Genomic DNA, 71466 nt, shown 5'->3' with positions numbered 1-71466 from the left:
TCTGTTTAAAATAAAAAGAGATATCCTGTTAAATTTTTACTGGAGGTAAGCCAGACCCTCTCCTCTCCAAAATTACTATTTGTATAATTCAAGCTTAGTCGTATCTTGTAGATGATTTTCTTGGAACCCTACAGCAAACTTAATTAGGTGGGGTAATGTCATCTAAAGAAAGTGATTAATCTGTGTATCCAAACCTACTTCAAATTTTCAACAAAAAAAAATCCCATCATTTTTCCCTAAAATCCCCCACAAAGTTTTAAGATGATATTGAGAGATGTAAAGAAGATTTTGAAGAAGCTTTCAAAGTGAAGATCAAGACTTGCAAAGTTCGATAGATTCAATGAACAACATTCAATGGAACAAAGATTCAAGGAATAAAGTTTGTTTGTTGGCAAGAAAAGATTGTGCTTCTTTTGCATTTTAGATGAATCAAAATTAGCGTACATTATTGAACATAAAGGTATGGATTATTTATGATTCAAGAGTGATTAATTTTCAAAATTTGATCCTTGATGTTTCTATGATAGAATTATAGAGCAATTAAATGATTAAGAATGCATTACCAAATTAATTCTTTAACAAAGCGAACATTTAAGCAATGAATTGATGAAATGAACATGATTCTGTTAGGATTAGTGCCCTTAAATCCTATTGTATGATGCTATGTATGATATTATGTATGACATTATGTATGACTTAATATTGTGATTGATAAAGTTATTTTATTATTATCTAAAATAATGGTAACATGAATATGGGACATTATTATATAGTCCATGAGGTGCATTGTATGTGATTTATGTGAAAAGTCACAGAAGATGTAAATCACAAGTTCTTTGTAAACTTAGAATTAATAGTTCGTAGTCGGTGATGAAATTGGGCATTTCATCTGCGAAGACTATAACGTGTCAACTAAGATGATTTGTCTTGATCATGGAAGTGGAGACTTCTAGTTGATATGTTGATATGTTTTAAGGGTTAAAATATATTGAACAGGACCGCTGTGAGATTTATTATTTTCCTAACGACTGTCAAATAAATAATAAAACTCACGACTTCTATTTGCATGAACTTTTAATCCTGAGAGAATAATGGACCTGATCATGAAGTGTAGGTTGCTTTGATATATCAGGAGTGAGATCTGAAGTGACGATCAAAACCTCAGTATGTTGGGCAGCCACATTTAGTGTTGATGGAACATATATTCTCAAGATGGAATTCATAGTCTCTTGATGGAGATATAAAATATTCCCTTGAGATAAGTTTAATGGTTCAGTTATTCAGAGAGTTAGGCCTAACCACTTTAGTAAGAAATTACTAAAGTATATATTTATGAAATTGGATTTCATAAATATATAATGAATAACTTTAAAAGATTAAACCAGGTACTCAAGGATAAGATGTAGTAATTTACAAAGTGGCAGTCTACATTTATGACTTTGTGTTACTATGAATATTTTATGAAGGGGTTACGTGTATAATAAAGTCTTGAGATATAATTTATTAATAAGACCTAGAATGCAATTATATTTATATAGTGGTATTAAATATAATTAATAATAACTTTGGACTTGTCAAGAGTTGACGGAAAAGCCCAAGGCCCATTGGAGCTAGTGTCTTATTGGTCCCTTTTGGTCCCACTCCAAGCCACACACTAAAGCCCAATTGGAAAGGCCCAATAGGCCAGCCCAAATTAGATAATTAGTTAGTTATAAAGGGAGAAACATACAGAATTTTTTTTTTTAAGAGATTAGGAAAGAAAAAGAAACGGTGTGTGAGAGAGTGTGAGACACACTTTCATTCTCCCTTTGAAAAACTGATTGAGAGACCACACATCTTGGGCGTAAAGTGGAATTGGAGTGAAGATTAAAAGTGTTCCCAAGTGCTTCTAATCTTTGTTTTGAATTTCTTTACACCAAGGTACGCTATCTTGTTCTTAAATTCTAAAATTTACATTGTGCACGTTATCAATCATGAATGAAATAGATCCTAGTTCGTTGCTTCCGCTGTGGGTTTTGTATGAGATACAAAACCATAATTTTTCCTTCAGATTCTTGGCCCATAATTGATTTGTTTTTTTTTTTTGTACAAAGTATAAATTTTACTCTAGACTAATTTAAATGTATATGTGTAAAAAGTCCTCTCTTGGAGACTTGAACCCTGGCCCTTGCCTCCCACACCTCATAATCACTTATACTTGTAGAGTGACCATCGTATTAAGAGTGTGCAGTGGTCATAATTAATTTGTGGATGTTAGGTTTTCGTTAAGAAAATTATATTCATTGGATTTTTTTTTGAACAGTTCATTGGAATTTTTTTTTGATGAACAGTTCATTGGAATTTTTTTATGCTAGCAAGACGATGACATGAAATGGATTGTATGCTTGTTTGATAATAACATACAAAGACAAAGTTATGTTCATTTGAATAATTGATGACACATTCATTTATATAATATTCCTAACATAAATTTTTTGATCATTTCCATTCAACTCCCAATAAAGATTAGTTTATTTCCATCTTTTAATTAAGAAAAAAATAACTACTTTCTATTTCAAGAGAAATACTTTCGAGAGAGGTACAATTAAATTTTTTTTTTTTTATGAGCAGAAAATTTTATTAAAGAAGAAGACAGAACTACAACACCCTACTAGACTCTTCCAAAATAACAGAAGAGAAACAGTCTGGGCTAAAACTACAACCAAAAGAGCCAAAAAATTTACAAGATAAACACCATTTAGCTAAGGAGTGTCCTGCTTGATAACACAACCTAGGGACCCAAGAAACAGAAATATTATCAGAGAGAGATAAAAGGGATCTCAAATCAACACATAGAGACTTGATTCTCCAAGGATGAGGCACTGCCAAATTCGAAAGAAGTTGGACAACAACTTGAGAATCAGACTACACAAGGACAAATTCGCCCCATAGAAGGGGCAAAGGAAATCGCCCATCTGATTGCTTTTACTTCAGCTTGGAGAGGGAGGGTAGTGTTCACTTTCATGGAGCCAGCAAATACCAACTCCCCTCTCAAATCTCTCACAACGGCAGCGATGGCAGAGAAGCGAGGACCCACTACTGCATCAACATTTATTTTTATGTCAAGCCTTGAGGGAGGAACTCAAACCTGAGGAGGGGCAGAAACCAGATGCCTTAAGGTGGAAGCTCTTGAATTTTTATGCTCAGCAAAGAGGCTGGAAATCTTGGAAGCTACTCCATCAAAATTAAGCGCAATGTTTTCAAAGACGGATCGATTTCTCTGCTTCCAAATAACATCACAAAGGATGACACCAAACAACAAAAATTCTTCTTTTTGACTAGGATTCAGATTGTCCACAAAAGGAGGGGATATGAGGAAACAAACAAACTTCGATGGGGACCCAAACTTATAGGCTTTCATTCTCAACCCCCACTTACTTTGAAACCAAATAGCTTTAGCAATAGTACAAACAGTAAAGAGATGAAGGGTTGACTCATCTGTCGAATTGCACAAAGGACAACATCTATCTATATTTCCATTAAATTTACTGATTACCTCTTTGGAAGGTAGCACGTTGGCAGCAATTCTCCATAAATGCATCTTATGGCATTCATGCAACTTGGTTTTCCATATTTGACCCCTAATAGCATCAATGTTCGAGGGGGAAGTGGTTGCCCTGCACAGCCAATAAGCAGACTTGGCTAAAAAAGATCCCGAGTTCGTTACAGTCCAAGACCAACTATCCTTAGTTTGGTAAATAGGGATGGGGATCTTCAGAATTAGATCAACCACTAGCTCTTCGAAGAAATAGTTCAGTTTGGGAATATCCCATCTACTCCGATCTGAGGATAGGAGCTATGACACTACCAAGGCCAGGTCTGGATTAGCATCAACCTTAGGGGAAGGGATAAAGCCTGGGAGATCGGGGATCCAAGGATCAGACCATATTCAAATAGAGTCCCCATTGCCAAGTAGAATGCAGGCAGCCTTAGAGAAGAGGTGCTTAGTGCCCAACAAGCTTTTCCAAAATGCGGAAGCATGGCCAGAATAGGAGTGAGTCAGCCAGCTATTCCGGATCTTGTATTTCGCCCTCAACACATTAACACAGAGACAATCTTTTCCTATTAAAATCCGCCAGCCAAGTTTGGAAAGGAGAGCTTGGTTGAAGTCCCAGAGATTCCTGAAACCTAAGCCTCCCTCCTTTTGGGGTGTAGATGCTCAATTTTTAGAAGCCCAGCAGGAGGAGGAAGCCCAACAACGTGGGTAGAAGAAAGTGGGATGGAAGCACCATTAAGCTCAAGTGGCAGGGATAATGGATCACGGGTCCATAAAGCAAATAAATGGACCCTGAAAAAGTAGATGGGCCTAAGAAGGTCCGGAAAGAAAGAAATAGCAAACTCATGGGCAGTATGAATGTAGAAAAGTGAGAATGGGTCACAGCTGCCACAGCAGGCCCAAAACAATGTAAGTAAAGAGAGTAAGGGGCAATGGAGAATCCATAAGCCCCAAGGATGAAGTATAAAGTACTTGGGCCACGGAAGCCCAAGGAGTCTATCGGGCCATCAGAGAAGGAATGAACAGTAAGCCCGAAGACGTCCAGCAGCCCTGGGTCAAGCAAACTTCGCAGCAAGCATAACATAATGATGTGACATGAAACAAATAACAAGGCTGAGAATAAAGTACAGAAAAGCTCACAATTGGGTAAGGCCCAACTCCTAAGGAAGCAAGCCATAAATGAGAAGTTAGGGAAAGCAGCCCACGCCATAAGAAGTCAAGGACGAACGGTAGAATGGGCAGACGGACCTTCAGACCGCGGCAAACACATAAGCAGCGGGCAGATTTTGGACGAGCATGGAAGTAAGGCACGCGCAAGGCCCAGACACCACCAACCTATACCCAGCCTAATACAAGAAGTGATGGGTTATGGGTCAGAGGTAAGAGGGCATGGTCTGGCGGTGGGGAGGGGGAAAACCTATTTTCGTGTTTCCTGCTCAGGCTCTTTTGGAGACAGTGTCCTGCTGGGATGACATACCACCCAAAAGAAGTAAAGCTGTGTTAGAACCACTAGGTGCATACCATGAGGGACGGAGAGGAAGAGAGTATTTACACCATGGCAGGAAAAAAAATGTCACGGCAAGCAAATAAACAAAATAGTTTTCTTTGTCTAGTGAGGTGGAGTGGTGCGACCTGCACAGGTGAGTGGCGCTGGTTGGGCGACTGAACAATCAGTAATGGTCAACAAGGACACTCACACCAAACAAAAACGATTAAGGGTTAAAATGGTAAAAGCCAGCCACGACTGACATTATATAAGGAGCCCTTGTTGTGCACGACGGGGGCCAAAACGACCTCTGGGGAAAGAATCACCATAACTAAGAGAAAACATCGAAAGATAAAGGAATGAAAGAAAGAATTAGAGAGAGTAGAAAGAAATGATAAAACGGAGAGAACAGAGTGACAGGCATGCGCCAAATAGGTTGATCCCCTTCTCCTTCTCCGACCCATGTTCTCTGATCACGGCAAAGGACCTCTCTAAGTACAAGTCATTCAGGCCCGCCCCTTCAAAGCCGTTAATTTCTCCCTCAGAGAGATTAGTCGCATTGAAAAGATGGTTCCCCTTCCTTGACTTAAACCCAGCAACGTAACTTGATATGACAGACTGACATTTTTCTTTTAATAAGTTTATTGCTATTCATTCGATACTTGTCCTCTGTTGCTTTTCCATAAAACGAGTATTCATTATAAAAGGCAAGGCCATTACTTGCCTTTTGTCTGAATAGTGAAAGAATTTATATTATTGTTTTTATTATATCTGCCTGTCGTAACTATTATAACAGCTCTGTCTGCCATGGGCAAGTGATAAACAATCTTGGCAAGCGAGGGCATCATTTGCGCACAAGCCGGACCAAGGAGGGTTGCTATTGGACCGGTCCCAACTCCCTAATCCAGAAAACTTTGGGGTCAAGTACAGCAGGAGGCGGCCCAACCCAACATTTGTGGAAAAAAGCCCCCACATGGACCAACAAAGAGATGACCAAGACATTGGCGTCCAGTAAGAACCCAACTTAGATTTAGGATTCCACAAAAACTACGAATTGAAGCATTAAGTTGATCACAAAGACCTTTAGGGATTTGGATGGCCGACATAGCGTAAACTGGAATGGCTTAGGCCATCGATTTGATAAGAGTTGCTCTACCGGGCTAAGTCAAATTTTTGCTTTTCCATCCACTAAGTTTGCTATCCAACATTTCTTTAATGTATCTAAAATCTTGATTCCTGCTTCTAGAGAGAAAAAGAAGAACACCAAGGTAGGTGGTGTTATGTGACAGAATATTAAGGCCCCAACTACATCTCACTTGATTAATAAATTGAGGGCTCCTTTGTGCTTCGTTATAAACGGTCAAATATGAAATAAAGTTATTCTGTAAAGGAAGAACGGAATATAAGCATATTAATCAACTCATCATTTTTCATCATCACCACCATCACTACCATCACATTCCTATCAAAAAAAGAAAGTACTACCATCACACACACACACACACACTGTCCAAAATCCAAAATCCAAACCAACTAAACCATACTCCCATTACCGCCACATCCACCACCACCACCACCACCACAATCACAAAAATGTAACAAAACTTCCAAAACCAAAAACCAAAAATCCACAGCCCAAAATGGATTTATCCAGATGGACTTCGTCATCTTCATCTTCATCTTCTTACTCCTCCTCTTCCTCCGCCTTCATTCCGCCGCACCGCACTCAACTCCACCCCCGTATGCACCTCTTCTCCCAACCGCCAAACCCTAGCAAACAACAGCAGCAGCACTCTTTCCACTCCAAATGCCTCCTCCTCCTCGCCTCTCTCTTCACCGTACCTTTCCTCTTCCACCTCCTCTCCACCGCCCACAAGATCCACTCCTCCACCAAGTTCACCGACCCCAAGTCCTCCCCTCTCTTCGGCGTCGTCATCAACGCCGGCTCCGCCGGATCCCGCGTCCGCGTCTTCGAGCTCCTCGGCGACGCCGAGGCCAGGATTCCCCTCATGGACGGCTCCGGCTCCAGCTCCATGAAGGTCCGACCCGGTCTCGCTCTTGACCCGGACTCGATCGCGCACTTGATCGCCTTCGCGAAGCGCCGGGTCCCCAAAAAGGAGCGGAGGAACACTAAAATTCAGTTGATGGTCGGTGCGCATTTGAACAATTTGGGTCCGGAGAGTAGGGACAAGGTTCTCGAGTCGTGTAGAAAGCTTTTGAGATCGTCTGGGTTTCTGTTCAAGGATCAATGGGCGCGTGTAATTCCAGGTAATAACAAGTTTACTTCTTGACTGTATTGTTTCGCTTCGAAACCGAATTTGATTTTGTTATCATCATCATCATCATCATCATATTTGACCTTCAAATTTCGTGCTTAACCGTACTCTTCAACACTATTGTTCTCAAATGTACTGCCTTTTTGCTTTAATGTAAGACTTACAATTTGATGCATTGTTAATCACAAAAAGGCTATTCATACATTTATTTACTATGTTGTTTAAGTCAAATGCAATGTCCGTGCAGTAAAATTTGTAGTACCTTCAGCCATTTCTTTGGATAAAACTTAAGTACAATTCCTTAGGTATAGTAAGTTTGGGTAAATAAAGCACAAATAGTGTTGCCTTGCTTTAATTTCTTCATCTTCAACTTATCAAAAAGTATGCATGTATGATATTCATTCTGTCAATAAGCTCTAAGCTAAAATGGCACCTATCCTCCATCTTCCACTTGTAAGAGTAAGATGGAGGATGAGGTTGTGCGTTCAAGAATTTGCTAAATGCATGCATCACTTTATTGGGGTTGAATAGTTTTTTTTTTATAAGTAGGATTCAATAATTAAATTGCTTAGAATTAATGTAAATTCATCAACTACTTGTCATCATTCACTTTCTACAGCATCCTAACTTTTGATGACCAGCAGCTTGTCCAAGCAGTCACCTTTATTCATTATGATTGCAGCTGTTTTCCTCATGACAAATGAGAGTTAAAATTTAAAAGATTTGGGAATTGGTTGGAAAAGTAACACCTCACCACTTGCTGGAAAATTGAAGAAAAATCTATGAAATATAAAATAACTACTAGCATCATTCTATTAGTTTCCTATAAATCAATCCTAGTGAAAAAAAAAGCATTACAACATCACATTAGTGTTTTAAGGAGACTCAAAACCAGCTGTCAAAATTTCGATTAATCATGAATCATAATAAAAGTCTCAATACGAAGCTTATATAAATGTCTAAGAAAAACCTGACCACTTAATCTTGACCATTGAAATAAACTAATCTGAACCACACGTTGTTATAGAATAAAAAACAAGTAAAAGACCTAATGCCCCTACTTATTTCATCCCCGAATTATCAAAATACTAAATTTCAGCACTATGTAAACATTGTAACTGTTAGTATTATGGTTAAGTGATTAAATTCACTATTTCCTAATAGCTTAAGCTTTTGGGTTAATTGGTAATTTAACATGGTATCAGAGCAGAAGATCCTGAGTTCGATCCTTGGTATACTCTACTTCTCATTTAAAATGTTAAATTCCCACTTGTTGGGCCTCCACTTATAAAGGGAAAGTTTAGGCCTACGAGTGAGTGGGAGTGTTAGACTCATATTTAAGTGATTAAATTCACTATTTCCTAATAGCTTAAGCTTTTGGGACAATTGGTAATTTAATAGTAACTACAGTGTCATGATCAGTAAATCCAGCACTCATCTTTAATTTTACTCCAGTTAGCATATCTAACATATCCTCAAGTTGTGGAATAGGGAACCAGTATGTGGTAGTGATTTTGTTGATTGCTCGACACTTCTACTTTTTAAGCACATTCTCCATCTGCCATCTTTCTTTGGAGTTAACAAAGCAAGGACTGCAAAAGGGCTAAGGCTCTCTCAAATGAACCCTTTTCTTAATTACTCTTCTGCCGGCCTTCTAAGTTCTACATATCTATTGGGATTCATGCAATAAGCTGGTAAATAAGATAGAGAAGACCCTGGAACCAGATCTATGGCATGCTGCACATTCTGGTAAAGGTGGCAATTCATCAGAATCAGGTTATAAAAAAGTTGACAGTAACTCCTGAACTTCCTTTGGCACTTCTTCTGTCACTGTTCCAGATCTAATTGTGTTCAATTCTAGCCTCATCAATACGCAAGCAACCTTTTTTTCCCTTGCTGTCAGCTTCAAATTTCTTCTTAGTAAGAAAGTGAAGGGCCTTTTTTGGTTCAGCTTTTGTTAGGCTTCCATTCTCCCTTTTCTTATTTTCTTCAACACTCATTGGCCTCAAACAATTCTCCAGAGTGGGAGTTGGCCATCTGAAATTTGAAGAGGTTTAATGGTCATTACTTCATTGACTTTCCAATATACCCTTGCCCTTTATTTTTTTTTTCAGCTTTAAATTCTTGAAAGTTTATAAGGGCACAAAAAAAAATATTTTTTTCTTTGAGAGAGAAAGTATTAAATAGTTTTCCCTTAAAATGTTAGATTTTCTAAACTGGACAAACAAAATTGTTTGGAGGTGGTTTCAGGCAAAAGAGTTGGTATGCAGGTAATGTATTTATCATAAATATCTCCATTTTGTATAAACATGACACATGCACAGTAGAATCTCGTAGCTTAGTAATTAATATATTAACAAACTATCTTGTTTACTAAATTTATTAGCTTTGTTTCAATATCTTTGTTTTTTCCAGATTTATTAGTTAATTTAATAATACTTTGTCTGTTATGCTAGGTTGAAAGGTCATTGCTTATTGTTCTTGTTTTTTTAGGAATTCACCTAGCACCCTTATTGTAAATGACACTTGAAATGATCATGAAACAGGTGAAGATGAAGGTTTTTATGCTTGGGTTGCTGCAAACTATGCTCTTGGAGCTTTGGGAAGTAAACCACAGGAAACCACTGGGATAGTTGAATTTGGTGGGGCTTCTTTGCAGGTTATTATCATTCACCAAGTGTCTTTTGACCACAATTTTAATGCTTTGAATATATAAATTGTATGCCTTCTTGTATGGCTGTACATGTGGGACTCTTCTTCTTATTGACAAGTACAACTCATTTGTTGGACTCCTATTCACAGGTTTCTTGAAATGTGTCTGACATCTGTAGTTTTGCTTTATTGTTGGGAGTTCATTTCTCGTGTTCTTTTTTTTTGATAAGCAATAAAAATACATTATTAAAAGAAGAAAAGTGTCACTGGAGTATATAGGAAGTATACATCAGGGACAAAGTACAAATCAAGAGCATAAAGTACAAAAGTCCAAACACCCATGAACAGAAAATAAATCATGAGCTGAAGTGAAAGAATGACATCCTAACACTGCAACCCAATCCAGAAGAGTCTTGAAGAAGAAAAGTTTGAAACCTGAAACTGTTTTCTCCAAGTCCTCAAAATGCTGGTTCATTTCTCATGTTCATGAACCTGCATCCTTTTATTTATTTATTTATTTTGTTGGGGGGAGGGGGTATAATACAAAGCAGAAGCAGTTTCTACTCTTAATACAGGAATTATTCATCAAACCTTTTTTCTTTTTTTATTTATTTTATAAGTAAATTATCTATCAAACCTTGGAAACAATTACATTAAAAAGCTTACAAAACGTATACATTCAAACCGTAATTTTTTTTTTATATAACTAAATGATTTTATTAAAAAAAAATACCACATGAACAATAGAACACACAAGATAGCCTGAAAAGAAATCAATTCAATGAAATCTGTTATTATACCCCTGTCACTGTGACCTAGGACAGTTTGATTATATAAAATACTAACTTTTGCTTATCAGAAAAAAGACCTAGGACAGTTTGACTATTCACTGAGTAATTTTAAAAGAAAAAGTCTTCAAATGCATTTTCAAAACTTCCACATCTTCAAAAGTACAATAATTCAACTCCATCCGCAAAATCCACATCAGACACAATGGAACTAAAATCCACACAGCGGAAGAACATTGATCGAGCCAATTTCACCAACCAGCCAGTAGATCAAATCACTCTATGCAGCATCACCCAATGAACTCTAAAAAGACCAAAAACATAACTCCACAATGCATAAGCTAAAGCATAACGAAGTAACAAATAATCCACCAACTCCCCATAAATTAGTGATGTAAGAACAATTGATTGATGTTACTCTCCTGTTTATGAATCTGTTTGAGGTTCTTCTTATTTATGAAATAGTTTCTGAAAGCAAGAGATTAGTAGGGTAGAAGTGATTTTATGTTTACTCCCTCTCCTTCTTTATTTATTTTCTCCATTCTTATCCTCTACCTAATGTAACATGTATATTTCATTCCCAGGAAAACTTAAGTTTCTGCATGTTTAACTTCAACTGTTCGTAGAGATCTCCTATCATTTATTGACTTAAGAGGTTGTTTTTTATGTTGCATTGAAACATGTTTAAGGGGAAGTGGTTGCAAGATGTGATGTTTGGTATCATTTTATCTCCAAATGTATGGGTATTAAGATGAAAGGGTGACTATTTATATTGACTGGTAAACAATGAGGTCTGTAGCATGATTATTAATGGTTAGTTAATCTGCAAAATCCCTTATCATTGCTTTTCTCAGCAAAGCTCATGGAATATTGACAACCAGCAATCATGCTTGTCACCTATCAACAGCATTCAGGAATAAAGCATGTTATCTGTTTATACATTCTGATTACTTTTAAAAAAATCAAAATGATTGAATCTAGATTGCTAAATTGGTATATAGTTCTTATTAAAGATAGTAAAATTATTGAATAGGACTGGAAAGTGTGGTGCAAGTGATTCTAGATTCTTAAACATATAATTCCATTTTTGGGATATTAATTTCTGTCTAAATCCTGTTATAAAGTTTTTTAATATATTCAAAATAGACCTCTAGGGACCATAGATGACATTATATATATATATATATATATATAATTTTGTTTTATTAATTGGTGTTTTTTTAAGCTATTTATTTATTTATGATTTCTGTTGGGCTGCTTTACATGTCAATGGATAATTTTATTATTTTGAGAGATGCTGAATTGAAGTTGGAACCATCCTATTGCAGGTTACATTTGCTACAAAACAAACAGAACAGCTGCAATCTTCAAGAATTGTCAAATTGTCTGGAGTTATTTATTATCTATATACTCAGAGCTTTCCAAAATTCGGTCAGGTGTTTCCTGTGTAATTACCTTTGTAAATGAAAATACTAGACTTTAACCTGTTCCTCTGTTCAGTATATGTTTTTTTTCCTTATATATATATATATACTATTAATAAGAGGATTCCATGTTTGGGTTTCATCATTTTGTTTGCTAAAATTTCCTCACAAAAGTTCTTAAACTCTCTAAAATACTCATATCTTTTAGTTAGATAATTTTAAATTTAAAAAAACAAATCTGGTTAAAAAGAGTAATTTACTATTTTTTAAAATTTTCCTAAGTTAGGCTTTCAAAATTTTATCAACTCTCATGTAGAGAATAATCCTAAAAATTAGGACACTATCTCTATCACACTTTTAAACATTATTTCACTAAACCCAAAATAAAAAATAATTTTTAAAAAAGCTTCATCGCACACGCAAAGCACGTGTGATGAGGCTAGTATATGTGTGTGTGTGTGTGTGATCCATTGGATGCCCATTGGATTCTACGAACTATATGGAGGGAGGTAGCCCTCACCCTTATGTTAAATTCTTAACCCTTTTTTTTTTTTTTGCCTTTTGGGTTTTGGCATGCCTGATGTGGATTTTCTTTGCTATTGGGAAAGGCTGTATGTGTAAAGGATGAATGCATTTGCTCCACAGCCATGCAAACAACCTCATATTTCTGTTTTTGTGTCTTTACTGAGTATGTAGGTGGCGGTGCCTGCTTGGGGAAGGGGGGGGGTGTGCGGGGCTTTGTGCTTGGTGGTTGTGGGATATGGCTTCCCTTTAATGAAAGGGAGATGGAGTTGATTGTGAAATAGTGAGAGAGATGGGCCCATGTACTTGAGAGGGAGGGAGAGAAATTATGATAAAGACAGAGCCGTGCAAAACTCAGTTAGGATGCTAGTTCATCTTTATCTATTCAACTATTTGTGATCTGTTAATTAGTGAAATTGATTATGAAATATATGTTAATAAATAAAATCTGGTTTGAATAGTTTAGAGCAATTAAAATGTAGGACATATTAAGCAGTTAAAAAAAAACTTGAAAACATATGTACACACACACACACATATATATGTATATGTATTTATGGTTTTATGTGTTATGTTGGTTTTTTAATGTGTTGGAAGCCCTGCACTCAACACTCGTAGTTGATCCGTTCGTTGGTTAGGATTTTTGCATTTAATGAGTATCAGCTCCCAATTTCTTTGCAAAGCCACTTAATTGTTTCAACATTGACTGGATTTGGATTTAGTGTAGCATTTGCTTCCTTTCAATTGTGTGCTTCAGCGCAATGTTTTCTGGTGGTGTAGAGTGACAGCAAGTGTTGGTAGGAAATAGCAGTTTGGTGCTAATGATAGCAACTATGGCATTGTGGTGAGGCTGTTGAGTAGGTATATTTGATGTTGACATGAAAGCTTGGATGATGTTTGTGAAGTACTGTCCTTTGATCTCGCATTAAGTTGTAATTTGCTTTTCAAGACAGTGGAAATACATCTGCAATGCTATTGAGATAATACCTGAAATTATTGATTTTTTTTTAAGGTTACCATCATACTTTTTTAATACTTTTATAGAGGGTGAGTAGTATCATTTATTTATGAGAGAAACTTGAAGCTGTATGATAACATTTTAATAATGTATACAATGAGTTACTATTAACAATTGAACTAATGACAGAATCTTTTGCACCACTGCTGCTACATAATTTTTTGCAGTGAGCTCTGTGTTATTTGTTTATTTCTCATTTTTTTAGACATATATGGTGGAAGGTCCCTGTACAAACAACTCTGACAGTTCTTTCTTGTATAGGATGCAGCCTGGGAATCACTGCACGAGGCTCACAATTCAAGAGAATTGGTATCTTGTGAGTTAGACTTTCCTTTTCTAGTACTGTGGGATGAAACTTTCTTTGAATACTCGAGTCCATATATGACTGATACCTGTGCTGTTGCAAAACTTTCAATTGCTTGGAGAATATTTAGTCTTGAAGCTTTCTTCCTCCATCTCTTTAGTTTTTATATCTTAATTGTTTTTGTGACATCATATGAAGAATTTTGCTACATATGATTTTCAAAGACATATGCTTAGTGTAAAATCTTACCTGGCATGTCTTGTAAGCTCAATGTATTACATTACATGTAAGAGACAAAATTTGATGTCATGCACAATGTTCTATCTCAGAATTCAATAAGGTAATTGAACTATTGCTAATTGGAAAGTCTATATAATTGGTAATGCAGTGTCAAGTTCTACTGATGGCATCATTGGTAACCCTTGCATTCCCAGAGGATATAATCCGCCACTGAATGCTAGTTATGCTAAGATTCTGACATCTCATCCAGCTGGAAACTTTTCTGCATGCAGAAATGAAGCATTGGCATTGTTAAAGAGAAAAAAAGGTATAAAATTCTTCTGTTCCTTCAGTATGATGAGTATGGACTTCTTCATTATAATATGATTTTCTGCTGATTGTAAACTTATACCTTCTTTTGACCTGAAGTTTCATTGAATACTTGAACAGAAATTGACCTCTATTTTTTAATTTCCAGTAAATGTGTATTGCATTTGCATTTTAATTCCATGTATTAAACGTGTGCATAAGCCGTAAAGGGCGTGCCACCCTAGTACACCAGAGGTATACATTATAAACAAAAATTTCCAAACATCTAAGGCTTAGTGATTTAAATAAAATCCAACATAGGAGAAAAAGAAAAGAAAATTGTTGCAGCTATGCATTTGTGTAATGGTGTAAGAAACAAGAGCTGGATGTCTTCAGTTGCAATTTCTCATTCATGAAAATATATGGGAATTTCGTTTGCTCCAAAAACACCACATACGAGCCAATGGCACAGCATTCCAGATCATGGCATTCTTATGTTTCAGCAACCAACCTTTCCCAAAAACCAATGAATCTGCCCATGAGCCTCTTGGCTCAGTAGACACCTCCCATTCGCCCGTGGGGGAAATCCAGGTTCGAACCATGGACTCCCTATGGGGATGTCCCAAATTACCAATAGAAAAAGGCCAGAAGATATACCATAAGATAAGGTAACGCAACCCTTCCAACAACCCAAAAAATCTAAAATAATATAAGGCATAACCCACATTACACCAAAAGGAGAGAAAACAAACGACCAAATATCGCTTGCTATTGAGCAGTGGAGTAAGTCGTTCACAGTCTCACCACAATTTGAATCAACCATCTAATTCAATGAGTGACTGTCAACAACTGAATTATTATGAGGTAAAATCCTCCATAGTCTGCCATTAAAAGGGATGGGAGCATAAGAAGCAGTTGGTGCTGTTGATGGATGGTGTAGATCCTTTATTGGAATATGCTTTTTCTACTGGATTAATGACTGTAGAATTTGCTTATTTATTTCTCTCTTTGGATGATGTGATATACAAGTTTTTTTTTTTTTTTTTTGCAATAGGGTGCATGTTTGTTAAAACGTCTTTGGCATAAATGAGTTATGATAGATTGATGATAGACCAAAATCAGGATGATACTTATGAGAGATGGCAGTGATGGGAGTGGGGTGGTTTTTGCTGTGGTTGCAGGGTTTTTTTTTTGGGTTTAAGAAACAATTTGTTTTATGATTTTAGAATTATTAAAAAAAACCAACTTAGGTCATTTTGGGAGGGGGTTTACGGCAGCCGTTCAAGGGCAATGGACAGAAGGGCCACATTGAAAACAAAACTTTAAGGGAAAAAATGACAATTGACTCAAACTTAAAAGAAAGAACCAAAATGACAATGAGCTCTAGCTTAATTGACACCTTCTCTCATTATAAGTTCTAGGAGAAGGATGAGGTTATGGGTTCTAGACTCATTAGATGCGTGTGTAACTTTCCAAATAAAAATGCCAAATGAACTTTACCTTGAACTTATGGAACTTGATAATGCCTCCTAGTAAAGGATTTTAAACTAATCATTAGTCATCTGGTAATGGAGTTGAAATCATTTTTTTGGGCTAGGGGTCACAGATTTTGAAAACGTTGCATTTTTAAAAATGTACACTCCTTATTGCAGCAGCGATGCGGGCCTTTTTAGGATTCTTGAGAGTTGTACATGGCATGTAATTAATTAAAGCCCTAATTGAGATCCATGCCATCAAATTACATCAATTTCATGAATGATGGTTATTGATTGGCCTTAATTGTTAGAATTGAAAACTTTTAGTAAGTTGATTTCTGTTAAATTACTGATTGTTCCAAAAACTTAAGCTATTAGGAAATGATGAATTTAATCACTTAATCATAATTTTAACACTCTTCCTTACGTGTGGGCCTAAAATTTCCTTTGATAAGTGGGGGCCCAATGTGTGGGATTTTTAACATTTTAAATGGGAAGTAGAGTAAACATAAGGATCGAACTCAGGAGCTCCTGTTCTGATACTATGTTAAATTACCGATTGTCTCAAAAGCTTAAACTATTGGGATATAGTGAAGTTAACCATTTAATCACATAATTCTAACACTTTCCCTCACATTCAGGCTCAAACTTTAATAGGTGAAGCCTAACACGTGGGATTTTAAATGGTAGGTAGAGTAGAGAATAACGGGATCAAACTTAGGACCCCCCACTCTGATACCATATTAAATTGTCAATTCTCCCAAAAGCTTAAATTATTAGGAAATGGTGAATTTAATTACTCAACCATAATTTTAGCAATTTTTTATAAGTCTAGGGAGCAAAGAGAAACTACGTGAACTACCGATTAAGAAATTCAATTTATATCTATGTTTTATCAACCATTTAGAAGTTCAAATCTGAAAGCCAAATTATGGCATCTATAACTAGCTTATCTTGTTCCAACCATGTGTGATCTATACCTCTTAAAGTTTTAGTGTACCTCATCTCTTCTCTTGTTACTGTTTTTATTTTCTTTTGTAAACTCATTAGATTTTAAGATTTCACAATACTTGGGAAAACGGTATTTGTTGACAATTCTTCATTTCTGTGCAGATAAATGCTTGCATCTGCCTTGCAAAATTGTTTCATCCCTCTTTCCTGAGTCACTAGGCAAGCCAATTTCTTCGGAAAATATTTTATTTACTTCTGAGGTTTGTAAACTAATGACACATAAGTTAATATTTTAAAACAATTTGGTTTATAGTAGTTCATGCTCTACGGATTTAAATTAGTGAGGTGAAAAATGTATTAGGCGCATTACAGATGGCACAATTATAGATGTTGGGCAGATCCAGAATGAAGCAGAATAGAAATTTGACATGAATGGCTGAGGTAGGATATTTTGTTTCAGCATTAAAAATAAGGACTTCAAGCCTGGCTTAGGGAAGAAGGCTTGGGTGTTATAGTTATAGAGAAAAGAACAGTTTGATATTGTATTTAGGGGCTGTAATACTGTTATAAGACTCAGATGCATGCACTTGCACTTGCACTTGCACTTTATGAGGTGCTGTATATACATAACTGATCTCACCTAGGATCGCAAATCCCAAGTTGGTCCATGAGGAGCAGATCTAATTATAAGTGCTACCAGATCTCATACATTGGAGCCCATGGCTTGAAACCATTAGTATGGAAATTTTTCTTTTCCAAGCAGAATCCCCTACCATATGAAAGAGTGAAAAAGTGCATTTGCTGTTGTGGAATAATAAGCCTTCATCATTTTTTTTTAAAATTAATAAAATGTTATTGAGAAAGAGGGGATACATTATGAACACAGGATACGATTCCTAATCTCTCTCTCTCTCTCTCTCTCTCTCTCTCTCTATATATATATATATATTTATACACACACATATACAGTCCTATTCTTTAGTATAGCTTTTTCATCAAGTGGTCACTCCATGACTCAAATATGTGCACTTGTGCTTAATTAGGCATGCCACACACACAAGTTTAGTTTTTTAGGCACCTAGATGCCAATCCATGTGAGGCATCTGGACATTAAGCAATGTGCTATAACTCAGCCTAGATGGGAATAAACCAATTTCCAAATATTGAGAATAAATATATTGGAGGCAAGCTTGCATATATCACTGATTTTCAAGTCCCAACAAGTGAACAATTTAAATACCATTTTGTATAACTGGAATCACTTTCAGGAAGTACCTGATATATCCAAATTAGACCTTTGGAGTTTTTTTTTTTTCAGTTGAATCAGCAGAATGAGATAACCCTCATCTCAGTTAAACCAACTGAATTTTCCATTGAGTGAACACTTTATCATCATCGAATCATATATACATACATTGTATCATGTTTCTCTTTGTTTCTAGTCACTAATCTAGTACTTAACTTCGCTGATTCTACCTTCTACAGTTTTTTGGGCTCGTTCCTAAGGCTTCTTTGTTGGTGTTGGAAGCAGCTGGTCAACATTACTGTGAAGATGACTGGAGTAAACTGAGAATCCAGCATCAAAACATTGATGATTTGGATTTGTCAAGATACTGTTTCTCTTCAGCATATATGATGGCACTTTTGCATGACAGTCTCGGAATCCCTATGAATGAAAAAAGGTTTGTTACTCTCATACTTTGGATTTTACTTAATGGGTTCATCCACTCTCTTCTAATTGACATTTTTTATAGGACTCTTCTACAATCTACATTACTTAGCAAAAAGAGTAAGAAGGCATGATAGGAATTCTCTTTTGTATGCAGACACATTGTTTTTCTTTTCTAGTTGTAATATTTTGTAATTCTAGGTTTCACGAAACAAAGTATCCATTTTGTATTGGGTACTATAACTTAAAAGCCTAATCCATGCGATCATCCATCTGTCTAAATTCAAAGCAATGTGCAAGTGTCCAAACTTTTGTTGCCTAGATATCAGACTGCTAGGATCGTATCAAATAGTTCAACGTTTCTTTTAAGTGGAAAAAAGTATATGTCCACACACGTTGCAAATGTCTTTTTAATCTTAGTGGGACAGGGACAATGATCTGGGTGACTCGGCAACAGAATTGTGGTATAAGGATGAGCTTTAGGTAGTAGAGCCGTTGTGCTGTGTTGTAGGGAAGGCAAGGACCCTCTGTCTAGGGAGCCTCTGGCTATTTCAAACCCTTTGGAGGAAAAGGCAAGCTCAGTGGGGGAGGAAGTTGCAGTGATACACACACACACACATCAGATTGGGTAACAAGGAAACTCAAAAAGGATTTTAAAAACTTTTGGGCACTTCCTATGCTGGCTTTGAAGTGGAGGTTGCAGGCTTTCTCAAGGCTATTGAAGGGTAGCAAGGAGTTGAAAATTTTGTTTAGTACAATTAATTATGAGTCTAGTTTAGCTAAGTAAAAAAGTGTTAGCAGGGAAAGGGCCTTGATCTTGCATTAATGAATCTTTAGATCACTTCTTGGAAGAGGGTTGAATGCAAGGGACAAAAGGCTCTTGATTAGGAGCCTAATCAAGACTTGTAAGGCTGACATTATTTGTTTCTAGGAAACAAAGTTGGAATTAATAACAAGTGGGGTGGTTAGGAGTTTGTGTCGCTTCCATCATGTTGATTGGATTTACTTAGGTTCCGTTGGTGCCTTAGGGGGTATTCTACCTATGTGGGATAGAAGAGTAGTGGAGGAAGCGATGGGGCAGTTCTCTGTCTCATGTAAATTCAAAAAATGTGGTAGACCATTTTGAATGGGCATTAACTAGGGAGTTTCTTAGATGGTGAGTGAAATTTATCGTGGGAGGAGTTGTCTGAGCTACTCAGGTGGTGGAATACATCATGGTGTGTGGGAGGAGAGTTCAATGTGGTTTGCTTTCCAACAGAGCGACTAGGAGCTGAAAAGTTCACTCATGCAATGCATGAGTTTTCCTATTTTCATTTCAGCACATGGTTTGGTGGATTTACCATTGGAAGGGGGTTATATTACATGGTTCAATATTCGTGGAATGTCTATAGATCCAGAATTGACAGTTTTCTTTTTTCAACAAATTGGGAGGATCACTTCCCAAATATTTTCTCAAAGAAGGTTGCGTAGCTTTCAGACCACTTCCTGTTTCTCTTTGGTTGTGGAAACTTCTAGAGGGGCAGAAGATGATTCAGATCCGAGAATGTGTGGTTAAGAGCCGAGGATATATGGAGAAGGTGAGGACTTGGTGGGAGTCATACTAGTATCAAGAGTCCCCAAGCTACAGATTGGCAAATAAACTTGTAGTACTGAAAATGGATCTGAAGAAATGTAATGAAGAAGATTTTAGGAATGTGGAGGGTAAGAAGAATAAATTGTGGGGTGACATCAATGAGCTAGGCACCCTAGGAAACAGTCAACAACTAATAGCTAAAGAAAACGAATTAGAGAAGGATTAGATCCGAGTAGAACTCAAAAACACCACTCTATTGGAGGAGATAAGTTGCAGACAAAAGTCAAGAGTTCTATAGTTAAGGGAGGGGGATGGAAACATGAAATTTTTTTCATTGAGTAGCCAACTCACACAGAAGGAATAGCTCCATTACCAATGTTGGTAGATGGGAAATTGAATTCAGATTTGGCATTCATAATTGTATTACACAGTTCTACAAGTGCTTCTGTACCAAGGGTGGCTTTCGAAGACCCTTGTTGGATGGAATGGAGTTTTCAAGAATATCAAAGGAGAATGCAGAGTGGTTGGATAAACCTTTTAAAGAAGAAGTTTTGGGGGTGATAAAAAGTTTCAATGGCAATAAGGCACCATAACTAAATGATTTTGCTATGGCTTTCTTTCAGACATGCTGGAGTATACTGAAAACTGATGTAATGGTAGTGTTCCAGAATTTCCCTGTGCAAGGTGAGTTTGAGAAGAGCCTAAATGCAATCTTCATTGCTGTTATTCCCAAAAAATAGATGTTGTGGATGTGGACTTTTGGCCCATCAACTTAGTGGGCAGGTCTACAAAACTATTACTATAGTCTTGGCTGATAGACTGAGGATGGTGCTACATGAAATAATCTCCAGTCTCAAAATGCTTTTGTGAAGGTAAGACAGATCTTAGACTCTGTTTTTATTGCTAATGAGTGTTTGGACAGCAGATTGAAGTTGGATGACTTTTATGGAACTAAATTACCCTAATACAGTGCGAGGGAGTGGGGCTGAAGTTAGATGATACTATCGTACTTTGATTTCTTCTAGTGCCGTGTCTTTTTATTGGAAAAGTATCTAAAGGAGATCAAAGGTACCACTAAGAAGTGCTTTCTTTCGTGGATTGTTACTTTGGCGAAAATTCTTACTAGATAATTTTCTAAAGAGATATTACTGTGTTAGATTGGTGTTATACGTGTAAATGCAGTGAAGAGATTGTGGATTATTTACTTCTTTCTTTTCCTATAGCTACAGAGTCGTGGATTATGGTGTTTGGTTTGCAGTTCAGTGGGTTATGCCTCATAGTGTTATGGATATGCTAACTTTCTGTCAGGGTCAGTTTGGTTGTCATTGGAATATAGAAATTTGGAAAGCCATCCCTTATTGCTTGATGTGGTGCTTTAGCGAGAATGGAATGCTAGAAGTTTTGATGGCTGTGAACTAACTATTCTTGATCTTAAGCTCTTATTCTTCAAATCTTTGTTTGGTTGGATGATAGCATTGGGCTCATTTTCCTTTACTTCACTTTTAGATGTGATTGATTTTGTACTTTGAGAGCTTGACTTTGTTGTACCCATGGGGTATTCCTTGTGTACTTGGGCTCTCTTTTTTATCAACAAATTTTTGTTATATATCCACAAATAAAAATTATAAAAAAAAAGAAAGAAAGAAAAGAAGCTACTGATTATGTTTAGTGACATCCCATTTTCTGCAAAATCTTTTGGAGGTTTAAGACAGATTCATAATGAAAGGAAAGCCGACTTCTTGGTTTGCTAACCTAAAACCTTCCTTGAATACGGTATAGATGTGTTCTGATGCTATAAATGTAGTTGCAGCTTCTAGTTGAAGCCTAATGTCATGATAATATTTCTGATTTATTCACCAGTTTTTGCAATATTGGATTTTGGTGCCCATGAAAGCATGTCTTGCATGTTGAGAAGCTGAGATGTTAATCTCTGTATAACCTTAAAATTTATAAATCAAATCCTACTTTCAGAGGTTTAAGCTATACCACAATGACAGTTTGAAAGTATTCACATGGTGACATTTATAGATAGTAAACTTGTTTGAATTTTTATTATATTTTAAATATTCTGTTAGAAAACCAAATTATGTGAAATTGAGGTAATAATATTATTTGTAGGGTTGGGTTTGCAAATCACACTGGAAGCATTCCTCTTGACTGGACATTTGGAGCTTTCATTGTCGAAACAATGTTGGAGCCCCTTGAGTTGGAACCTGATTTGGGGCAGATTGTTGGAAATGAGTCAGTTACTTACTTTTTGTTGTTTGCATTTCTTTTAACAGCTGTACTTGCTATGTTCTTTGTATTGCAATGGCAGAAACCTCAATTAAAGACTATCTATGATCTAGAGAAGGGGCGCTATATTGTCACTCGTGTCCCTAGATAATTATTTCCCATTCTTCCCCCAGCCATTTACTTTTCTCTTCTCATTTGAATAGAACCTGTAAATTCAGCTATGTATTCAAGATCAAACAATTCTTTAGAAAATATATGAGAGCTCTGTAGCACAATGAGCTTTATTGCTTGAAACCACAGCTACCACCCTGTCCAAAATATACAATGATAATAAACAGCAAAGGACTCCCACTGATCTTGTAGGGTTCTGTTCTTTGATTCTTCCCTGCTGACTAAAATATAATCGCAGCAAAGTTCGGAAAATGTTTCTTAATTTCTGCAATGGACTTCTGGGGAACTTTTTTATTTCTTTTGAAAGTAAAGGATATCTGGGAACTTCCCATTTATATCTTGCTTGATAGAATTTGCAGAAAATTGCTTGTGCATACCTGATGTTGATGCTGAGATTCTAAATTGCAGTATGTGAAACGATTGCCTCTGTTTTATTTGTCTTCCTTAAATAGGGCTTGATTTCTTTGAAAAGGAGAGGATAGATAGGAACAGAGAGAGAGAGTGATGTGGGGAAGGCTGGGTTTTTTGGACAATGCAACAATTATTGATTGATGGAATAGGTTGTTGATGGAGTAGAAATATGAGATTTCAAATAATACATCAAATGTCGAATGGAAAAGGACTCATTCTTCCCAATGTTGGTTGGTTCTTCAGGAGTTTAACCAATGAAAAATCTTTGTATTGCACCTACTCATCTAGAGGTTCACATGGCCCACCTGTGACATGCAAAGTTCATGCATGTTACTTTTTCATAGATTGCTGGAGAATTGTTAGAACGTACCTTTTACCGTCCAAATCACAAAACCCAAGATTATCCCACGAAAGTTCATGGGTTTGAATCCTGAATCAAAGTTTGTAGGGACAAAAATTTTTTTTTCCGGTCTTTTGTGAAGATGTGAATTGAACTCACATGGTGTTTTAGTGGAGAAGAAGTGAATTGAACTCCTATTTAAGCTTCACACATGGAAAACATTCTCCTATCTAGTTCCTTAATAGAGGAAATGCATCTTAAGTACACCAATTAGTAGGTATGAGAAGATTTAGGTCGGATCCATGTTATTCCAAGTGATGGGTTTGATGAGTTGGATTGTTTTGGGGGCCCAAATGTGGTATTCCATCTATCAAACTTAGGTTTTCAAGAAACTTGCATGAGCTTAATGGCTTTAGCCATGCGGCCCAAATGAATTAGCTTTGTAATTGAGCATTTTCCGCAAATACCGATTTTGTATAAATATAGACATGGGCCTTGACCCCAAATCATGATGTAAGAGGAACACTTTTTTTTATTAGTATCTATTTTAATATAAGAACTTACTTTTTTTTCTTATTTGTATTAGCTTGTAATTGAGCATTTTCCTCAAATACGGATTTTGTTTAAATATCAACATGGGCCTTGACCCTAATTCATGATGCAAGGGGAACACGGGTCATAAGCCCATTATGCGACATAGACAAAATATGGGTCACGATCAAGGACCCAATATGTGAAAATGAAGTGGGCCATGAGCCTATTGCATGGTGCAAAAAAGTATGGTTCTAAATCCCGTTTCATTCCATTAGCTATGAGGAGTTTAGGGCAAAACACCTGACCCATGTGTTTGGGTTTGGGTGAGATTTGGTTTGCAAATGAACTTGACCCTAAACCCATTTTTCTTTCTTTATAAAATATGATAAGTTGACATGGGTTTACTAAATAATAGTATAGCATTTGCACTATCTTGTGCAATTTTTTTTGCGTGTCTATTTTAGTATAAAAACTCACTTTATTTTATTTTATATACTCACTTTTCAAAATGCTCGATATTAGAATATTTATTTTATAATATATTTGATTAAAATATCAACTTTTTTATAATTATTTCTCTTTTTTAACACACAACAACTATCATTCATTCTTTTACTTCATCAATGGGATATATAAATAAATAATTTAAAAAAATAAATGCAAAATAATTAGTGCAAGTGTAAATTTACTTTGTAAAAATCATGTATTTTTACACAATTTTGTATGGCTTGATATGGGTGAATTTTGGGTTTAATTAGCTAAAATGTGATATTTTTTCTATTATACAAGCATTGATATGAGTGCTCTAAGTTGTGCCATGTGGTTCAAGGAAAAAAATGAGCTATTTTATTCATTATACTCATTTTATCTATACTTGTAAACTTTATTAAGAGAATTTATAAGTGTATTCTTTTCATGGTTTAAAATACCCTTACACATTATTCACAATAAATTTTATAAAAAAAATATGGTCAATTAGGAAAATAACATATTTCAAAAATTTCAACATTTAGGCCACGTCTTAAACCTCCTATATTCTCCTTTTTTTTTTTTTTACCGGAACAACCATTTATAATCATCTGTATTTTCCCTATTGAAAAAAAAAATCTTTAGAATTTACTATTTAGCCTATATTGAGAATTGAGATAAGGGATAACAATAAAAATAAAAATAAAAAATCCTTTTTTTGAAAAAATAATATTATTTTATTTATAATTATTAAAAATAATACCGTGAGAATTATGTTAGTGAATAGCATCTTTTAATGCACTTACTTAGTGGGATGGAGTAAAATCACTAGAACCAAGGAGGAAGGAGGACTCGTGATCCATGCAACCAGGGCAAGAAATCTAGCCTTACAAGCGAAGCTGAATTGGAGGCTCTATATGGAGAAAGATGCTCTTTGGGCTAAGTTGATCTTAAATAAATATTGATCCCATACAAGAAGTAAATCCAAGGATCCAGATAAACTCTCATGCTCTATCACATGGAAATCAATCAAACACGGGTTCCCAGTATTTGCAAAGGGTATCTGTTGGAATGCAGGCAATAACTCAAAGCTTAAATTATGGACATACTCTTAGATCAAAAAAGCCACGAGATGAGGGAACTTATTGAAGGTCTGCTGCAATGTAATGAGGACAAGCTCACCATTGAGGAAATGTTCAAAGACGGCTGTTGGAATTGGGAAAAGCTATCCTTTGTGATTCCTAGCACCATTAAGGAAAAAATTAATGCGATCCCCATCCCTCTATTTGGAGAAAGTAAGGACTTTATTAGTTGGAAATATGCCCCAAATGGAGAGTTTAGCATGGCTCCAACCTATAAACTGGCAAAGCCTGAAGAAGATCAAATTCCAGAGTTCTCGGGTAAATGGATTTGGAAGCTTGATACCGCACCTAAAATAGTTCACTTTTTATGGTTATGTCATCATAAAAGTGTGCCGGTGAGGGAGACCATTGCTGCTAGAGGAGTGGAATGTGATAGAACCTATCCAATTTGTAAAAATGTAGAGGAGACTCTTAGCCATGCCTTGAGAGAATGTCCTTTTGCTATGGATTTCCAGAGGAAAATCAAAACACCAGTTACCCTTCAAGCTTCCTTTCAATTGGATCTATTGGATTGGATAAAAATCAATTGTCTTTGTGATCCCAATATTATGGTGAATGGATGCCCTTGGAGAATCCAATTTCCGTTTGCAATCTGGCACCTATGGAAGCACAGAAACAGGGTGGTGTTCAAAAATACTACTCTGAATATGAGCCTTCATACCTATTGCATTAATTAGTCTGTTGAATACTTCTTTTGCGTTGGGGAGAAAGAAAAGCACTACACAGCAACTCAAATCAGGTGGAAAAAACTAAGGGAGGGTTGGGCAAAACTTAATATCGATGGTGCCTTTTTGGGTAACCTAGGGAGAGTAGGTGGTGGAGGAATTCTCAGGGTTTACAGAGGGATGTGGATCAAAGGATTTTCTCTAAGAATAGACTACGCTACCAGCTTATTAGCTGAATTGTAGGCTTTGAGAGATGGACTGCAAATTGCTATGCAGTTGGGAATTAACTATCTAGAAGTTGAATTGGATGCCAAAACTATTGTCTAGCTTTTACTTTCTAACTCAAACCACAGTGCAACATTTTCACCTCTTTTAAATGACTACAGGTGCCTTCTAATAAGCAAGTTTCGGCAGGTCACAGTCAGCCATGTTTTTGGAGAAGTGAACAGATGTGCAGATTGGCTAGTGAAGAGGGGATGCACAATGCCGATGGAAATTGAAAACTATAATGTACCCCCCACTCCAAAGATTGTAGCTTTTGTGAATGATGATGTGAATGGTCTGTATGTAAGGCGAAGCCCTAATACTTTGCCTATTTTGGCTAGTTAGTTCTTAATGAATGACCTTTTAACCCCCCAAAAAAAATTTACATTTTTTTGAAAATTATATTTAAAAAACATGATTTTAAGTATTGAAATTTCAAAATTTACATTGAAAATTAAAGAGAACAATATGAAATTGTAGAAGATTCACGAATAGAAATAAAGAGAAGAAATAGAGAAAAACTAACGTGGTTCAACTTAATGACTCACGAATAGAAATAAAGAGAAAAAAGAGAGAAAAACTAATGTGGTTGGACTTAATGACCTATGTCCACACCACTAAAAACTAAATAGCTACATATTTTCAATGGAATTACATACCCTAATCAAACATAATTTGAATTTGAATTACATATTAATATTTTATTGTATAAAATATCAATTCCATAATCTTTTTTTGAAATCAATCTCTTGATTTAGAGCCTTCTTATTAAAGGTTTTACAAATTCTAGCATTTACCATCCGAATAACCAACTTTATAGCATATGATACATCACTTTACAATATACCCTACATCAAAACTTATATGTTTTACCACTTTATTTAAATATTCTTTATTATTTTTTTATTCTGTCTCTCTCTCCCTTTGCCTCTCCCTCCCTCTGTCAAAACCCAATATATCTAGAACCTTCTCCCTCTCTTTGATATTTTGCTCTTAAACCCGTGCTCCATAGCTGACCACTAAACTCCATCTCTCCATTGGCCTAAAACACTTCTCACTCTATCGAGCTCTCTCTATAAAACTGAGCTCTCCTTCTAAACCTCCATGGCCGGAGCTTTTTAAGCTTATCTCCTCCAACCACAACACCCAACAACCTCATTCTCTGCTCTCATTGTAGCAAGATAACAAATTTTTTGGCATATGACATCTTTGATAGAGTAGGTTTTTGGGGTTGTAAATACTAAAAATAGCATTTTAACATTTATAACACCTTTGATGAGAATACTCTTAGCCTTCATACAAATGGAAAATAAAATATTCTTCCCCAACACAAATTTGTGTTTCCAATAATTTCACCTCAATCTTTTAATAAATAATGTTAAAAAATATTATTATTATTTTTGAATAAACATTAATACTTATTAAAACACACGAAAAATAGTAATATTAATGTTCTAAACCGAGTTTATAATACATTATTTAATTAGAGTACAACTATAAAAATTAGATCCTTTTATAGTTCTAAAAAAAGTTTCATTTTGCGGAATTTTTTTTTTAAATATATGATAGTAAATGATAACGGAGGTACTAAGAATTATTTTTAAAAGTATTTTATGACCCTTATATACAAAGGAATGCTGTGTGGCAAAGCCTAAACAGCCCCCTAGACTCGCCATCTTTCCCCAGAATCCCCGAATCGAATAAACTAGAAAGCGCCACAAACTTAAAACGAAAAACCCCAAATTATAAAATAGAAAAGAAAAGACAAGAGAGCCCTGGAACTGAAGTGAAAGGTAACAAAACCCTAGCCTTCATTTCCCTCCCATAATCTCTCTCTCTCTCTCTCTCTCTCTCTCTCACTCTCAAAAACCAAACCTCCACAATCCACAACAATGTCAGCCATGATGGTACTCTCTCTCTCTCTCTCTCTCTGATTTTCATTACTCTCATTATTTCTAGTACTTCTTCTTGTTTTAGTCTCTTACTAACATTGTCTCCTTTGTGTTTGTGAAAATGCCCGTGAAAAAAAAATAAAACAGCAACCGCAGATCATACTTCTGAAAGAGGGGACCGACACCTCGCAAGGAAAGGCGCAGCTAGTCAGCAACATAAATGCCTGCACCGCCGTCGCCGACGTGGTGCGGACCACCCTGGGTCCCAGGGGTATGGATAAACTCATCCACGACGATAAGGGCAGCGTCACCATTTCCAACGACGGCGCCACCATCATGAAGCTCCTTGACATCGTCCACCCCGCCGCCAAGATCCTCGTCGATATCGCCAAATCCCAAGACTCCGAGGTCCAACCCTATTGTTATTGTTATTGTTATTGTTATTGTGATTTCAAAACCAAACTATGTTTAATTTATTTCTTTCTTTGAGCATTTTGTTGGCAAAATATGGGTACTCCTTATTTGAGTGTTAGGTCATGTTAAAGGGATCACTAGTAAAAATATGGCATGTTAATTAAGGAAGTGACAGAGATAATGACTTTGGATAGAATGGAATGACCGAAAATGAATGCATGTGGCCGACTCTGACTAATTTGTTGAGGATCCATAGCTGGACTCCAAAAGATTTGGGACTAAAGGGTCTCTTTCTAGGAATAGCTTTATGTTTCTTAAGTATCATTCGGCATGATAATTCAAGAGAACTACCCTACTCCACAGGTCATGTACTGTTGGAGAAGTGTGGATCCGCAATGTTCATGCTGTGGATCTTGAATTAGTTTTTCATTTTTTTTGTTTTGGTTAAGAGTAATGTGATATGCTAGATATTTAATTTAACCCGGTTCATCTGTGTGGCTATGGCTACATTTTATACTGGGTTTTTGGAGGATTTAACAGTTGTTATGTTTGTGGTGCAGGTTGGTGATGGAACCACTACAGTGGTTCTGCTTGCAGGGGAGTTTCTAAAGGAGGCCAAGCCTTTTATAGAGGATGGGGTCCACCCGCAAAATTTGATACGCAGTTATCGGATTGCATCCAATTTGGTAGATGATCTGACTCCCCCCCCCCCCCCCCCCTCTCCTTTTATTATGAGTTGTTCACCTTCCTTCATCTTACATATTATGAAAAATGTTGCAGGCACTTGAAAAGGTCAAAGAACTAGCAGTTAGCATAGAGGGAAAAAGTCTAGAAGAAAAGAAAAGCTTGCTAGCTAAATGTGCTGCTACTACACTCTCTTCAAAACTCATTGGGGGAGAAAAAGAATTCTTTGCCTCAATGGTTGTTGATGCTGTAATTGCAATTGGGCATGAAGATAGGTTGAATATGATTGGAATAAAGAAGGTAAGATCAACTGTTAGTCATATAAGCTTGTATTTATAACTACTGTTGTTTTGCTGTTTCAGCTTTTAATAATTGGTAATTATTAAAAAAAATGCTTTTAATAATTGGAAGTCTTAATCCACTTGCTTGGCTGGGGATTATGACCCAATGACTTGCACTGTAAAATGCATATTATTAAGATCCATGCTGACACTGACCTGCTTGCAACGTGGTCGGGTTTTGCCCCTTTCCAAGCCATATGATCCTTTTCCTGTCTATACAGAGAGTTTGAATACAAAAAAGTGCAAAAAGGATGTCTACAGATTCCAGCTCTCATTCCTGAGGACTGAGTAAACTAAGGATCCCAACTTGGTATTCTTAAGACCTTTTTTCCCCCTAAAAAACCAGATTGGATTACAAAAGATTTAAGAATTGTGGTCCAGTTTCAATGTGGGGCTTTTGTGGCACCTTTATTAGGCTACTTTTGTTATTCTTGAATCTTAGTATTAAGTGTCTTTAAGTAAGAATGTTGTTGGATTAATTTTAATGAAGTTTTACTATAATAAGGGTAGTTTTAGAGGCCCATGAGATTTAGTTTATGTTTTGATTCCTTTTTCTATTTGGTTATTAGGAATCCTAGTCTTTCTAAGAAAAGGTTATTTATCTCCTAGTCCTTCACTCCTTTTAAGACCAGTATTGGCAATTTGGAGTGGTATACCCTTTGTCTGACGTGTTCAATTTGGAAGGAGCATGACCGTAGAGCATTTTAAGGTGTTGAGAGGCCTTTGAAGGAGTTGAGGTTGTTCTTTTTAAGGGCTTGTATTAGTGGATGGCTGTGCTACCCACCAATTCCTTGTTTACTTTGCTTGCTTTCATTGGTAGTTGTTTTTTCTTGATGTTATTACTCTCTTAGTATATTTCTTGTGTACTGGGGTACTTTTTGATTAAAAAAAATTGCTATTCATAAAGCAAAAAGGTTTGTACTTAGCTTGAAATGTTTTGCAAAATCAATGAATTGGGAAATATGGGCTGCTTGTACAGGTTCCTGGTGGAAACATGCGCGATTCCTTTCTGGTAAATGGTGTTGCCTTTAAAAAGACATTTTCATACGCGGGTTTTGAACAGCAGCCAAAGAAATTTTTAAATCCCAAGATACTTCTCTTAAACATCGAGTTGGAACTGAAATCTGAGAAAGAAAATGCTGAGATAAGGTAATTGTTTCAGATTTATTTTGTTTGTCATGTTCCTTTTGAGAAATTGCTTATACACCTTTTTTTCCCCAATGTCTGTAGACTTTCAGATCCTTCACAATATCAGTCAATAGTCGATGCTGAATGGAATATCATATATGACAAGTTGGACAAATGTGTACAGAGTGGGGCTAAAGTTGTTCTTTCAAGGCTGGCTATTGGTGATCTAGCTACACAGGTATCTATTTTCCTGTTGCTAAATACATTTATTCATTTTTCAGATTCTGCTTGCTATAACTATAAGTTTTGTAGATAACTTTTTGTGTATAACACACTTCATGAGCATTTGCATATTTTTTTAATAGTACACTCTCATGCCCCCCCCCCCCCCCCCTCCCCCCTCTCATTAGATTGAACTTAAGAGTTATGACTGTACTATCCAGCCTTTGTTTAATGGTGGAAAAGATGCTATTTGGTCCAAAAGACCATTGGGCATCAATGTATTTAATTTCAATGCTTACATTTTAATGTCAAAATTGTCATTAGCTTTTTGCTAGTAGCCATATAAATTTTTTGCTTATTAACGAGTTTAAAAGGTTTTATGTAGTGAATTAATAAAAAAAAAAAAGGTTATGTAACTTTAGGATTTGCTGGAACAAATTGTATGTAGCCATGCTATTTTCATTTTACTATTTTAATGGAGCCATAGTTTAATGTGAATAAAATAAAAACTGTGACTATTATAAGAATCTTATTCATACCTACCAAACTGGTTGTTTTTTTACAGTATTTTGCAGATCGAGATATTTTCTGTGCTGGTCGTGTAACAGAAGAAGATTTGCGACGTGTTGCTGCTGCAACTGGAGGGACTGTACAAACATCTGTCAACAATGTTATTGATGAGGTCTCTATGTTGCCTTTCTTGCTTTATATATCCCATTTCAGACCAGAGACATTCTTTTGCTAAATGTTGTTCTATGTGTTACTGGAGAGTACTTCCTTCTTTTGTTCAATATCAACTGAAATTTTTTAGATTTGTTTGTCATCTAGGTTCTTGGGACTTGTGAGCTTTTTGAGGAAAGGCAAGTTGGAAATGAGAGGTTCAATATATTTAGTGGATGTCCGTCTGGCCTAACAGCTACCATAGTTTTGCGTGGTGGAGCTGATCAGGTCTGTCAATTGTTAAAAAACTGTATGATATTCTTATGCTTGTGTGCATGTGCACGTATTTTCTGTCTTGACCTTGAATTTGTCTTGCATTCAGTTCATTGAGGAAGCTGAGCGGAGTTTACATGATGCAATCATGATCGTTAGAAGGGCTATGAAGAACTCCACTGTAGTTGCTGGTGGTGGTGCTATAGATGTATGATTTTGCGACACTTTATTCAATATTGGTGGTTATTTTAAGGATATTTTGGTGATTCAAAATGTTGTTTTCTGTTGGCAGATGGAGATAAGTCGATATCTTAGGCAGCATGCTCGCACAATAGCTGGGAAATCTCAGCTTTTTATCAACTCTTATGCTAAAGCTCTTGAGGTATGTCTTCTTGGTCATCTTTGTTTTATTTTAAATGAAAAAAAATTGTATGGTTGGTTGGACATGGAAATATCTATTACTTTTATGCTTTGTTTGGTTGGGGGATGGAAAAGTTAAGAGGACAGAAAATATTTGTATTTTTCATCATGTGTGTTTGGTAGAGAGGATGGAAAAGTAGAAGGATAAAGAGTAGATTACTGTTATGCCCCTATTATTAAAATTAGAATGAGCAGGGATAATTTTGCGCTTTTCATCTCATTACCATTTTCTCTCCTCTTTTCTCACCAATTTGGTGGGCTTCTGTGGAAAACTCAATCTACTCTATTTTATTTCCTCTCCCTTTTCACTCCAATCAAACAGTGGAAAATCACATTTTCCTCTCCCTGTTCCTTCCCCCCATTTTCCATCCTCGCTTTTAACCCCAATAAAATGTAGCGTTAGTGCTTCAAGTGTAGTGGAACACATTATCTCTTTTACCTGTTAAGATTCCCCCCTGCTGCTGTTGACACAAAAACCAAATTGTTTGGAGCATAGTGCACCAATACTTTTACAGGGAAACTTACTCTAATGGAGCCTCTTAAAGCATCATAGTATGATGGAACATTGAACTTGCCATCACTAGTCAACCTCCACCTCATGTGATTCAAACCCTCCCATTTAGGATATTGGAATATAGAACCTCAAACATAGATTCTATTGATTCCAATTCCCATTATCAAGCACTTATAAATTTGATATTCCATGGTTGCATTTCCCTTGCATCTGAATTTTCCCAAGTAGGAATGAGCATAATAAACATTCCTATCATGAAAATACTTATAAATAAGAAAAGCACAACCTAATTGATCTCTCCAGATGTGATAAAAAAAATGTTAAACAGAGCTAAAAAAACACACATGAGTTGAAGTGGCAAAAAAGGTTTTTTTTAATAGGGCAGAGTAGTCAAAGAAGGTAAGTGTATTTGAACCCATTTAGGTGGTAAAGAATTCATAGAGCTGACCTCGACCATTTGTCATGCTTAATTGAGTATTAGGGAGGAAGGGAGGGAGTCCCCGGTGTGAATAGTTTGAGGCTTAAGTCATGGGTTCAAGATCCTACTGATAGATAGCATGTGTGTGTGTGTGTGTGTGTACGCATGTTTGCAACTACAAATTTGCATTTATTGAGACTGATATTTCCTAGCCTGATGTGGTGCCTGGTTTGCCAATCTTTGAATCCAACCTTGGCACAAAGCTTTCTTTGGGTGTGATTTTGCTGGAGTGACCTGGAAATTTTTATTCTAATCTCATGTTAGAAACTACACCTATGTCAGGATCTTAACTGTCTGATTTCTGGAACACAGCATAATAAATTAGTGTAGATGTCTCTGAATTTTGAACCTCAATCATTTCTAATAATTATGAGATAGTTTCGGTTGGGGAAGGTCACTGGTTTAATCTGTGCAGGTGTTTGAGTTTGAGTACCTAACCCAAAAAAAGAGAGGAAGTATTATCTACTTGTGTTGTTTATAAAGACTTTTGATTTTTGATGGGACCATGTGATGAAGGTATGTTCCCCTGATATTGCAGGTTATTCCACGGCAATTGTGTGATAATGCTGGATTTGATGCAACTGATGTTCTAAACAAATTAAGACAGAAACATGCCCTACAATCTGGTTGGTCTCTTTCTGTTATAGATTTTATTTTCCTCACTTTGGTTATATAAGTGTTGGTTACTGCTACTTTCTTTGTTCTGCATTTATAACCACCAGAATTAATTGAATTAAGTAATATAATCATATAGTCACCAAATTCAATTCCAATAAGGGTGTTCCCTTTCCTCGTTTGGAGGAATTTCATATTGGAACAGATTCTATTGTGATTTTACATCAAACAGTAGTTTCTGAGTTCTTTTGTTCACACATTATTACAATTAATAGGTGAAGGCGCAAATTACGGGGTGGATATCAACACTGGTGGAATTACCGATTCATTTGCTAACTTTGTCTGGGAGCCGGCGGTTGTGAAGGTATTTTTTAGTTTCCAGTCTGCTTATTTGTTTGTTAATGCAAAATATTTTGCTGATGTTTTTACTTGTTGGCTCTTTGGTGACTTCTTAATTGCTGCAGATCAATGCTATAAATGCGGCTACTGAGGCTGCCTGCCTTATTTTAAGTGTGGATGAGACAGTTAAAAACCCAAAGGTATTTTACATTCTGTTTCATGTTTTGCAAGAGGAAACTGATGCTTTATTTGGGTACCTCTCTGTTGAGACTTGTTATTGCAATCGTATAGTGTCAGTTTGTATCTTGATGTAAAATCTTTAGAAATTCAGCACGAAGTTAGGATTTGTGATGAGAAAAAAAAAGGCTTCTTGAATAGGCTTTGATGTTTTGAGTGTTTAGGTTTGAATAAGACACCCCCCTGCCCAAACACCCCCCCACACACAAACAACAAACAAAAAAGAAAAAGAAAGTGGATTTGAGTGAATTTGATGGCTGTTTGGTGTCAAAACAATGAATAGAAGGAGAAGCTAGGAAAGATAGACCCTACTCAATCACGGTTAGGAAGAAGGAAATCACACCCAAAGCTTAAAATAAGATTTCAATCTCTTTATTAATGATAATAGTTACAATAAAGCCTTTAATAGGTGCCAAAATCTTTGACAAATAGGCATTAAGACTGGTAAGCTTGTATTTAAATTTTGATTATGGACTACTCAGGGAGAGCTCTAAAGTTTCTAGCCTTAAAATGAAATGAAATTTTATAAACAAATCAATGCGTGTCTTTTCATTTTGTTATTGGTTATATAACTTGGTTTAGAACCGCTTTACCATATCTATAGAATCAAACATGTTTATGCAGTTATATAGTTTGAAAAGGCTAAATATAAGTGGAAAAATGGTTTTTTTGTTTGGGCTAAATCATATCACAGTTAGATGTACACTAGGCTTTGTAGTTTCCACAAATTAAGCAATTCAAAATATTATTCGAAAACTTGAGGCAGCACATGTATTGGATAGTGTGGTAATATGAGGGTAATAGCACCCTTTAGAGTAATTCGTGCTTTGTAGATTTGGTGGTAATATATTGCTATTTGCTGGAAGGACAGGTTTATGGCTCTTGCCATATAAGGTTCGTTGTGCAACCTGGCATATATGTAACTGTAAATGTATAGGTATCTTTAGTACAATTGCAATATAGATGTGTCCTAAATCTTTCCATTTGCTGGATAGTTTTATGGATTGAGCTCTATGCATATTGATGTTTATCAGAAGAAATATGTCTAGGCATGTTTTACCAATTCTAAATAGTGGCCATTTTAGCATGCTCTAAGTTTTGTCTGTGCTCAAGCTTGCTTCTAATATTAGATATATTGATTTATTTGTCCTTTTTGTTCTGAAGATATGCATAAGCCATGTTAAGCATAATGTATTTTGGTAAATGCAGTCTGAAAGTGCACAAGGAGAAGCAGCTGCTAGTGCCATGGGTGGTAGAGGGCGTGGAGGAGCAGGTTTTCGTGGTCGCGGACGTGGCATGCGAAGGCGATAAGCACTTAGATTTATAATTTTTGGAAGCCTTGTATGCATTCCAACTGGTAATTTTGCTATTTTGACGTGTGGAATTTGAGTGACTTGTCTTTTCTACTGTCATACACTTTGCCACAGGTAAGGCTTTGTTATGAAAGATGATGATGACCTACTGGTAGTTAGGAGCAGCACATTGTACTTAAAATCAGAATTCCATATGCAAGGGCAACGTTTAATTTGTGTTTCTAGAATTATAATTGGTGGTAGCAATTTTGATTGGAGCTTTTTTATTGTTTGCATGTACAATTCCCATTTTGTATTTATTTTAAGTCTTCTTTTTGGAGGATTAAATTTGTGTTTTGTGGCTTGTACTGAACATGACGAAGTTGTTCCTAGTTGAGGTTATTTAGTTCTCAAATCGGTGGTTTAGATGTGATATTTTGATTGTCAAGGACGTGTATGATATGAAATGGAAAAGGTCTGTCCAGATGCTTAATTGCATGGTTTAGTAGTTGTGTTTTGCGGGTAGAAAAGCTATTTGCAGTGGTGATTATCCAAAATTATAAGTGCATTGGATATATATACTATCTTAATTCTCTAATTTGTGACTTAAGAATCATAAAACCAGGAGACCTAAATCCTATAAAAATTGGTGCAAGAAAAATAAGGATGCGCACGAGCATGGGGAGCATGTGTACACGCTGGTGAGTGATCCTGTTTTTCGTGTATGACGCACAATAGTAGTGTGTAGGTAGTCGATTTTCTGTTGAGCGAATTACACTACTCAATGAACTTGCGTTCCACGCATGCTGTTGAGTCATCCCAAATATTGTGTATGGCGTACAATTGCAGCGCATGTTGGTAGTCGATTTCTGGTTGAGCAAGATTCACCATCCTGAATGGAGTGTGTTATTTCATTGCACCTCGTGTCCTGTGAATACAGGGATTAAATTGGTGGTAAGTTTAAACCCTAAAAACCCCTTGATTGGACCCAACGCAATCCACTTGCTATTTGGGCCGAACCAAATCAAACCTCAAACCAAAACCTAAACACAACTAAGCCAAAGGCCCATTCAGAATTCGTTCCTTACACAAATCCATGCTCAATTAGAAGCTAACCAAAATCCAAGTCTACCACCAACTTGGCAAAGTGTGTAATTTAGATTTTAGCCAACAGATTTTCTTTAGTTTAAAGCAAATAGAAAAGATCTTGATCCCATTAGTTGCAGCAAGTACAAGAACTGAACAAAGGAATTTCAAGTTGTAGCACATAGGTTTACAAAGAAAAATTAAAGCCTGACATGTTCTATAATGTGCAAGATTTGAGCTCCTCCCGTCTGAAATGACACAACGTGGACCTATTTAAGCTACTTTCAGTAAAACTGTTAGGCCTGAAATTACATAAAGGCCTCATTGTTATGCTACGAAATGGGAAAAAGTAAAAGATAGAGCTCCGCAGATGCTTAAAACTGGAACTGCATTTGGGCAGCATATCCAAGATTATCAAGGTGAGCAGCCATGGCCTTGTTCATGAGTGGTGGCCCACACCTCAATATCTGCAATTAGACAATAATTAGTCCTAGTCAATGGCATTAACTAATTACTGTGTGGAGAGAGAGAGAGAGAGAGAGAGAGAGATGTTTAAGAAGACTGGTTTTAATTTCACCTGAATATCAGGTGCTGGCGAGGGGCAGACTGTTTGAATCATTTCCTTAGTTACATACCCAACACCACCTTCCCATCCTTCAGGTGGCTGTAGATTGTATTCAATCAGTATGACAACCACAGAATAAAAACAAAAATCTTCAAGAAAATTAACTTGTTAGTTGTTATAGAGATTTTCTATCGGGGAAGGGGAAAATAATGGAGTATGGGGGAGGCAGAAACCGAAGTGTACCGAGCATATGGACTAAAAGCTAGTACCCAACCACTTTTTACTTATCAAAAAAAAAAAAAGCTAGGACCCAACCACTTTCAAAATTTTCAAATAAATCTTTAATTATCTGTGCATATCAATAATATTTTTAATTATTTGTTTTCTAGTAATAAGTCTATGAAAGTTCATAAATTTTTAACAGGATAACTTTTTCAAACAGGGAAGCAGACGCTATTTGTCTCAGGACAAGAACGATGGGAGATTTGTCAACCAAAAAGCCATGGAAAGCAAATTCAAACGGGTGCAATCTGACCATAGTATATCTCAAGAAATGGCTAAAGCCAACTCATAGTAACATTTCCAGTGTTAATTCTATTCCAATTTCTGAGCATAGTTTGAAAATATAAAACCATTTTTCTGGTTTACACATAATATACCTCAAATTGGACAACAAGAATCCATCAGTAATGCCCATACATATACGTGACTGGATTCTGACCATCAAATCTCAATCTACTCATGAATTGAGGTCATAGCTACCCTGTCTAGAGTAACTTTATCTCTATTAGCTTTTACTACTAGATGTGTACATGACCAAAAGTTCCATTTCAGTGAGCATGATCCTGATCCTAGAGCAACTAGTTCACAATGAAATAAACTAGAAAAAACTATGAGTGGGTTTGGATCCAGCGTCTGTGTCCACGTTCACGTTTCAGTTTTTTTTTTTTTTTTTTTTTTTTTCTGCGCAGCTTTTAAGGGAGACAAAGGCTACTGTTTATATACTGCGCATGAACAGTAGCCACAAAAGTAAACTTTTTAACTCTTTTCCGTGTATAAGTGGGTTCCTATGCACTGTTCACGAAACCCACAAACTTCAATTTTCAGCATTTTTTTTAATTAAAAATGGGTTCTACAGTACTATTTACACATTTAAAAATTATTTTGCTACAGTGTTTTCAGTTTTCAGCAATAAGTTCTATCCAAACGGACCCTACATCAAAGTGCTTATGGGAAAAAACAAAGATGAAAGCATGGCAACCTTGCCACACCCATCAAATAACAGGCCAATCGTTGCACCAGTTCATGGATTTGCATCCATGGATCTTTTCAAGCCAACTTTGCTATGCATCCATGCAATCTTTTCTAGGCAACTTTCAAGCCAAGAACCATTGAGAGGCATGTAATTTTATATCAAGTTGCAAGTAGGAAAAAAGGTTAAAAACACGTCCACTCCCAGGATAAGTCAGGTTTATAAAAGCAAGGCACTTTTCAAATTACAAGTAAATATGACACACCTACAAATTTACAAGCCTAAAAGCAACAAAGCATGCAAAGGTTCTACAATAATGAAATCTCTGTCCCTTGACTGGAGTAAACAATCAGTCCCAAGCCCTTGAGGCCTCGACCCTAGTCCCAGGAGTTTCAAAAGTACCAATCAAATCCTTAACATTGTAAAATGATCCGATTTGATCTGCATGCTAATTTGGATGCTAATCTATCATGTGATTGGGCAAATTGATGATAAAAAAGTTGTAAATGGCTAAAAAATTACATGCCAGATATCCAGGTAGATGAAAAGTGCCACGTGGCCACCATGATAACTCACTAAGGCCACGAGGAAAGAAAATGGATTAAGATTTTTGCTTTCTGAACTTGAATTTGCTGAATAACTCTATTTCATGTTTGGTTGATGAGAAAATGTTGGGAAAATACAAGGATATTTAAAGAAAAAAACATGGAGTAGTAATTTTGCAAACTTTTGATACTCTAGGAACCAAAGTTTGAAAATGGGGAAAACTTAAAGGACCAAATTGGATCATTTTACAAAATTGAAGAGCTTAATTGCTGACTAGATTGGATAGTGAGAAAACCTTAAGGAGAAAAAGTGATGTTTGCCAAATGAAATGCATGATGAAAGTTTTCATTATTTAACTCAATTACTAAGAAAGGGAGATCTGCAATACACAGAGAAACATCTGTGTCATAAATAATACCTCCTAATAATAATAATAATAATGAATAATACCTGATTCAGAACATAATAGACGCTGAAGCGGTTGGGAAAGCTAATGGCAAGGTTATCCAGCTCGTCCTGTACAGATAAAATTGCGATAAAGTTAACTTAATTGTTAAGAACTTCTCGCATCTACTATTTTCCAAGCCACTTGTAACTAGAAATTCATTAATTGCATCCAATTTTTCTCGCATGTTGAAGCGTCTGCTTGGGAGTCCATAATTTATCAGTCACTATCATCATCTGACATATCTGATCTCATTTATTTTCTTGGTCAAGCCCCATAATTTCTAATTATTCTTTTCTATGAAAATTCAAACAAATGCCTTCACATGCTTTTAGCTTCTTCTAGCCTTTCTCCATTCTCCCAAGATTTTATGCATGATATGTTTCCAAAATTGATTAAAGATGCCAAGAGCCTTATAGCTCAACTAGCATCTCTTGGTGTTTTCAATCTCTTGGTGTTTTCAATGGAGATGTCTTGGGTTCAAATCTCCCCATCCCCAATTATTAAATTATCAAAAAATAAAATAAAGATTGTTCTTAAAGATTTAAATATCTTTGTTGTTCTCGTATATTAGTACCTATGATTTTTCTCCACTTATGTAACAACTTATGATTTTGGAAGAATATGAATCCTTTCTCCTCTTCAATTTTCCAAGCATCCTCAACTTTGAGTCTATGAACATACAAAGTAAGCAAAGTAACAAAGATCTTAAAGCTCATCTCAGTAGGACCCATATCCTAAGCCTAAGCCTAAGCCTAAGCCTAAGCCTAAGCCTTTTTTTTCCCCCTTTTCTTTTGGGGAGGTTTGAACAATGGAGTCAAATAACACTTGGTGCATTGGGACACAGTGCTCTTCACAAAATGTTGAGTCTTTGGGTTAAGAAGTTTTGGAGTTTTTAATCAGGCTAGAAAAATGGTTGTTTATGGATAAGGGGGAACAATGCAATTTTTGGAGGTGTACACTGAGCACTAAATAAAGGGAAGAGATGACCATTTTACACATTGGTATCCTATGTAATCCATAGTAAAACAAGACCACCTTAGAGAGTTAGGCAGAGAGAGAGCAAGAGAGAGAGAGAGAGAGTTTTACCTTCAATAGAATGTCCTCATATGTGACGTTGGCATAAATAAGATGTACGATGGTCTTGTCATCTGGGTTTTCAAAGATGGCTCTTGCAACCTAAAGAAAGCAGAAAGAGGAAGCAACTATAAGACTCAAAGTAAAACCACTGGGATTGATGAAAACCCTCCAGCATCTACACTCAAAAATTCAAAACCTGGAACATGGGAGTAATGCCAGTGCCACCAGCAAGCATCCCAAAAGCTCTAACTTGGTTGGGCTGATACTTGAAGCGTCCCTGGAAGTGACATAATAAACACAATTAACCATTTAAGATAATTTCAAATTCTGATATAAACCAGAGGATCAGAGGTTTGGGAACATTTTCTGGATTACAAAAATTTAAATTAATCACAAAAAGACCATTCACAGACCCAGAGAGAGAGAGAGAGAAAACTTAAAATTTCATAGATTGCTTGTAACTTTACTCATATTTGGACAGTGAATACTAATGGATATATAAACCATAGTTCTGTGTTCATTTTTTTTTTAATATAAAGAAGCATTTTTTGTATACTTAAGCATCTCATTTGAAACACTCTTAATCTATTGTGGCATAATTTTTTTTTTTTTTTGGGTTATAAATATTGTTAAATAGTGGTCAAATGATTAAATTTACCATTTTCTAACAATTTAAGTTTGAAACAATTCAGTAATTTACCAAATATCGTTTAGCATAGATTCCTAGAAAGACTCATCATTATATGTGAAAAAGGAAAAAACCCTGTCTGATAACAGATGATCCTAAATGTATTGTATGCATGTGTGTGAGTGTGTTTTTTTTTCCTAGCGTCAGTGATTCCTACTTGATGAACTATGAGACCGAAGATTAGAGAATTTTATCTCAAGAAGCAAATATAATATGACTTCACTTTATATAATGGGTTTAATATAGTCATTAGGTAGAACAGATCAACTTGTACAAGAAGACCCTACGTACTTTTCCAACGTCAATATTACTCAAGTTGTTCACAGTGAATGTTATTTCTATTTAAATGACTCATAATTGAATCAAACAATTCAAAAAGCTACACAATAGGTGAAGCTCACCAACCATCTCAGAAAGCAGAATGGATAGAAGGGGCACAAGAGATGGAAATTGGAAATAATGTATCTCAAAAGGGAGTAAGTTTACCTTGGGTCCCTTCACAGCCAAGTAATCACCTTCACACATCTCTCGAAAATGGTGGGACATCCTTCCTTGAGGATACATCTACTTAACATGAAACAGACAAATAGCATATAATCAATACAAACAATAAAAAAATAAAAAAATAAAAAAAAAAGAAAAGAAAAGAAATGAAAAAAAGTAAATTTGAAAATGGTATGTTGCATAGCACATGAACCTTTATAACTAATTCAAAGTATCCAACATCAGAATCCAAAGTTGTTGGGGTATATGGTTTAACCACTTCATCACCAAGACTATCTTTTCCTCTGTAGAAGTGATGAAAAGTGTGAAAAAACCCATGATAGACCATAAAGAAACTAACAAGTCTAGTACAATTAAAAATTAAAATACATATAGGCTCTGTTCGATGATGTGGGTAAGTAAAAAAAACAAAACCATGAAATAAAAACCTGCAGCTCATATGCTGTCCGATTGGAAGTCCCAATACCGATGTTGGTGTGGGAAGAGCAAATTTGAACTTAGCCACATTATGGCTCAGCTGCGTGCGTTTAACAAGTTTGAATTCCTTGAACTGCTGGGGGTCCAAGCAACCTATATTATGACACATCTATATTAAAACTCAGGTTAATAATAAAGGCCGTAAAATACTCTAATTGTACTGAATTTTTTTACAACATTAAAAACTCTATTTCATCAATCAATTGCTCTACTAAAATAGGAGCTTAAAAAAAAAAAAAAGTCATTATTTCTTAGTAAATTTAATCTAAAAGCAATGAAAGCTGTATGTTCCTCCCTCATTCCCATACCCGTGTTGTATCAGATACTTCATTTCAGGTGTCATACCCGTACCCGTGTTGTATCAGTGTCTTATCTATTGTATCATTTTATAATTTTTCAAAAATTGCTTGTTTTGCGATATCGTGCCCGTGCATCCTAGGAGAGGTATACTATAGATACAAGAGAAAAAGTAAAAAATAAAAATCAAATTTCCTTTTTCTTTTTTCTATTTTCGAGAAAAGATTGTAACTATGAATTTGAATTCTAATTACTAAGCATAAAATTCTCCATGATTGTAATAAATCTCTTAAGAGTTTGAATGCGAGCATAAAATTCTCGATGATTGTAACAATCTCCTAAACTAGAGTGAGTTCAAAACAGCATCAAAATCTTGTAATGGTCCAAGTTTCAAAAACAACAAAATGCCTGTATATAGCAGAAAATTACTCGCCAAACCTAAATGAAATTTTGATTTTGATTTTTTTTTTTGGCTTAAAAAATCTTACAGAGCATCGGATCTAAGATTGAAATGTTAGCATTGATTAACAAGAGCTAAGGAAGAACGATCAGAAGCATTGTGAATTTTGGAGAAATCGAAAGAAAAAAGAAAAAGAAAAGAGAGAAAGAGGTTGAAAAAAGTGACCTTTAGGTTTTTTGGTGAGGTAGTAGTAGTAGGCGGTGGCACCAACAACGGCGACGAGAGCCACCGCAATGGTTATCATCTCCGCCCTGTGCGACTGTAAATGTTCCATGGCTGTAGTCCAAATCTTGTGTGAGAGTGAGAGTGAAGACCACTTCAGAATATGCTCTCTGTTTATGCAAACAAGAATCATCATCAGCTAGCTTTTTATATGAAAAGAATGCAGGGTTGCCAGGGAAAAGTTGCCCACACTGAATCAGAATCTCTCTTTTTTCTTGCCACGTGTTAGCCCCTAATCTATTGCCGGGAATATTTTTTTTATTTTAATACTATAATCGGACTGAAAGTTTGGTACGAAAAATAATTTTAGCGGTGAAGCTTTTGCAATGTACTACTACTTTAAATATTTGGAAAATTACCATTTATAATTTTTTAATGTTTTAAAAGTTTCAGATTTAGTCCAAATTTCAAATTTTTAGTTTTTAAGTCGTTTAAATATAAAGCTTTTTTTTTTTTTTTTTCATTTTTGCAATCAGAAACTTTTCTTTATTATAAAAAAAGTTAAGTGCCTTTTTTCCTTAAAAATATATAGTTTTTAATTCTTAAAATGTATATGAAATTTTTTTTTTAAACTAGAAAATGTTTGGTTTTTGTCTATAAAGCATTGAGAATGTTTTGCCTTTTATCTTTAGACTTTAGAGACGTTTCCAGTGCTATGGGTTTTGGCTTATGTAGATAAAAAAATGATGATAAATGGGATTGTGGCACTCCACTTGCTGCCAATGTAGAAGGATGCTGCCAAAAAGAATGGAACGTTGTTTCGCTCTGTTGGATGCGTCGGATCCCGTATAACAAGCGAGTTTTTTACCCTCAAATTCAAAGGTGTAGGTGCAAAATGCTATCTTGCTCTATTGTTGCGGAGCAATAGAAGCTATTTAAACATTTTATCCTTAAATTATTGAAAAAAATAATTGTACTTTTTTTTAATCTTTAAACTAATGAAATTCTACAAATTTTAGGGATAAGAAACGAAAATTTTAAATTAAAAAAAATCAATACAAACTTAGAGACAACAAGATATTTTAACCCAAAACAATAGAAGCTCTATACTCTATAATTCTTTTTGGGGAAAAATAAGATTGTCTTATAACTTCACATAAAAAAGTTCATAAATTCTATAAAACGCTCATCTAAAATAATAATAATAATAATAATAATAATAATCGAACTCTTTTGTAATCTTTTAGAAAAAAGTTGAAATTATATTTAAAAAAATTCTATAATTTACCCAGAATTTTAAAACTCTTTCTAATTTTTTTTTTTGAGGGGATAAAACTCTTTCTAGTTAAAATACGGTTTCTTACAACTGAAATTTAATAACTCTTTCTAGTTAAAATTCTATTTTTTTATAAAAAAAATTTGTAACTCAACAGGATTAATGCATTTCTTTATAAATTTTGTTAAAAAAAAGACAAACTTATTACACACATTTTGATGTACTTACAAAATTTATAAGTTAGAATGATTCAACTTGGGGTTTTTTGCAAAACACCTGCATAATCAATACTTTTAAAAAAAATTTGAATTAAAAAAAAAGGGAAATTCATGTTTGGTATGTATATTTAAAAAATAATTTTTAACTTTTTTAAATATATAAAAATAAAAAAAATATAAAATACGTGTAATGTTATTTAAATATATATAATTTTGCCATTCCAGTCGCACAGAGTAATATGTATCGGACTCAGAAGCTTTTGTTATCCAAACCAAATCCCTTTCAGAGCAATAAATGGCTGCCACATACCCCAACACCAATATCCAAAGCAACCCATATGAGCAAACACCTAGTTTTAGGTGTCACAGACTGAACAACCAACACTGCACAAATGGCAGTAACAGCTCAGTCTCTTTCCCATGCCAAGCTTCCAAAGCCTTCAATAAACTTTTCTTCACCTCCATCACTTCCATTCTTTCATGCTAAAGCTTCTTATGTTGGTTTCAGTTCAGTCACCTTGCAGTCCTCTAAGAGCTTTCTCACACAGTTAAAAGGTGTTGGAATCAAATCAAGGCAACTGAGGAATGTTGGAGCCATAAATGCTTCTGAGGCTGAAAGCCCTTCAACAGATGTGGCAGAAAGATGGCTTCTTGAACCTGTTGGTTAGTGAACTCTCTTTCTATATTGGTATAATGTAGTAGAATCCACTCTGAACTTTAGTTGACCATTTTTGTGATCTAAATTTGTGATTCTCTTAAACCCATCCTGTATCATATGCTCAGTGAATATAAGTAAACCAGTGACTCATATGGGATCAGAAAAAAAGTAGTGATCTTCTTTTGATGACATACTTGGTGATGTAAATTTGGACCTTGAAACCAAATGACTTCTTCTAATAGGTCCACGGGACTTATTGATACTCTCCTGCAATTCAATGTCTAATAGAAATGCAGAAATATGTTTCACCTTGTGCTGAGTTTTAATGCTTAACATACCCATAGAAACTGCTCCCTTATTCTTGCCAAGAGCCTTAAGGCTTAATGGCACTATTCGGTTCTTTCTTTGAAGAGAACTTAAGTTTGAATCCCCCTTCACAATTGTTGTAAGAAAAAATTGCTCTCTTAATGTTGCACTGGGCGATAAGTAACCTGAGTTATAGCACCAAATATGCCAATTTTCTTTTCTTCAAGGGCCAGTTCAAGGTCCACAGGACTCACATTTGTGCTTTATTCAAAATTTTCAACGAGGAACTTCTGTGCTGTTTTGATTGATACCCTTTACTAAATAATCTAACGATTATTTGGCTTAGGTTGCAATCAGATTAACTCCTTTTATATTTCATTAATGAAGCATTCTTGTTTAAGATTTAACAAATCTTCTACATATTTGCTATGTGGTAGGTGATGGAGATTCAAGACACATAGGTTCGAAGGTCAAAATGCCAGATGCATTTGAAATTGTTTCTGTAAGAAGTCTTAGCATCTGTTATAATGATTCTGTGTAGAACTTAACCATGCAATAAGATGACATGTTTGTTTAAACTTTATCTAGAATGAGGTCACAGTTGGCCGAGTTCCTGAGAAAGCCAATATCGTGATTCCTATTGCGACAGGTATTTCTACCTAAATCCCTTCTGATGCTATGTCATGCACTACAGTCATACAAGTTTCATTGTGATTTCAATCCAACTATTCCAACTATTTTCATAAAGTCACAAAGATTTATGGTATAATGTTTCAACTTAAAATTTCCTAATGGGCTTTCCAAGGTTTCTAATCCTAATTTTCATGTGTGATATATACCCCTCATGGAGTGTGCTGTGGATTGCAAAAATTCTGAACCTGATTTTTGCACCAACAAGCACCACTGAATTAAATCTTTGGATCTTTTCTGAAGATGAATTTATTAGTCTAGCTGATTTATAAACAAAATTTAATTTTAATTAAGCCATTTACTTTAAAAAAATAATTAATCAGATTATTTTTTATTTATGTTGTTTTATTAGTATTTTTTTAGAGTATAATATGTCATCTGGAAACCTTTATGTTTGGATTCCAACAGACAGACACAGTTATCATGTTATTCATATACTGAAGCTAAAAATTGAGTTCTAGCAGTATCTGGTCTTCATGCCCGCATTCAAAAGAAAGGAGGAAATCTCTTGGTCACAGATTTGGATAGCACCAATGGGACATTCATTGATGACAAGCGGCTGAGACCTGGAGTTGCTGCCACTGTATTACCTGGAAATTATATTATATTCGGTACCATTCAGTTAACTTCTCCTAATTACTTAATTCTTATCTTTTTCTGGAAAACTTATTCACTTAGTCTGTTTTGCTGCATTCATGAGCTGCAATTTTTTTAATTTTTAAACCTGAAATTTAGTCAACCTCATTACCTGCTGTATGGACATGTTTTGGTGTTATTTAATTGATGACATATATGTTTTTTTCATTCCTATTGCGTCCTGTTAGTGTAAAATGAATTTGATGAATTAAACACACCCTTCTATAAGGAATTCAATTCTCCAACTCAAATCCATGAAAGCTATGATCTGTTTGATACTCCTCAAAAAGAATTTGATTGAATAAACACACCCTTTATAAATACAATCTGGACTCAATAGTATCAGATTAACGTCAGCAAAGAAAATCAAAAGTTATCCTTCTCTAGAATGATCTATTAACTAAAAAATGCCAAACATTTTCACAATGTGTGAGAATAAATCTTGCCCTTCTATTCTAAATCTGAATCTTTATGTTTAATGATTGATAACAGCCACTTTAAATGGCAATGAAATATTATTGCAAGTTTTCATTTTTCATTCTTATGGCAACCAACTTAATTTTGCTATTAGTACCCCACCAAATAATCTGACATTTGAAGTCCCAAGGTATCTCCTAATTTGAGCAGTTTGTTTAGCAGACGTGATGATTGTGTAAGTAGTGCAATTTGGCAAAGTTCCAAGACTAGATCATTGGAACCAAGAATTATATTTATTGGTTCCAACACTATTTTCAAAGAACTTCATTCTTAATAATGCATATATTCCTATACCCCCTCTATTCCTCTCAGATAAAATAGTGAGATCTTGTTCAATCCTGTATAAATAAAACTGGGTTTCTTGAGCTTTGCATAAATTATTTTTTGAACATTGACTTCGATCCAAGGTGGTCCTAAAGGTGCCACTCACTTTGTAATCATCTTCAATTATGTAGTATCCACAGTGAGTGAGATGGCCTTCCACCATGTAATTGTAGTTCAAACAGAAATATTGTAGGAATAGCAAAGCTCTAAGTCTCGAGGAACATGAGGCTTATTGTTCTGCAGGTTAAATTCTGTTGAATCAGTACAATTTCCCACAGTTGGTTGAATTCAATCAAACCAGTTTTTCTATTCTTGGTTTCAAATTCAGAACCTTTGTTGGAAGGGTAATCACAGGTTAGTGATAACCAATAGAAAAAAAAAATGATGCTCATATGCAGATGCTATGGCAGGTTCTAAATGCCCATGGAAAAGATGAAGGGGCTAGAAAATCAAATTAAAACTTCCACATACTGAAACAACACTACATTCTGTTGGAATGGGGTGCATGATTGACACATTGCCCATATATCTCCCAAGTATAACTTCAACTTAATAAACTTGAATTGAGAAGAATAAAATCGTGCTTAAGCCAAAATCAATACTAGCCAGAACCCTACAAAGATGCTTATTGAGTTCATGGCACAAAGGGTAGGACTTTTTTTTCTTTGATAATAGAAGCACCCCAATAAATCCTAAAATTCTTATGTTGATGGAATGAAAAGCATGATAGATTTATGATATTGCATAATCGAATTTGCTTTACATGACTTGAAAATGCAATTCGTTTTCTTGTCAAGGTCTATATGAGTTGAGTGTGGTGTACTTGTATCAAATGACTATAGTAGGTATAACTTGAGTTGTGTGATTGTTATAATGAAGTCTCTGGTATTATCTTTCTTGATTCACCATCTTTAGCACCCAAACTTCACTGCTACTTTAAATAGTTTATATATCTAATTAATAACTGGCATTAGAGCTAGTCATTTTGCCGGACAGACAGCAACAAATGCTTGGATTAATTGCCATTTGTGCCATTTAAGTAATAAAATTTGATACTTAACACATTACTTAAAACATAGACTTTCAGTGTTGAATATCGTTTGTCTTTTTCCCTGAACTTGATCTAACTTATAGAGATTCAAAATCTTATTCTCCTAGGGAAAATCTGTAGTCAATGAACAGAAAATTAGTACATTGTTTATTACAATCATAAAATGGATGCTATGGAAATTCTTATCTACTTTACCATACTTTCCTTTACTTGTCTAAGAGGTTAAAACTAGTGGTTTTTCACATCCCATATGTAGAATCAATCTTTGTTTTATATTTCATATGAACACGGTACTGTTCAAAACAAGTTGCCAAAAAACAAAGAAAAGAGGTTTTATATAATGCTTATGGAAATATTGTTTTAAAGAAGTATCAAGAAAAAATAATTAATCTTCTCAATTTCTTTAACATAGAGATTCAACTCTAACCAAGTATCCATGTTGCATTGTTGAATGTAGCAGATCATAGCATTGTTTATTTCATGAGCTTCAGAAGTTCCATCTTAACAGCTAAAGTTTGGATCTCTTTTATTGCTAGGGGATATTCATTTGGCAATGTTTCGTGCTACCAAGCTTGAAAATGTGGAAGCTGCAACCAAAGCAGAAGAATCTGAAGATAAAGTAGAGACTGATAGCCCAACTGGGAATAGTGAAAAAAGTTGAAATAGAGGATATGAATCATATGGTTGTAAAATAAAGAGTTAGGCTGCGTTTGTTTGAGTGTAAAATATTTTCCAGGTGTAAAATAATTTCAGGTGAAAATAATTTCAGGAAAGGAAAATAATTTTTAGTGTTTGGTGGCATTTAGAAAAATACTTTTTAGTGTTTGGTTGTGTTCTTAAAAATACTATAGAAAACACATTTTCTACTTGTTGCTCACATTTTCTCACATATTCTCAGCTTTCAAACAAATATATAATATCATTTCTCAATATAGAAACGCAAAAGAAACAAAACTCAAAAAAAAAAAATCATCAAATCTGGTCAGAGAAGAACGAAGAGAGAGAGAGAGAGAGAGAGAGGCGACTGGGTTCGACGTTGAGGCGAGATCGCGCGGCGGAGGCGAGATTGCACGGCGGAGGCGAAGGCGAGCACGATCAGATTGGGTTCATCGGAGATGGGTTTGAGCGTTGAGGCGGCGCGAATCAGATCGGCGATGGCGAAGGCGTGATCTCGAAGGCGCAATCTCACTGGCGCCTTCTCGAAGGCGCGATCTCGCTAGCACGGGTTGGGGCGCAATCTAGCTCACTCTCTCTTCTCACTCTTTCTCTCTCTCTCTTTGGGTGCCTGTGAGTTCGGAAATTGATTTGAAGGTAAAATAGAAACATAAATCATTTTCCGGGTTAAAGGCCTTATTTTACAGTCAGGGTGCGTTTGTTTCGATAGTAAACCAATTCCGGAAAATGTTTTCAGTATTTGCGGGTGTTTGGCAACACCAGAAATTTTGGTCAAACGGAAAAGAGGAACCATTGACCGTAAAATTCAGCCTCCCCACCTGGAAAATATTTTCCATGTCTATTTTACCTTCAAATTGAGTTTTCCGTTGGAAAACAGAGAAGGAGAAGGAGAGGGAGAGAGCAACAACCCACACCAGAAAAGAGAGAGAGAGAGAGCTAGAGGGAGATCGCCGGTGAAGCCAAGATCACGCCGTCCTCAACCCAAAGGCCCGCCGTCGAGCTCGTGCCGGGCGAGATTGAGGCGCGATCTTGCGCCGTCGAGCTCGCGCAGGGCGAGATCGAGGCGCGATGTCGCGCCGTCGAGCTCGCGCCGGGCGAGATCGACGTGCGCGATCGACGTGCGATCTCGCGCCGTCGAGCTAGTGCAGGGCGAGATTGAGGCTCGATCTCACCCACCGATCTCGCCCACCGATCACGCCCACGCACGTCGATCTCGCCCACCGATCTCGCTCTTCCTCCTCCCTGTCTCACCTCCCTCTCTCAGTTTAATTTGATTTGGCCATGGTGTTTTATTTGATTTTTGTTTGTTTAGAAGTTGATGGATTGTAATGTTGTATTATAAAATTTGTTTGGAATGTGAGAAAATGGTTGAGAAAATATGAGAAATCAGTAATTAATTTGCATTTTCAGAATGTTACCAAACACTTGAAAATATTTTCCAAAGTATTTTTTAAAATGCCACCAAACATCTAAAAATATTTTCCTTTCCCGAATATATTTTCCTTTCCTGAAAACATTTTCCAAAATTGCTTTACTGTCGAAACAAACGCACCCTCAAAGTAAATGATTTTCCGGAAAACTCTATTTTTCATGCGCAACCAAACACACGGAAAGGTGTAAAAGGATTTCTTGAAATCGTTTGAAGCCAAAACAAACGCAGCCTTAATGAATGAATAAATTCAATTTTCTTCTTGGAAATTTGTTCTTCAAATTTTTACTGGATTATGAAAGAAATTGTAGATATGACTTCTACAAATTTTCCTGGCAACGACTTCTAAATCTAATTAATTGAAAAGAGATGTACCGGATCATCCATTTCTATAGTCAACTTCTTATTCTCATTTTACCTTAGAACTAGTGGAAACCGTTTCAACACAACAAAATGAGACCGAAATGACTCATTTTTCTTTCTTTTTCTTGCTTTAAGTGTGTTTGTGTGTTTTTTTTTCCTCACTCTCTCTTTACTTTCATTACTCCTCCCTGTTATAACCCGGCAAAATCCAACCTATAATAATGGTCAGAAGCATCCTGTAACTCAAAACCCAAGCTCAGATCTCAATCAACCACGCTGCTGGAACAAAACTTTGCTGGCAATTGGAAAACAACAAAATCCAACCTCACATCGAAAAGCACAAACGCTCAAGCTTGGTCAGATTCAAATGCAAAAGAATGCACTTTAAATAAACTTAAAAACAAACACAATTAAATTACATTAAGCATAATTACTTTGGACTTTGCTAATGTGTGCCTTAAGAGCACACAATAATTATTCATTTTTGGAATTTTTTTTTCGGAAATTGAAAAAATATTGACAGTTTTTTCAATTTCCGAAATTTTTTTACCATAAATAAATAGTTTAATATGTGCCCTTAGGGCACATATTAACTGGACCCAATTACTTTTTATGAGAACTTTTAACATGACATCAGAGGCAATTTTTCAAGAAAATACATTCCATCGTTGATGCTGTCTCATAGATAGCTAGGTAGGGCTATAGATGAATCAAGTTCTTAGTAAATAGCTCGATGTTAGCTCACATTAAAAAGCTTGTTTATTGACTATTTGTAGGTCCCACATGAGTCTCACAATAATGAAACTTTTTTTTTTTTGTGTGCTTCCACAGCTATGAGTCTCACTATTATGTTTTTGGTTAAAAGTATTTGTAGGTCTCAATCTATGATTTTTGCTCAAAATATCAAGTCTCTTTTTGCTTATTGTAGGTCTCACTCTACTTTTTTGCTACAATACTTTTAGTAAAAAATCAAGTTTAGCTTTGAGTTTTTATTTACAATATTTAAAGCAAAAGGTTAGATAAGTTATGCCCAAATGGACTCTCATTTGTTTAGTAAATAAGTCAAGCTTAAACTCAAGTTAATACTCGAATATTAAATGAGTTAAACTCAAACATAATAATGTGTTTATGAATAAATTGTGAGCATGAAGCTTGATTTAACTATATATAATATTATATTTTATATATTTATACTTGGTTACAAATATAATTGTATAAAGTTGAAATTAGAATGTATAAGTTTGTAAATAGGCTCATATGATATTAAATTATTATTTGTAGTTTATTAGTAATATAAACAATCAATTCGTAGGAAAAAATTATAAAATGTGAAGGCACAAATAATTTTAATTATGGTTTTACTATTGTAAGTGCACAATTGCACCTGGACCCAAGAACAGTTATGGGCTCAGGCCCAATGAGCCTTAAACAATGAAAATTTGTAGAGAGTGGGCTTGAAACCCAGGTTAGAAGTGAGTGAAGATTCAATGACAAACTAAAGATTGCCAGTATTAGGAAACAGTAAAGAGTAATGTAAATAGGTCTCCTCGGACGTAAGCCGAGAGCTGTTCTTATATTATCTCTCTCTCTTTGTCTTTTTTCTTTTTAGGTTACAAACAGTTCCGTCCCTCTTTCTGTTCTAGGTCCTCTCTTAAATACTCTTCTTCTTAATACTTTATACACGTGTTGCCCTCAACTCCTCCCTTAGTATAGATATTTCTTTTCTTAGTGCCTTTGAACAGTAACTAGAAGTTTCCCTTCCACTGTTCAAGTGTCACCTCCCCATTAATGCGGCCAGGGTGGTAGGTGCAGGGTCTTTAATGTGGAGGTAGCAGCCTTTGTCTTTGTCATTTCTTCAACAACGGTGCTTACGGGGCATTCAAGGGTTCACCCCTTTTAACCATTGGTCTTGACCGTGTCATTCCCTAACCCGTACCATGAAGTCCGGGTTCTGCGGTGTCGGTCCGAGGATAAGTTCACCCTCGGCTGAGTCCTCGGACCCTCGGCGCATGGGCCGACCCATAGTATTAACAACTTCCAAACCCAGGGTCAGGTCGGCCGTCCTTAACACGGCCCAAAAGGCCCACGTTCCCATCAGGATCTTTTTACCCCCCACAATAGCCCCTCAAAACTCTAATTTTCAACGTCCGAGGAGAAAAATAGGGTTTTGATCCGACGAGAACCTGCTCTACACACTTTATAAGTAATGGCACGTGTGGAAATCGTTTTGCGTCCCGAAGATGACACTTGGCGGTTTTATTTTCGAAAACGCGCGCATTTATTACTGTAAGTTGCTCTTTGTCTCCCACGGTCAACGGTGAGATGGGCATCCAACGGTTCTCATTACTCCACGAAATTTTAGGCGGGACAGACATAATTTCGAGGCCGCCTTTTCGCACGTCGTGACGCTTCGGGAACCCGCGCCTTCATTTAATTCCTCGGGGTAATCCCATCAAGACATCAGCCATCATACATTACTCTGCAGAAAACCGTGGAGATTTACACATCTTCGACCTTGTAAGTTCTTACTCCTATTCTAAACCTTTTCTCCTCAATATTTGTCCTCGGCTACCAATACAAACACTCTCCCTTTTAAAGTTTAGTCTATCGTCTCTCTGTTAATGGGAAAATTCAAGTGTCTAGTTGATACCGCCGCTGGGATGGAAGGCTTTAGAGCCAAATACCATATTCCCAGCGACGTAGGGTTAGAATACTGCCCGGCAACAGCCGTGGCCGGTTCTAGGAAAGAGGGAGAGGTTATCATCCCTATGATAGCCTTCATAGAGGGTGGGATGACCCTTCCAATGAAACCCGTAATGAGGGAGTATCTTCGCAACCACAGGTTGTGTCCCGACCAATGCCTTCCAAACGTTTTTAGAGTTCTAGGTAGTGTAGATGCTCTAAACGAGCAGATGGGTTTAAACCTCACATGGCACGATGTCGTGTTCCTATATGAGTCCCACAAACTTTCTAAAGTAGGTTATTATATGAAATCTCGGTCTAGCACCGTTAGGCTAATCTCCTGTCTGCCCAAATCAAACAAAGGCATGAAGGACGACTACTTGATCGTGTCCGGGAACTGGCACGATGGCTTTCACTGCCCAGTTCAGTGGGGGGATCCAGGTGCGACGCCGTAGGATTAATCTCCCCACAACACAACTTCTCCTAACACACACAGAAATGCGTATTTGTATTTACTTAAACTTGTTAAATATTTGTGTGAATCTAATCAGGTTTGTTTGTTTTGACGTCTTTTTTGCGGATAAGCGGCACGTGCGTCCTCGTCCGAGTCACGCGTAACGTTGCCGATTTAAACCGAGTACTTCGCTCCGAGGTGTTCGTTAGCGAAGACTTACAACTTCGGGCGGCTCACCTCATTCTGGGATACACTCCCCTTTCCAAAGACTTCCAAGAGATCGAGGACGCCATTATTGCAGGCGACCGAAGACGGAAGAGGATCAACGTAGCTCGGCGCCATTTTACGGACGACCGTGACCTCCCGGACGCTCCTAACACCATTACGTACAACCGGGCGATAGCGACGGTCCCCCTTGCCGTGCACGCACAAACAGCTGTCATTCCAGAAGAGCAGGTGTCTTCTTCACACACCCTTGACGACGAGATAGATCAATTCCATCTCGAAGACACCGAGAGACCTCGCGGGAACCAGTTTGTAGTGCTTTCCGACGAGGACGAAGAAGCAACCGAGGCCTCTGGAATTGCAGGGTTTGTAGTTGCCCTTCCCGAGGAAGAATCCGTAGAAAACATGGGACGAATGGAGGGTCTTCTCACTAATAGGGCTGCCAAAGTTGCAGAGAAGAAGAAAAAGGGGACGTCCCAAGTTCTCCCAGTTTTACCTCCTCCTCCTCCTCCGCCGAGCCCAAAATTCTAGCCGAGGATCCCAAGAAGAAGAGGAAAGGGGATGATGAGGGGACGACTAATAAAGAGCCCAAGAAACCACGCCAACAACTCCCCCCGGCCCATCAGCAGAAGCTGGATAAGGGCAAGGGTAGATCCCGTTCAGTTGAACTCGGGGAAATAAGGGATGAGGCTGTAGTGCACCGAGCACCGGCCACTTGGTCCCCCGATCTAAGGCTGGACGGCGCTCCTATCTCCTGCCAGTCCAGTATAAGGGCAGTTCAACAAGGCCACGCCCACCACCTGGCCGAGGTCCTAGAACGCCCTCTTCTGCTGCCCAAGGACATGGAGACCTTGGAAAAGATGGGCCAACCACAACTATTCCTCTCTCTAAAAAGAGACTTAGCGCTGGTAAGTGTTCCTCCTTTTAACAATATTTATAAGTAAATTAGTTTTTGTTATTCCTAACTCCATCATGCTTTTTTACAGGCTATTCAGGAGGTCTTTGTAGCTGAAAAGTTTATTGAAGACGCTCGGAAAGTAGCCAGGGCTGAACTCGAAACTAGGGTGGAGGCGAGAGGACCTTAGGTACGGCCCTTGCCGAGAACGAGAAGCTGACCTCGGAGGTAGCGGGCGAGGAGAGAGAAGAATGGGGTCGAGTCAAACTTGAAGACCATGAAGACCCGGATAGAAGGACGGCGCAAACTCCTTAAGGAAAGAAATGAAGAGCTCTCCCAAGCTCGAAGGGAGTGCTCGGATCTTAAGAAGCAACTAGCGGCGATGAAAGAAGAAGCCAATTCCTTCCAACTCTCTCTCCAAGCTGCCAAGCGAGGCAAGTTTTGATGAAGGGGTAGCCACCACCGAGGAGCGGTGACGGAGGAGTTCGCGGCTTTATGCCGCGAATGCTGTCAAAAAGTATGGGGGAAGCTCTAAACGTAGCAGGGGTTCCTCGATCTTCGGATTTGAGGAAGTCGAGAACGTTTGGCTTCCCCTAGAAATACGAGGAGATTGAAGAGGCTCCTGCTGCTACTCCTACCCCGAGACAACTCTTCTGCCCTACCTCGATGGTCCCACGGCAAATTCTGATCCTACGAACCTTTGGTTCCAATAAAGAGAAGGAAGGAGGAGGGGATGCGAGAGAAGGACTTGAGCCGGACAGGTGGAACCCATCGTCCTTTCAACTACGACGGTGGATAAAGGAAAGCGATTATGACTCCTTTTGAGTGGAGTTGAGAAAGACCGAGGGCACTAGCACCTCTCAGCAAGATCCTCCTCCAACAGCTTAGGACTTAGCTTAGGGCTTCTCTTTTTCCATTCTTTTCTGTTTTTTTTTTTTTGAACTTATCTATTGTAATGTATATTTAATTTGATTAATAAAGAACAATTTCGTTTGCTTTTCACTTGGATTGTGTCTGCTTTTACTCTATTCCTTTTATTGTACTTATTACAAAAGTTTCCCATTAAGTCATATCAAAAGTTTCTCAGAGTATAAAAATTTAACTCCAAGGATTGCACAATCGTAACTTCCACATAATCATGCGTATATTACTAAAGATTTAATACGAGGTGACATAGTTAACACGCTTGAACAATGCCTTGATAAAAAAGGAAAGAGGACCTCATACAACGATTAAGCCTTTATAATGCATAACACTGTTTCTAGTAGGATGTAAGATCCGAGGACCATTCCTCACACAAATTCACTCAATACTTAAAGATATAAACCTTAAGATCCAAGTTAATAAACAATAAGGTATTAACATGCAGACACAATCAGAAGTTAACTTTAAGCAAAGTCATAGTCCGAAGACAAATCTTAAGCAATCTTTCGTTTAACTGTAAACGTTAGTTTTCCCAAAGTAGGAGGTCCGAGGACCTGGCATAACTAAGCTTCTGTTTAACAAATGACAAGACGTCAATTTCCACAAGGTTTGTGGTCCGAGGACCGTACTTAACCAATTTTTTGTTTGATTCTTTAAAACAATAACTTCACATGTTAATTTTCCCAAAGTAGGAGGTCCGAAGACCCGGCATAACTAAGGTTCTGTTTAACAAATGATAAGACATCAATTTCCACAAGGTTTGTCGTCCGAGGACTACACTTAACCAAGTTTCTGTTTGATTCTTTAGAACAGTAATTTCAAACGTTAATTTTCCCAAAGTAGGAGGTCCGAAGACCCGGCATAACTAAGGTTCTGTTTAACAAATGATAAGACATCAATTTCCACAAGGTTTGTGGTCCGAGGACTACACTTAACCAAGTTTCTGTTTGATTCTTTAGAACAGTAATTTCAAACGTTAATTTTCCCAAAGTAGGAGGTCCGAAGACCCGGCATAACTAAGGTTCTGTTTAACAAATGATAAGACATCAATTTCCACAAGGTTTGTGGTCCGAGGACTACACTTAACCAAGTTTCTGTTTGATTCTTTAAAACAATAACTTCACATGTTAATTTTCCCAAAGTAGGAGGTCCGAAGACCTGGCATAACTAAGGTTCTGTTTAACAAATGATAAGACATCAATTTCCACAAGGTTTGTGGTCCGAGGACTACACTTAACCAAGTTTCTGTTTGATTCTTTAAAACAATAACTTCACATGTTAATTTTCCCAAAGTAGGAGGTCCGAAGACCCGGCATAACTAAGGTTGTTTAACAAATGATAAGACATCAATTTCCACAAGGTTTGTGGTCCGAGGACTACACTTAACCAAGTTTCTGTTTGATTCTTTAGAACAGTAATTTCAAACGTTAATTTTCCCAAAGTAGGAGGTCCGAAGACCCGGCATAACTAAGGTTCTGTTTAACAAATGATAAGACATCAATTTCCACAAGGTTTGTGGTCCGAGGACTACACTTAACCAAGTTTCTGTTTGATTCTTTAAAACAATAACTTCACATGTTAATTTTCCCAAAGTAGGAGGTCCGAAGACCCGGCATAACTAAGGTTATGTTTAACATATGATATGACTTAAATTTCCACAAGGTTTGTGGTCCGAGGACTACACTTAACCAAGTTTACGTTTGATTCTTTAAAACAATAACTTCACATGTTAATTTTCCCAAAGTAGGAGGTCCGAAGACCGGCATAACTAAGGTTCTGTTTAACAAATGATAAGATATCAATTTCCACAAGGTTTGTGGTCCGAGGACTACACTTAACCAAGTTTCTGTTTGATTCTTTAAAACAATAACTTCACATGTTAATTTTCCCAAAGTAGGAGGTCCGAAGACCCGGCATAACTAAGGTTCTGTTTAACAAATGATAAGATATCAATTTCCACAAGGTTTGTGGTCCGAGGACTACACTTAACCAAGTTTCTGTTTGATTCTTTAGAACAATAACTTCACATGTTAATTTTCCCAAAGTAGGAGGTCCGAAGACCCGGCATAACTAAGGTTCTGTTTAACAAATGATAAGATATCAATTTCCACAAGGTTTGTGGTCCGAGGACTACACTTAACCAAGTTTCTGTTTGATTCTTTAGAACAGCAACTTCAAGTATGAGAGCCAGCCATAACTTTGAAACATTAATTGACGAAAGCTTATTTGATTAATAATAATACCTTCTAAGATTATTTACATTCCATGGACGTGGTACAACTCGTTCATCCAGGTCAACTAACCTATACGACCCTACGCCTGCTATTGAAACAATGCGGTAGGGGCCTTCCCAGTTAGGTCCTAGCTTACCCCATGCTGGGTTCTTAGAAGTGCCTACAACTTTCCTTAATACAAGATCACCAGGCGCAAGTGGCCTTAGTTTCACGTGGGCATCATGTCCTTGTTTTAGCCTGGCGATAATAAGCCATTTGGACCATAGGTTGCCTCACGCCGTTCTTCAAGTAAATCAAGATTTCTCTCTAGAAGTTCCTTGTTATTCTCTGGACTAAAAGAACTTGTCTTTAGAGTAGGAAATCCAGACTCCAATGGTATCACCGCCTCGGCTCCATAAGCCATAGAGAATGGCGTTTCTCCAGTGGACCTGCGCGGAGTGGTCCGATACGTCCACAGGACATGAGGGAGCTCTTCCACCCATCTGCCTTTCGCATCATCCAACCTCTTCTTGAGCCCGTTGACAATGACCTTGTTAACGGCCTCGGCCTGTCCATTTCCTCGAGGATAAGCTGGGGTAGAGTATCTGTTTGTGATGCCCATGTCACTACAGTACTGCCTAAAGGCGTTGCTGTCAAATTGAACGCCATTGTCCGAGATAAGAGTATGTGGTATACCAAATCTAGTAACAATATTCTTCCAAATAAACCTCTTGGAATCAACATCTCGGATATTGGCTAAGGGCTCAGCTTCGACCCATTTAGTGAAGTAGTCTGTCACTACAAGCAGCCATCTTTTGTTTCCATCAGCTCTCGGGAATGGCCCTACAATGTCCAAGCCCCATTGTGCGAAGGGCCAAGGGCTAGACAGGGGATTAAGAACCCCTCCAGGGTTGGTGGATATTAGGGGCGAACCTCGACGCGATCACACTTTACGGCATAATCACGAGCCTCCCTCTGCATATTAGGCCACCAATAACCACGAGTCGGGGCTCTATGGGCTAAGGACCTTCCCCCAGTATGACTCCCACAAATTCCTTCATGCAATTCCTCCAGCAACGATTCTGTTGATTCAGGGTGTACACACAACAAATACGGTCCCGAAAAGGATCGTTTGTATAGCTTCTGATCCTCGGACAACCAGAAGCGTGGCGCCTTTCGACGCACCTTTAGCTTCAACTTTGTCTTCGGGAAGGATGTCATTTTTGAGAAAAGATATGATCGAATCCATCCAACTAGGACCAGGCCTTATTAAATGGATGCGAGGTGCGTTAGCAGCTATAAGAGAAGGTTCTATTAGATCCTCAACGAGAATCACCCTTGGTAGACCTTGAGCCGAGGATGTGGCCAATGTAGCCAAAGAATCTGCATGAGTGTTTCCACTCCTAGAGACATGAGCTAAGGCAAATGAGTCGAATTCGGCTCGGCGACGTTTAACTGGGCCAAATATTCTTGCATTCTGGGGTCTCTAGCCTCCATGGTCCCCATGACTTGGCCGACCACTAATTGAGAGTCCGAGAACACATGGATTTCTTTGCCACCCATCTTATGTACCATTTGCATGCCTACCAAGACTGCTTCATACTCGGCCTCATTATTAGTAGCCGAGAAGGCCAATCTCAAAGATTTTTCAAAGACAATCCCTTCAGGGGACACTAGAACAAGCCCAACACCAGACCCTCTTTGATTAACGGCCCCATCCACGTGAACTCTCCAAACCGAGGGTGATACATACGTGATCACACCAAGCTGATTTTCCACCCATGTGTGTTTCTTTTGAAGTTTCTTCTATCAATGGTTCGGTAAACTACGCCACCAAATGCGAGGACTGTCCCTTCACCGATGTGCGAGGCTGTATTTAACATCAAAGGCTCCCAAAATGGTTCCCCATTTCGCCACCTTGCCGAGAATAATCGGCACTACGCAACACGGCCTTGAGAGGCAAGCGGGTCAAAACAACCACGGTATGAGATTGGAAATAATGAGGAAGTTTGCGCGTGGCGTGGACTACGGCCGAAGTGCTTTTTCCAAGGGCAAATAGCGCACCTCGGCTTCATTCAAGGACTTACTAACATAGTAGATCGGCCTCTGCACCCCATTTTCATTCCTTATAAGGACTAGACTCACCGCATGAATAGCCACGGCCGGATAAGCGAATAACACCTCGTCCACCTCGGGCGAGATAAAATGGGTGGCCGAGATAGATATTGCTTAAGCTTGTTGGAAAGGCGACTCACAATCCTCGGTCCATTGAAATCCTTTCCACTTGTTCGGCAAGCTGAAAGAAAGGACGGCACCGGTCGGTGACCGAGAAATAAATACGTTCAACGCGGCAATCATTCCGGTCAATTTTTGAATATCTTTTGGGTTCCGAGGCGGCTGCAAATTCTGAATAGCCTTAACACTGCCTTTGGGTTCACCTCTATGCCCCTATGAGTGATCATATACCCTAGGAACTTTCCGGATCCCACGCCAAAAGAACACTTGGAAGCGTTAAGGCGCAACTTATACTTCCTCGGCATTTGGAAGGTGTCGGCCAAATCTGTCATGTGCGAAGGTCTTGTCTTACTCTTCACCACCATATCATCCACGTATACTTCTATGGTTTTCCCCGATTCTTGTTCAAACATTCGGGTCATCATTCTTTGGTAAGTAGCCCCGGCATTTTTTAACCCAAATGGCATGACCTTATAATGATAGTTCCGGTTGGAGTAATGAAAGCGGTTTTCTCTGATCCTCTAACGCCAAGGGAATTTGGTGGTAACCACGGAAGGCGTCCAAGAAACTCATCCGAGGATGTCCAACGGTAGCATCTACCGGTTGATCAATCCGTGGCATTGGGAACGAATCTTTAGGACGAGGCCTTGTTCAGATCAGTAAAATCTACACACACTCTCCACCTGCCGTTCTTATTCTTAAAGACAACAGTATGATCCAACCATTCAGGGTAGAAAACTTCTTTGATAGCCCCCGCCCTTTTGAGTTTAAGAACCTCTTCCTTCACAGCCTCAGAATGTTCTCGGGAAGATCGCCGAGGTGGCTGCCTCCTCGGAACAATGGCCGGATTGACGTTTAAACGATGACAAATAAAGCTCGGATCCACGCCTGGAGCCTCATAAGGGTCCCACGCAAAGACATCTATATTGTCCTTTAGGAATTTTAACAACTCCATCTTCTCTTGGTATGGCAAAAGTTTGCAAAATTGGAATATTCTCTGTGTATATTCTGATATTACAAACTTCTCTAACTCCTCGCAAACCGCCTCATCTTCGTCATCGCTCCAGGTGCCTCCGGAGGCATTAATTGCTATGACTCTGGATGGGCAAGGTTGATAACTCGATTTCGGCCCGACGAATCTGCCGCCGATATGCATTGCACGGCCACTACTGGCTGCCGAGGATCTCCTCAACGTGTTCCCAGGGGAATTTAACCTTAACGTGCAAGGTAGAGGAGACGGCTCCCGGAGCGTGCAGCCATGGTACGGCGAGGATGGCTGTATATGGAGAGTACGCGTCAACCACAATGAAATCTACTTCAACCGTTTACGTGCCGGATTGAACGGGTAAACGGATCTGTCCTTTTGGCACAACGGCTCTCCCTTCAAAGCTGATAAGTGGTGAGTCATAAGGAGTTAAATCTTCCAACTCCAAACTTAGCACCTTAAATAGATCAGGGTACATGATATCTGCACCGCTGCCCTGATCTATCATCACCCTTCTCACATCATAGTTTCATATTCTGAGGGTATCGAAAAGAGCATCGTCATGGGGCTGGATAGTCCCTACATTATCCTCCTCGGAGAAAACCAAGACAGGTAAGGTGCTCCTTAATCTCTTCGGCCTGCTACCGACATCCTCGGCTTTGCGGATGGCTTGCCATAATCCTAGTGGGACTGAACCGGTCCTACCGAGGTGCGACGAAGATAACATTAATTGTTCCAAATGCTGGACTAGATGAACTTTTCCTCTGGTTTTTTGAACCAACTTGGCTTACTTGACCAGTGGGGTGACACAAGTCTTGCTTTAACTTTCCCTCACCGACGAGTTGCTCCGGATGGTTCCACGGGGTCCGACGGTTCTCGGTAGTATGACCCACATCTGATGGTGCGACGAGAAAAGGTTTTGATTTCTTCTCGCAGGGTCCCCTGCCATCTTGCCGGGCCATCTGAAAAAGGGCTCTTTACGAACTTTTTCTAATAACTGATGCACTGGTTCTCGGAACACAGTATTTACAGCCTGGGGTGCTGCCGAGCCGGATTGTCCGAAGTAATCCCTCCTCGGCTTGTTGTTGTGATATCTGTCTGACTGAAATCCCTTCTCTCTGCGGGATAACCTTCTCCTTTCCTTTTCCTTCTTCTTGGTCTTCCTCTACCCTTTTATATTCGTCGATACGATCCATAAGACGGCGTACGCTGCGGACGGGCTTTTTCGTCAAAGACTTTCTTAGGTCGTGATCAGTAGGGAGGCCTACCTTAAAGGTATTAAGCGCCACCTCATCAAAGTCGCCATCTATTTCATTAAACATCTCCCAATATCTGTCGGAGTATGCTTTCAGTGTCTCCCCCTCCTTCATGACCATGGATAGCAGCGAATCCAATGGCCGAGGGACTCTGCTACACGTGATGAAGCGCGAAGCAAATGCCCTAGTTAACTCCCCAAACGAGCCCACAGACCCCGATTTGAGACCGTTAAACCATCTCATAGCCACAGGTCCCAAGCTGGAGGGGAAGACTTTACACATCAAAGTCTCGTTATGGGAGTGCACTGCCATCCTTTGGTTGAAGTGGCTCACGTGTTCCACCGGATCAGTCCGGCCATTGTAGATGGTAAAGGTGGGCTGGGTGAACCTCCTGGGAAGCCTTCCCCTCTCAATCCTCCGCGAAAACGGAGATTTAGAGAGTTGGTGCAACGCTCTACTCATGGTATCGTTGCCTAAGCCCCTAGAACGAAGCTTCTTACGTCTGCGAGTTGATTGGTCGTCCTCCTCGCCGGAGGATGTTGCGCTAGTGGGGGAATATGACCTTGAACTGTAGCCAACCCCCCTATCCTTCTCTGAGGAAGAACTAGACGAGGACGGAGAAACCTTACGTTTAGCACGGCGTAACTTCTTCTTCAAACGATTAATTTCCTTCTGCATGGATTTAGAGCCCTCATCGTGGGTAGTGCTACCCCCTCCTTGAGTATGGCTATCCCCTGGGTATTCTGTATGGACGCTTCCCTCACGATCCCTATGACGTTCAAGACGTTCGAAATGATCTTCCGGTTGTGATCCTTGTGACTCTGCATGGTGAGAGCCTAAGCCTGCCATAATATCTCTACTACTTCCAGACTAGATTCCCCACAGACGGCGCCAATTGTAAGTGCACAATTGCACCTGGACCCAAGAACAGTTATGGGCTCAGGCCCAATGAGCCTTAAACAATGAAAATTTGTAGAGAGTGGGCTTGAAACCCAGGTTAGAAGTGAGTGAAGATTCAATGACAAACTAAAGATTGCCAGTATTAGGAAACAGCAAAGAGTAATGTAAATAGGTCTCCTCGGACGTAAGCCGAGAGCTGTTCTTATATTATCTCTCTCTCTTTGTCTTTTTTCTTTTTAGGTTACAAACAGTTCCGTCCCTCTTTCTGTTCTAGGTCCTCTCTTAAATACTCTTCTTCTTAATACTTTATACACGTGTTGCCCTCAACTCCTCCCTTAGTATAGATATTTCTTTTCTTAGTGCCTTTGAACAGTAACTAGAAGTTTCCCTTCCACTGTTCAAGTGTCACCTCCCCATTAATGCGGCCAGGGTGGTAGGTGCAGGGTCTTTAATGTGGAGGTAGCAGCCTTTGTCTTTGTCATTTCTTCAACACTGGTGCTTCTGGGGCATTCAAGGGTTCACCCCTTTTAACCATTGGTCTTGACCGTGTCATTCCCTAACCTGTACCATGAAGTCCCGGGTTCTCTGGTGTCAGTCCGAGGATAAGTTCACCCTCGGCTGAGTCCTCGGACCCTCGGCGCATGGGCCGACCCATAGTATTAACAACTTCCAAACCCAGGGTCAGGTCGGCCTTCCTTAACACGGCCCAAAAGGCCCACGTTCCCATCAGGATCTTTTTACCCCCCACAACTATATACGTGAAAAGAATAATAAATTAGGTAATTCATGAACAAGCTTGAGCTTGTTCAACAAGAAAATGAATTAAGCTTAAACATATAATTTTATTTGGTTATTAACTTAAACTTGGATCGTATTTGAAATAAAATAAAATAACTATATTTGAACTTTTAATAATTTGACTCAATTTAGCTAGTTGCATTCAATTTCAGTCATGACTTAGCAAATGCTATATGTTAACAAAATTAAGTAAATAAGGCCAAAAATTAAAAATTAATTTCTTTATTATTTTTCCAATAAAATGTTTCTAAAATAATTTTTAAACCAATGTCTTTAGGCTGGTTAACATTTCCCAAGTTTCATAGCTTACATTGCCTAATGTACTTTATAGGAAAGAGAGGTGCTACGTCCACAACATTTTTACAACAAATCATAGGTGGTTAGTTGTTATAGGTTCAAATTTGAATCTAACACTAAGATTACTTTTTTGTCCCAACAATAACAACCAGTAACAACTTGCCACCTAGGATTTGTTGTAAAAATATTGTAAAAATGTTGTGGACATATCATTTCTCTTATAGGAAAAATTAATGTTCAAATTATCTTCAAACTCCTCCACTTTTATAGTAACAATTGTATTATAATTTAATAATAATAATATTATTAGGAGTATTATTTTATGAGAGACCTCTCGGCTTCCTTCCATGTAATGTAGGTCTCACATATTTGTGTGTGGTAGGGGGGTGTTCCCACGCGTGTGGGACCCATGGAGATAGGAAATAAATGCGCGTGCACAAATGATTGCAAACCAAACAACACCGTAGTCCACTCCACTCCTCTCCTCTCTGGTTCAAATATCACAGAGAGGTAGTAGTAGCGTGAAGAAGACAAAAAGAAAAAGGCACCAATCACCATGACCATGAGCCCCAAAAGGATGTGCTTCAGCGAGAAGAAGAAGGAAGAAGGCGAAAATGGTGCAGCAGAGAATAACGAGAAGGCAATGTGGGAGGGGCTGAACCCGGAGATACTGGCTCTCATCTTCACGCGTATCCCCGCTGAGCAGAGGATCGGAGTGTTATCGCTGGTTTGCAAGTCGTGGTCCCAATGCCTTTGTGGACCATATTGCTGGGCTGACATCGACATTGAGCAATGGTGTCGCAAGACCAACCGCACCGTCTTCAAAATCGACTCCGCCGTCTGTAAGCTCGTCCGTCGCACCAAGGGCACCGTCCGCCGCCTCTCTGCCTTCAAGCTCGGCGACCGCGGTTTCGCTTTCCTCGCCAACTGGTTCGTGTCGCACAAACAACCTTAAAAATCTGATCTTTCACTTTTTTATTAGTTATTTAGATTCTTCTGATTGTTTTTTGATGCTTTTAAGATTATTTGATTGCCTTATTGTAAAAAGAGTGGTGTGGATTTAACGAATAATACAGACACCAAACAAAGTTCGTGACTTTTTGAAGAAAAAAAAAAATATTTGAGGTGATGGACTGTGATTAGTGCACCGTTACTTTTATTTTACATCTGCATCAACATTTGTGAAAAGTGAAACATTACAACAAATAGACAGTGAGTTTGAGCTCAAGCACCTCCTTTCCTTGTAAGAACACTGTTATGTTGAGGAAGTTTGTTCAAAAACCATTGGCTTTGTGTAACTAAGCAATTTAAAAAAAAAAAAAAACAGAGAACAAATTAAAGACAATGAGAGATTACTTCAACTGAAGTTGTGTCTATTTGTTTGATCTTTTTAAGTCTTTTATTTTCTGTTTTCCTGTATTGTATTGAATAACAGAGGTGAGAAGTGGAGCGGGAGACAGATATACAATTAGAAGATTTTATAGAAGCTGTCTATTTCTTAGTTTGGTTCTTTATACTCTGTTCTGCACTCGCTCTCTCATTTTCCTTTATTATTAAGGAAGGAACACTGTGTCTTTGAAGTTATTGTACTTAAAAGTTCTCAGCAGGATGCAAAAAAAGGGTGAATCTTTCTTTCAAATGGACATGATTGAGTAAAAAAAAATCGAGTATGAATGGTCCTATCAAATAACTTTTACATGTTATGGATCAAATCAAGTTAACATTAAAATCACAGCAGTCTTAACATCACTAACCACCTAAAGATGATGTCTCTGTTTTTCTTTTCTGTAGTGGCAGATTCCTTAAGGTATTGAAGATTCCTATGAGTGAGGTCACTGACAATATGGTAGAGAAGCATGCAGTGTCACTTGCAAGCTTGACGGTCCTTGATATCAGCTACTGTTTGAAGATTACATGCAAAGGGCTTGAAGCATTTGGAAAGAACTGCAAGGCCTTGGTTCACTTGAGGAGAAATATGCCCCCACCAGAACTGGTGCCTACTTACAACGTGAAGCCTGATGTTAGTGAGGCACTGACCATAGCTGACACAATGTCAGGACTTCAGCATCTTGAGCTTGGTTATGGCCGTTTCACTGATGTTGGTCTTGAGGCCATTTTTGCCAAGTGCAAGGCCCTTACCCATCTTGATATCCAAGGGTGTTGGAGTGTAAAGTTGGATGGCCATCTTGAGGATAGGTGCTTGCAGCTTCAAGAGTTTAAGAGCCCCTGGCATGATGACTTTGACATTGGGGCTTCCTCAGAAAATGACAGTGATGAAGCAGATAGTGATGAAGAATCTTCCTCAGATATGGATTAGCTCATGGTTTTCTGCCAGGCTTTGTGGTAATATTGACATAACGACAGGTAATTCAGTAAATCTTCACTCTTCCCTCATAGATTAGGGAGTGATGCCACTAACTCGATGGAAAATGCTACTGGCTCTTTCATTTCCTTTGACTTAAAAGAGAAGTTGGTGTTTTTTTGTTTTGTTTTTGTGGGATTAATTCTCTGTTTGGTCTCTAAGAAATTGAAGGAGATAAGTGATGATAAAATTTTGAAAACTCAACAAGGTTGACGTACAATGTTCTGTTAGGCATTTCATCAGATTACTTAATTTATATTTTTTCTGTATTTAATGATCTTGTTACAATGTGAACCCCAACCTCCAATGAACTTTCTTATCTTGGGGAACTAAGGAAAGCTCTTTAAACAAAGTAAACTAGTAAAGAACAAGCCTACTAATTATATCCATGGATCAACTTAGATCAAAGGAGTAAAAGTTTGAGCAGAGTTAAGTTTTTTTTTTGAATTTTTTTGCTTGGTTCTGTAAACCCTTCCCTATTTATAGTGATAATTCCAATGGCATGTTGGTCCATTCCTTCTCTTATTCCTAGCTTTACTGACTGTTCTTAAACACCATACCACTGTCATCTCCTCTAGCTATTCCCTAGAAAAAACGAGAGCGTGGGATAACCTCTCGTCCCCCAAAAATCACGGGAGAACCAAATTAAGATAGTTGTCGAGTAGCATTTATTGTGACTCGATGGTAATTGAACGAATTAATGCAACATTGAGAGGAGTGGTTGAAGCAGCAATACAGATGTTTGAATCCCAATCATGTAATGCTCACGTCATATTATTTTATGTTCGAAGATTTCTAGGTAAATTCCAATAGCTTAGTGCTGACCAAGCCTCCTAATAGATGTTTGCCAATACGTCTTAGGAAAAGACTTAGGTGTTTCAGGAGCATTGCTCTCAGAATATATAAGAATTACCCTACGTTCTAAGTGGTCAAGATTCACGTGATTGGCTAGGCTTCCTTTGTTATACCTAATCACCCAATATGATTGGGTCAAAAGTAGCAATAAACTTCATAGGAAAGATGCTTCTAGATTGGCATTTATGCCTACTCCTATACTAGCAGGTGGGCTTTTAACCTTTTATATCATTAAAAAAAATCAAATAATGTGAAGAATGTTCTTTAAGTGATGCTAAGGATATTATAAAATTTTATTACATAAGCCTCTTAAGTATTGTTTTGTCACCAATCACTACAAAAAAGAAAAATCACATATTTCGTTATTTTTGTTGGAGTAACTCCAATCCAAGTCATTGTAATACTTTAATATACCCATCAAGCCAAGAGCTTTGTAGAGAAACTGACATCTCCTGATTTTTCTAACAGAATCATCCAAGGTTCATAACTCCATTTTCATTGTAACTATTGAATTTATTAAAAAAAAAGAAAAAAAAAGTAATATACTCAGCAAGTTAATGGTTGATTATATATATATAAAATCAACCAAAAATGTGGTAGTTGCTGTGTGTGTAGAAAAATTAGAGTTAGAAAAGAGTTTTGGAAGAGTTTAGTTAAAAAATCTCTCTTTCTAGCTAGGGTTTGAGTTTGGCATAAGATTGTATTTATATCTTTAAACTAGGGTTTTCAGGCTTATTTAGAGTGTTTTGGACATTCCAAAGGGTCTAGGGGTCGGGCCCTATCAAAGAGGGAGGCTTTAGGCTCTAAAAAATCAAGTTCTAGGCTTTTGGAAAAGGCTTTGCGTACATAGGTTCGTGCATACATATGCATGCATGATTCATGTGTATGCATGCATCCTGAAAAACCCTAATTTTGACTGCTCAGATAGCCCGACTTTAAACAGCCATAACTCACTTAATATTAATCCAAATTAGGCAACATTTATGTTTAAATTGAAGCGTAGGATGTCTACTTTCCAATGAAACAAACCTTACCCAAAAAAGACTTTGTGGATCAAAAGTTATGGTCAAAATAGTGAGCAAATGTTATTTTTCAGCATCGTTTTTAAAGTAATTTGAGTACTTTTGAGTTGTGATTACTTCCAAAACATATCAAAGCGACATACCCTAGATATACCTTTACAAAACTCAAAGCTAATAGTCAAGGAGTAATAATAGGGACATATAATATGACACAACTTGTGCTACAACTTGCCCGTGTGGCGAGTTGTGAGTGGTAAAGGTGTGTCACCATCACACATCTACTACTCACAATTCGCTACGCATGCTATGTGTCCCTAGCATTACTTATAGTTTAGTGACCACCCGACTTACGAAAAATGCTAAGACCACAACTTTTGTTACAATTGGCTTACATGGCGAGTTGTAAATGCAGGTGAAGAAAAAGTGGTAGGTTACAACTCCGCCACTCACAACTCGCTCATGTGGCGAGTTGTGAGTGGTAAAGGTGTGTCACCATCATACTTCTGTTACTTACAACTTGCCACGTAGGCTATGTATCCATAGCATTACTTATAGTTTAGTGACCACCTAACTTATGAAAAATGCTAAGACCACAACTTTTGTTACAACTTGCTTACGTGGCGAGTTGTAAATGCAGGTGAAGTAAAAGTGGTAGGTTAAAACTCCACCACTCACAACTTACTATGTGGCAAAATTGTGACAAAAGTTATGGTTCTATCATTACTTGGTTGAGAAAGTACTTTTAGCTCTCCCCATTGGGGAAAGTTCGGGTTCAACATCCTCTCAAGCAATAGATCCCACCTCCTATACATCAAACCTTAGGATTTCCATCCAAAAACCAACTTGAATCATCTCATGAACACTAAACCTAACCCTAATTGGGTTCTCAACAAAACAACTCCAAAGAGTAGTAAATTTTATTTGGTGGCTTAAAATTATATAACATGACAATACATGAGATAAAATAAGTGACATGAGGAAGGATAATGAAATTTAGAATAGCATGCTTTTTTTTTTTAATTTTTGGGAGAAATTTAGCATAGCATGTTGAACGTTTACTTATTTAGACAAGATAAAATAAATTTAGTTTGGACTTTATTCTAAATTTGGGTTGGGATTATGTTTTGAAAGAAAGTAGACTCCATTACGAAATTATGGGACTCCTTAGAATTTTCAGCCTTCTTCTCAAAAAAAAAAAAGAAAAAGGATTCCTTTAGTCCGTCTATTTGGGCTTGATAAAAGATGAAGGTTATTTTTTAAAATTCCAGGCCCGGTCAAAAACAATTGAAAGCAGGAAGTGGTGCTATACTTATATTGTTGTGGAGGGAGATCACTAAGGGTCCGTTTGGATAGAATTTATTGTTGAAAATTGAAAACTAAAAACTGAAAACACTGTAGCAAAATAATATTTAAATGTGTAAATAGTACTGCGGAACCCACTTTTAATAAAAAATTGCTAAAAAAGTACATGTACAGTGCGCACAGTGCGCACTTGTCCCCCACAGCAGCGAGGAAAAAAAAAAGGGCAAAACGTGGACGCAGCAATAAGCTGCATCCAAACGCCCTCTAAGTCGCCCAAAAAAAAAAAAAATTTGGTGGGCTTAGTTAAAATTGAACAAGTTCTTCTTTCACTGACAAGTGACCCAATTAGGCTGAACCCAATAATAATAATCTGATCCATTTTTTGAGTAAACAAAAAAAAAGAATAATAATAATCTTTTTTGGTGCTTAATTATAAAGTGTCCATGTCTCTACGTT

At 37.4% G+C, this 71466-nt stretch overlaps 5 protein-coding genes across 5 annotated transcripts; 4 read left to right on the top strand and 1 right to left on the bottom strand.

The window, feature by feature from the left end:
* Positions 1 to 6406: 6406 nt before the first annotated feature.
* On the top strand, positions 6407 to 22730 carry LOC142607890 (putative apyrase 6). Its single transcript, XM_075779548.1, has 8 exons — positions 6407 to 7289; positions 9844 to 9956; positions 12066 to 12173; positions 13963 to 14017; positions 14394 to 14552; positions 17122 to 17219; positions 18445 to 18641; positions 22320 to 22730. The coding sequence occupies exons 1-8, from the start codon at positions 6662 to 6664 to the stop codon at positions 22585 to 22587; spliced, it is 1626 nt and encodes a 541-aa protein (XP_075635663.1). The 5' UTR covers positions 6407 to 6661; the 3' UTR covers positions 22588 to 22730.
* A 5354-nt stretch (positions 22731 to 28084) lies between these two features.
* On the top strand, positions 28085 to 36288 carry LOC142607866 (T-complex protein 1 subunit eta). The gene is made up of 14 exons (XM_075779514.1): positions 28085 to 28338; positions 28471 to 28731; positions 29298 to 29423; positions 29518 to 29721; positions 30742 to 30911; positions 30993 to 31128; positions 31678 to 31794; positions 31941 to 32060; positions 32155 to 32253; positions 32338 to 32427; positions 33996 to 34083; positions 34348 to 34436; positions 34537 to 34611; positions 35858 to 36288. The coding sequence occupies exons 1-14, from the start codon at positions 28324 to 28326 to the stop codon at positions 35957 to 35959; spliced, it is 1692 nt and encodes a 563-aa protein (XP_075635629.1). The 5' UTR covers positions 28085 to 28323; the 3' UTR covers positions 35960 to 36288.
* Positions 36289 to 37115: 827 nt separating this feature from the next.
* LOC142607865 (NADH--cytochrome b5 reductase 1-like) lies at positions 37116 to 43685 on the bottom strand. The gene is made up of 9 exons (XM_075779513.1): positions 43506 to 43685; positions 42535 to 42676; positions 42300 to 42390; positions 42089 to 42166; positions 41111 to 41191; positions 40924 to 41013; positions 39840 to 39905; positions 37604 to 37690; positions 37116 to 37493 (listed from the first exon to the last, which is right to left on the bottom strand). The coding sequence occupies exons 1-9, from the start codon at positions 43612 to 43614 to the stop codon at positions 37401 to 37403; spliced, it is 837 nt and encodes a 278-aa protein (XP_075635628.1). The 5' UTR covers positions 43615 to 43685; the 3' UTR covers positions 37116 to 37400.
* Positions 43686 to 45304: 1619 nt separating this feature from the next.
* LOC142608340 (zeaxanthin epoxidase, chloroplastic) lies at positions 45305 to 50004 on the top strand. Its single transcript, XM_075780094.1, has 5 exons — positions 45305 to 45659; positions 46398 to 46462; positions 46549 to 46609; positions 47115 to 47261; positions 49675 to 50004. The coding sequence occupies exons 1-5, from the start codon at positions 45389 to 45391 to the stop codon at positions 49797 to 49799; spliced, it is 669 nt and encodes a 222-aa protein (XP_075636209.1). The 5' UTR covers positions 45305 to 45388; the 3' UTR covers positions 49800 to 50004.
* A 16021-nt stretch (positions 50005 to 66025) lies between these two features.
* Positions 66026 to 67852, top strand: LOC142606841 (F-box protein FBW2-like). Its single transcript, XM_075778197.1, has 2 exons — positions 66026 to 66399; positions 67261 to 67852. The coding sequence occupies exons 1-2, from the start codon at positions 66026 to 66028 to the stop codon at positions 67784 to 67786; spliced, it is 900 nt and encodes a 299-aa protein (XP_075634312.1). The 3' UTR covers positions 67787 to 67852.
* The last annotated feature ends 3614 nt before the right edge of the window (positions 67853 to 71466 follow it).

The sequence above is a fragment of the Castanea sativa genome, chromosome 8, assembly GCF_040712315.1.
Source record: "Castanea sativa cultivar Marrone di Chiusa Pesio chromosome 8, ASM4071231v1".
NCBI lineage: Eukaryota > Viridiplantae > Streptophyta > Magnoliopsida > Fagales > Fagaceae > Castanea > Castanea sativa.
Note: the sequence above shows the minus strand (reverse complement) of the source record. Positions and strands in the feature narration are given on the sequence as shown.

Coding starts and splice junctions, on each gene's coding strand:
- LOC142607865 (XM_075779513.1), bottom strand. CDS start 43,614: ATGGAACATTTACAGTCGCACAGGGCGGAGATGATAACCATTGCGGTG. Junction 42,391..42,534: donor GGACAGCATATGAGCTGCAG/GTTTTTATTTCA, acceptor TCACTTCTACAG/AGGAAAAGATAGTCTTGGTG. Junction 42,167..42,299: donor ACTTTGAATTAGTTATAAAG/GTTCATGTGCTA, acceptor CATGTTAAGTAG/ATGTATCCTCAAGGAAGGAT.
- LOC142606841 (XM_075778197.1), top strand. CDS start 66,026: ATGACCATGAGCCCCAAAAGGATGTGCTTCAGCGAGAAGAAGAAGGAA. Junction 66,400..67,260: donor TTCGCTTTCCTCGCCAACTG/GTTCGTGTCGCA, acceptor TCTTTTCTGTAG/TGGCAGATTCCTTAAGGTAT.
- LOC142608340 (XM_075780094.1), top strand. CDS start 45,389: ATGGCAGTAACAGCTCAGTCTCTTTCCCATGCCAAGCTTCCAAAGCCT. Junction 45,660..46,397: donor ATGGCTTCTTGAACCTGTTG/GTTAGTGAACTC, acceptor GCTATGTGGTAG/GTGATGGAGATTCAAGACAC. Junction 46,610..47,114: donor CGTGATTCCTATTGCGACAG/GTATTTCTACCT, acceptor GAGTTCTAGCAG/TATCTGGTCTTCATGCCCGC.
- LOC142607866 (XM_075779514.1), top strand. Junction 30,912..30,992: donor AAAGAAAATGCTGAGATAAG/GTAATTGTTTCA, acceptor CAATGTCTGTAG/ACTTTCAGATCCTTCACAAT. Junction 34,084..34,347: donor GAAACATGCCCTACAATCTG/GTTGGTCTCTTT, acceptor TACAATTAATAG/GTGAAGGCGCAAATTACGGG.
- LOC142607890 (XM_075779548.1), top strand. CDS start 6,662: ATGGATTTATCCAGATGGACTTCGTCATCTTCATCTTCATCTTCTTAC. Junction 9,957..12,065: donor TTGGTGGGGCTTCTTTGCAG/GTTATTATCATT, acceptor ATCCTATTGCAG/GTTACATTTGCTACAAAACA. Junction 18,642..22,319: donor ATCCCTATGAATGAAAAAAG/GTTTGTTACTCT, acceptor TATTATTTGTAG/GGTTGGGTTTGCAAATCACA.